The sequence below is a fragment of the Humulus lupulus genome, chromosome 2, assembly GCF_963169125.1.
Source record: "Humulus lupulus chromosome 2, drHumLupu1.1, whole genome shotgun sequence".
Classification (NCBI taxonomy): Eukaryota; Viridiplantae; Streptophyta; class Magnoliopsida; order Rosales; family Cannabaceae; genus Humulus; species Humulus lupulus.
In genome coordinates, this window is record NC_084794.1 from 122,937,025 (window position 1) to 123,009,113 (window position 72,089).

General features: G+C 37.5%; 2 protein-coding genes and 1 long non-coding RNA gene across 3 annotated transcripts; all 3 read right to left on the reverse strand.

Moving 5' to 3' along the window:
• Nucleotides 1–279: 279 nt before the first annotated feature.
• LOC133818449 (ethylene-responsive transcription factor 3-like) lies at nt 280–1,280 on the reverse strand. The gene has a single exon (XM_062251335.1). The coding sequence runs from the start codon at nt 1,009–1,011 to the stop codon at nt 343–345; it is 669 nt and encodes a 222-aa protein (XP_062107319.1). The 5' UTR covers nt 1,012–1,280; the 3' UTR covers nt 280–342.
• A 36,921-nt stretch (nt 1,281–38,201) lies between these two features.
• Nucleotides 38,202–42,791, reverse strand: LOC133818450 (zinc finger CCCH domain-containing protein 3). Its single transcript, XM_062251336.1, has 7 exons — nt 42,342–42,791; nt 41,520–41,689; nt 41,292–41,342; nt 40,393–40,509; nt 39,976–40,284; nt 38,963–39,232; nt 38,202–38,856 (listed from the first exon to the last, which is right to left on the reverse strand). The coding sequence occupies exons 1-7, from the start codon at nt 42,403–42,405 to the stop codon at nt 38,515–38,517; spliced, it is 1,323 nt and encodes a 440-aa protein (XP_062107320.1). The 5' UTR covers nt 42,406–42,791; the 3' UTR covers nt 38,202–38,514.
• A 2,832-nt stretch (nt 42,792–45,623) lies between these two features.
• On the reverse strand, nt 45,624–46,164 carry LOC133816284 (uncharacterized). The gene is made up of 3 exons (XR_009885134.1): nt 46,064–46,164; nt 45,921–45,976; nt 45,624–45,843 (listed from the first exon to the last, which is right to left on the reverse strand). It is a non-coding gene; the product is annotated as an uncharacterized LOC133816284 (long non-coding RNA).
• Between the last annotated feature and the right edge of the window lie 25,925 nt (nt 46,165–72,089).

The following is a 72,089-nucleotide window of genomic DNA, read 5'->3' on the forward strand; positions in this document are numbered from 1 at the left end:
AACCCAGGATTTCTACTCTACAACAGAGAAATCTGTATACAAAAACAAAAAAACACTCTCCTCCCCCACAAAGTGCTAAGGATTAAGTAGTTTGTGATTAGAAAATGTGTGAAATTTATTCATATATAAAAATGAGTTTTTGAAAATGAGTTTCACTACCTATAATATAGTGGACTAAAATCTAGATTTAGATTTGGATAAGAATATAGACTGATTAACCCCCTAAATTTTCATATTTCTTTTTTGATGGAAAAAGATAGAAGAAAAAAGAAACAGAAGTGAAAAAGGGACAATTTTTTTTTCTTTCTTTCTTTATATCTTATAAATCACAGGCAATATATATCAGAGAGACAAAACGGTGGCATGTAAATCATCACAAAAATCAGGACCGTCCATTGGAGGCGGAAGGTTCAAATCGAATGGCAAGATGGTACGGAATGATGACATGAGCACACAATCGTCTCCGTTGTCGTCGACTACCGACGACGAGGAGTCGCAGTCGCTGTGGCACTCATCGGGTTGGCCCAGAGGCTGAACGGGCCGTTGCCGAGGCATCTTCTGCTGTTGACCGTGGTGGCCCGAGACCCTAGGCCCACTAAACGACTCGACGGTGCTGCTAAGGCTGCTGGAAGTGGGCCGACTCGCCTGAATAACGTCGATCTTAGACGAAACCCTCTCGTCGTGGAAATCAGGGTGGTAGATTGGGCCGGAGTGAGGCGAAGGGAAGTTGGTCTTCGCCTTGGGCCCACGCAAAGAGATAGCTGCGACGTCGTAGGCTCGAGCCGCCTCCTCGGCCGAGTCAAAGGTGCCCAGCCAGACCCGGGCTTTCTTCCAAGGATCTCTGATCTCGGCAGCGAATCGGCCCCAGGGACGCTTCCGGACCCCTCTGAATCTGATTTCTTGGACCGGTAATTTCGATTCCGGACGCTTCTGGATTCGCGGTCTCACTGAGGCTGATAATAGTGGATCTGTGCCTTTGCCTCCTCCTCCTCCTCCTCCTCCTCGCCGCATGGGGTTGGCCGGATTTGGAATCGGATCGGAATCGGAGGAGGTAGAGATAAGATGGAAGTGAGAAAATATTTAGGGGTTTCAATATAAAAACGCTTGCTTTGTTATTGGCTCTTCATGTTAGCTAAGCTTCCTGTCTATAAGAATTGGTGGTTTCTCTCTCTATCTCTACCACTCTGTGATTTGCCGATCTGATTTTGTTTCTCTTTCTTTCATTTTCTTTCTCGAGAAAAAGAAAACCCGGATTCATCGCTTGATTTTCTCCCTTTTTGTATTGGTAATAAATTAAAAAATAGAATAATTAGAATGACCTAATTGCCACTTGCCTCTTTATGTCCATTCGAATTTGAGTGTGTGACATTATTGGAATTTTGGTGAGTAACGTGTCCTATATGTGAGTGTCGCAACCCAATGTGGAATTACAAAATTGGCCAGATAAAAATAGATAAAATAATCAAATGATAGAGACATATTTTATCTATTATATATAGATAAATATATTTTAGGAAAATTATGAAGTACCTTGTATTTTTTATATTTATATATTTTTTTTTTTTGAAAGGGATTGTATTTTTTATATTTTGATATACAAAATATTTTTGAAGGGAATAATATATATATATATATATTTTAATATTTTGTATCTGCACCCAAATAAAAAAACAACCGCTAACAAAATCTCGTTTCCAGTACATTATTTGAAATGTATCATAAATTATTAGAAACTTTCTTAAAGATGATGAGGTACCTATTATAGATACACAGCTATATAAAAAATATTAAATTATATGTGCAAAAAACGTTGGTCGGTTTGGATGTGTTTTTGACAAACTCAAACTTATAATCTGATTGTTATTTTTCAATTCATAACACACTCAATTAAAAAAAAAAAAAAAAAATTCAACTCGATCATTAGTTTGGGCGGGCCACCGAAACTTTTTTTTTTTAAAAAAATTATTTTCACTAATTTTTTGTATTATTTTCTCTATTTTTAGTTTGTATTTGTAACTAAAATAATTTTTAATTCAAAATATAGGATTTTTTATAAAAACATTTAATTTGAATTTAGTTTTATATATGTATAATTAATAATTAAGTAATTATAAAATTAAAAAATTTAAAAAGTAGACAAATCCTTAATTTGGCGGGTCAGGTTACATTAGGTGGATTGCCAAAAATTTCAACCCGCTCAATATTATAAGGGCGCTCAATATTATAAGGGGCATGGTGCAAAATGACCATTGATGTTGTGTGAAAGTAAGTAAATGTCTATGTTTTTAATTTTGTAGTAAAATAGTCTAATCATCTATTCAATATCACATATTACCAAATACACCCTTTAACAAATTATTATTTTATTCTAAATATTTTAATATTATGGTATATGTATATTAGTTTTGTTTAATTAGTTTTTATTTTAAAGTTATTTTGATTTTTTTTTTCGTTTTTTATGGGTTGTTGAATGATATACCATACCACAAAATATATATACTGAGTTGAAAAATAATATACCATCAAAACTTATAAAATTATTACTAAAAAATGTATATACTATGCTAACAAAGTTATATACTACCATTAAAATGTATATATCATGATACAAAATTATATACTACCACTATGTATAATAAAATATAAATTAAATATCACAAAAAAAAATTATATACCTTACCATAAAAAACATATACATTAATTGGAAAATAATATACCAACAACCTATAAAAAACTTTAAAAAATCAATATAACTTTAAAATAAAAACTAATTAAACAAAACTAATATACATATATCACTGTATTAAAGTCATACAATCCTAAATAAATAAATAAATTATAAAAAATGGCAATTTAGATAATCAACAATGTAAAAGGGTCATTTATCTACAATTTAAAAAATGAGGACATTAGTTTCTTGATGGCTTTATTCTTGGCCATTTCCTATAATTTCTCATATAATAATTGAACAGTTTGAAATAAAATTTGAATTTTTCAAGTTATATATTTTGTCAATTTTTTCAAATTATTTTAGATGATTTATTCGGATTGGACGTGTTGCAAATATTTTTGTACGGACTCACCAAAAACACAATGGGTATCAACATGCGCTCATTCTCCGAGAGTAATTAAGAAGCCCCTATATTTTATTTAAAAAAATAATAAAAAAAGTTTTTTAAAAATATATATGTTATGACAATAATTGGTGATATCCATTTACAATAAAGAGAAGAAAGGTATTATCTTACAAAAATTATTTATTATTTTTTTTCTTTTTGTTTTGGCATAGTTTGTTGTCTTCTCTTTGTTTTACTATCTCTGAATGTCTCCAATAAGATTACTAACTCATTGAATTCGGAGATGCACAATGAGCAATATATACATTTTTTTCATATGTGGGAGCTAAATAAGTTATGAGATATTCAGTGAGCAATTTAGATTTGGAAGCTAAATCTCTAATAGAAATAAAGAAAATTACAGAATGGTAAAATAATTGTATAAGTATACAATAGAATGTGTTGAAGCTCAACTTCCACTAATGGTCATCTTTTGTCTAGAGTACTCACAAGAGGAAAACTAGCTTATTTTTTAAAATATAGTAAGGAAAATTTCATGTTATATGCATGATAACTTAGTAAAATTTATTAATATGCTAACATAAGTTACTATCTCAAATATATGACAATTTTAATTTTTTAGACAAAAATATCCCTAACATTCAAACATTCATTTTCTCTCTCAATCCAAACTTTCTCTATCTAGCATCTCTCATTTTCACACTTTCTCACTCTCTCTAACATTCTAATCTTGTAAATCTCGAAAAAATACCAAAATGAAAAAAAAAAATTATTTGAAACCGACATTTGAGTGAAAAAATATGAACTTCCAAAGTTTTCGTCAAAATTCAGTGCAAAGTATCGAAATTGCATCGAAAAAGCATCGTTTTGGACAAAAATTAAGTTTTCATGATTGCATCGCAACAATATCGAAACACTGTCGATTTTGCATCGAAAAGTCATCATTTTGGCCCAAAAAAAAAAGTTTTCATGATTGCATCACAAAAGCATCGAAGCATCATCGATCTTGCATCGAAATACCATCAAAAAATCATCTAAATTGCATCAAAACGATGCATTTTCGATACAATTTCGATGCTCTTGCGATACAATCATGAAACTTAATTTTTGGCAAAAACAATGCTTTTTCGATGCAGAATTCATGATGTTTTGATGCAAAAATCAATGATGTTTCGATGCAAAATCGATGGTGTTTTGATATTGTTGCGATGTAATCATGAAAACTTGATTTTTGGCCAAAATAATGCTTTTTCGATGCAATTTCAATGCAAAAATCGATGATGTTTCGATGCTATTGCGATGCAATCATAAAAACTTGTTTTTTTTGCCAAAATTATGCTTTTCGATGCAAAATCGATGATGTTTCGATGCAAACCGATGGTGCATCGATAATGTTTCGATGCAAAATCGATAGTGTTTCGATGTTGTGTTGGGGTTTTATGCCCTAATTAAAACCCAAATTCTTTGTAATCTCATTTTATTATCAATAAAAGAATAGAAATCATTTTTTGACTTGGTCAATCACTTTGCTCACATGTTTTATTTTCATGATTATTTGTTTAATATAAACTTCTATTAAATCCCGAGCATATAGCTAATCTTATTTATAGTGACGTAATCACAGTGGAATATAAATATGATTATATGTTCAAAATAAGTTAGTCCTAAGATTAGTCAGTGCATAGGATTTACACTGACTTGCCAATCTACGATATGATCTACTTACACATTACAGTGTTATGTTCTTTCCATAACATTAGCAAAATAGATAAGATCGGATGTATTTATTACATCGGACTGAACAAATATTGACAGTTGATAAGATAAGTAAACATACCGTTATTATCTATTCTAGTCATATCATACCGTTGACCATAGGTCAATTCAATCTCAATTCTGAGTGGTTAGTATTCTAACTGATTGTATTATTTGAGTTCTTTGACTTGTTCGTTACCAGCTTACCCTACGGACTAGCCCATACTTACATCTTGGGAACTCGGTAGTATAATTGAGTGGGAGTGTTAATCATAGATATGAACATCTATAGCTTCTGATGAAGAAGTGAAACGATGGTTTCCTTTTAGTTTGGTTCAAGGTGTTAAATGATAGATATCTCATTTTAGTAATTAAATTAGTTTATTGAAATATCATTTACAATGAACTAAGTGTTTTAAGGATAAAATACAATGAGGGGTAAAACGGTATTTTAGTCCTATCTCATTGTAGATCGTCTATAGAGGATTGAGTGACAATTATGGTTGTAACAATGGATAATTAATAGCATATCTATATTTGTATTAGAGCGTTCTATGAATTCAAGAGTGCAATTCCGAGTCTATAGTGGAGTCACGAGGAATTAATAAGTTAGTAAATATATTTGTTAGATTTGTGATAATTTATTGGAGCTTTATTTCATAGGCCCATGGTCCCCATTGTACCTTGGATAAAATCATCTAGATAGTCTCAATTAATTGATTTAATCATCAATTAGAACTATCAAAGTTGACCAGGTTAATTTTGGATAGTTTCACAGAGTTGTGTAATTTTGAGAAGAAAAGAGAAATTATGGCAGATTTATTAATTAAGATAAATTGGTATCTAAATTAATAAATAAGTTTAAATCAAGGTTCAAATTATAAATAATTAATTTGATAAATGATTTAAATAACTATTTAATTAATTAAATCAATAGAAAATAATACAGACCTTGATTTTAAGTCCAATGGGCTTACAATCAAATGAGAAATTTCACGGGCCTATAGCCCATGATAATTTCGACCTAGGGCTTCAAAATTGCTATTATTTTATTGATTTTTTAATTAAATTAAATGGTCTAATTGAGTCTATAAAAGGAGTGCTTAGAGAGAAGTCAAAAAAGAAGTTTGATAAGTCACAAGTCAGATTTTCTGATAGTTTTAGATGCTCTTTAAACACAAGTCATTTTCTAAGCCACTTTGTTATTTTCTCTTCTTCTCTCTATATCTATCTCCTGTGTTGAGAATTGCTCACACTAGTCTAGGTGGTTCTAAGGATACATTGGAAGATTGTGAAGAAAATAGAAGATCGGTTCAGTTTCTTGATAATACTCTGCGACAGAGAGGATACAAGAGTTAGAGAAATTGAAGGAATGACTCTTTAATTCCGCTGCGTATACTGTAAGTATTATATTATTTGTTTCTCTTTGAATTCAATTTTAGAAACATGTTTTAGGCTATCTCGTATTAATTTGTTTAATATTAGATATACATGAAAATAAATAAAGATCATGTATAAGCTAATCCAACATGTTGTTGCAATACAATCATGAAAACTTTATTTTTGGCAAAAATGATGCTTTTGCGATGCAATCATAAAAAGTTTTTTTTTTTTACAAAATGATGTTTTTTCGATGCAAAATCGATGGTGTTTCAATGCTATTGCGATGCAATCATAAAAACTTGATTTTTGGCTAAAACGATGCTTTTTCGATTGTATTTTGATGCAATTTCGATGCAAAATCGATGGTGTTTCGATGTTCTTGCGATGCAAACTTGTTTTTTTGCCAAAACGATGCTTTTTCGATGTAAAATCGATGGTGTTTCGATGCAAAATCGATGGTGCATCGATGATGTTTCGATGCAAAATCGATGGTATTTTGATGCGGTTGCAATGCAATCATGAAAACTTTATTTTTGGTAAAAATGATGCTTTTTCGATGGAATTTCGATGCAAAATCGATGGTGTTTCAATGAAAATCTATGGTGCATCGATGATGTTTCAATGCAAAATGGATGGTGTTTTGATGTTGTTGCGATGCAATCATGAAAACTTGATTTTTGACCAAAATGATGATTTTTCGATGCAATTTCAATGCAAATAAATTGTGTTTCGATGCTCTTGCGATGCAATCATAAAAAACTTATTTTTTTGGCCAAAACGATGCTTTTTCGATGCAAAATCGATGATGTTTCGATGCTATTGCGATGGAATCATGAAAACATAATTTTTGGCCAAAACAATTCTTTTTTTATGGTATTTCGATGCAAAATCGATGGTGTTTCGATGCAAAATTGATGGTGTCTCGATGCTCTTGCGATGCAATCATGAAAACTTGTTTTTTTGGCCAAATCAAAGGTGTTTCGATGCCAAATCGATGGTGTTTCGATGCAAAATCTATGATGTTTCGATGTTGTTGCGATGCAATCATGAAAACTTGATTTTTGTTCAAAACGATGATTTTTCGATGCAATTTCGATGTTCTGCACTGAAATTTGACGAAAACATTAGAGGTTTATATTTTTTCATTAAAATGTCGGTTTCAGATGATTTCTTTTTAATTTTGGTATTTTTTCGAGATCTAATAGATTAGAATGTTAGAGAGAGAGAGAGAGTGAGATAATGAGAGATGTCAGAGAGAGAAAGTTTGGATTGAGAGAAAAAATTGGTGTTTGAATGTTAGGGGTATTTTTGTCTAAAAAATTGAAATTGTCATATATTTGGGATAGTAACTTATGTTGGTATATTAAAAAAATTAACGAAGTTATCATGCATATAACATGAAATTTCCCTATAGTAAAATGGTAAAAAGAGCTTTCAATGAGTGAGCTCAGTTTAAGTTATTTTACACATTTTTTACCTTAATGAATAATATTTACTCTACATGTGGAGAGAACTATTAATTGAGTTAAAATTATTTTATTATTTTTTCTTTTTTTCTCTTTCTATATTAATTATATTATATTTATTTAAATGATGTAAAAAAATATAGAGAATAAATGAAGAAACTCATTATAGTATAATGTAAATATTTGATGTAAAATAGAAAAAATAAAGTTTAAGTGATATATTTGAAGAAGAAAAAAAATAGAATAGAACATTCATTGAGAGTGCTCTAATAGTTAGGATAGTTCCAGAAACTCACTTAGCCTAAAACTTTTATGAACAAGTGGTCATAATTATTGATGAAGGTGTGTGTGTGTTTTATTGAGATCACTAGAACATGACTTGAAGAATGATTTTTTACTTCATTTTTTATTTTGGGGAATATAACTTACTTCGTTTTTGTCATTTGGTTTTTGACACAATTGCATAGATAATTGAGTGGTAAGTTACTCAATTCGATGTTTGCACATTTGTTTCAAATTTTATAATTTGATATATTTATATTTTGATACTATTTTTTGGGGCATCACATTCTTGCATTTGTCTTAGTGTTCTAGGCAAAATCTGGCAAACAATAATATTTCTATATTAAGATGATTTGATTTGAATCTTCCTGTCGTGACTCAAGATCATTACAATATTCAGTTGAGTAAATCAACCATGGGGTGTGTTCTTGGACATTTTAAAATGAAAAAAAGAACACAAAAAAAAATATCTACAAGAAAACTCTCTGATGCTTAAGTTAGTATTTTTGTCTTCTTCTCACAATTTCAACAAAGTAGTAGTATCTTAAAGACGGGAAAGAATCCCCTCATGAATTAACAATCATGCTATTTATAGAGAAAGAGGAGGAAAAAGAATTTACAAATACTCATTTTCATTCGTCCATGTGTTCCATTCAAAATTCTTTTCTTGCCTTCACGCACCAACTTTTCCCGCCTCTCCTTATCCTCCTTTGATTCTTAGAGGCTCTCACCTTTTATCAGAGGCTTCAACTTTCGCTTTCATTCTTCCCCTTCGACTTCTTCGCCTTTTATTTTAGCTAAATGTGTGTTTTGCTTTACACCTGGGAATGATTTCAAACTAAATAGACACAATGTAATTCACATGGCATTATTTTTTATATTTATTTCAATAAATCATGAATCATATTCTCATAATCCTTGTAATGAACTAAAAAGCAAACCTACTTACCACTTGGGCTAAATGCCTTCACAATCGCCTCTCGTTCTTAACCGTAAACTAGGTACAATTTTCTTAAGAACAAAGTCTAACTGCCAAAAACTGCTCTTGATTGCATTTTCTGCACACATCTTTCACATTAATTAAACCATCCTCCATTTGTACCACTTGACATCCCATCAACAACTATTTTTCTTTAATTTAAAATTTTCCTTTTTCTTTGCTTCCTTTTTTAAAAAATAAATTGAATCTTATAAATATTAAAACTTACTAATAAGGACATCATTTTACCGAAATTCTTTCTTTTTGATTTCTCCACTTCAATCTTTTTTTTCTTCTCTCCAAGCCTTAAATTGCTTTCAGAAATTCTAGAAAAATGGCTATGAAACTATCTCTTATGATGAGTGGCACAAAAGCTACGCTAAGAGTCTAGCGAATACTTGCAGAGATTGCCAAATCTCTAGTGATCTTACAGTTCATTTAATGACCAAAGAAGAGGCTAAGGATTGGCGGTATACCACTAAATTCAAAAGAGATGAAATCATCATTGGTTCTACTCATCTGCAAATGATTTTTCCTTTTCCTAGTCTTCTAGTTTATTTCTCATATGTGGCTAATATCCACATCATGCAGATTCCCTTGATCGCGATTTAGTCGATAATTACTGGTGACATCCTTCGTGTTCTTAAAAATGAAAGGTTATAGGTGTCTAACTGTAACGCCCTGGTTACTCCAAAACCGTTATTGTGAGCTTTGAATCGTGCTTAACTCGCTAATCAAGTCATTTGGTTATAAACGTGCATCTAGGTGTTATTAATAGGCTAAGGTGAAAAACTCGATCAAAAGGAAATGATATATTTTATTTAAAACATAAAACTGTACATAGGCCCATAAAAGCTGTTGACGCGGTTCTTCGCCAACAGGTAATTTAAGAAAAGAAGAGAAAGGGATTAGTGCTAATAATGAACCGAAACAGATATGTGATCTTGGAAAATGAAATGGTGACTCAAGACACGGTTTTTTAGTGGTTCAAAGGTTAAAATCATTCTACTCCACTAGTCAATATTATTGCTCTATTCTGGGTATATGATTACAGGATCTTTCTTACAAGAGATAATCCAACCCTTATTTATTCCCAGGGTCTCCATATTTATAGGAGAAGGCACCTGGGAGTTGGTAAGAAGGTCACCCCGTGACCTTCTTACCTATCGTATCAACTCTGTGACATTCATGATTAATTCCTAAACCTGACACATGAGTGTGGTTAAATCAATAGGTAAGGAGATAATGGGCCGCACGGCCCAACCCAGTCGTGGGTGTCTGAATACGCACGTTCCTGCTGCGTGTCCGAGAAGTCAGGGGCATATCAGACATGTGATGTCTGATATATGTACGTTTACCTTGCGTGTGTTGACTTTACAAAGGGGTCGTAGCCTCCATATCCAACTCGTGGTACGGCCTTCAAAGTCTGGACTCAAGTCTTAGTCAATCTTGGTGAACCCTTGGGTTGCCTCGAGCTAAGGAGGTACGACCTTATGACGGAAGCTCCGGTCTTGGGGATGTCCACGAGATAATCATGATTAGGCCGCAGCTCAGCTCGCTAATCAGCCCGTGGGAAAATCAGGGCGTACATCTGCCCCCCAAGCCCCTGCTCGTGGTATACGACGTCGGATAAGGCCATAGTAGGGGCTTTTAGGCTTCCCCATGAACTCTTCACATTCCACATCTTACGCAGGCGCCTGATACGTGGAACATCGTGGTTGGTGATGGTACGTCTTACGAGAGCCGCATTTAATGGCCTAGCCTATGCCCAACTATCGTTTCGTATTTCGAGTGGAGGGCCTTGGATCCCACATCAGGGCCATCCAACGGCCCTCTATACGTGACCCTTCATGTATATAAAAGGGGTGGCCACCCTACGCATGGGTCACCCTTTCATTTGAAATTTCTCAGAACTTCTCTCCTTCTTCTCTCTTCATTTCAGAAGAAAAAGAAACCCTCTTCTTTGCGACTGCCATTCTCAGTTGCTTAAGAAACTCAGACGTAAGGATTTCTTCAAAGCTTTGGAAGCAAACACTCCGACGAAGCTCCCACCTAGGCGACACCTTCATCCACCTCCCAACCAAACACTGTAAGTCTCCTGACCTTGTGTGTTTTGAAAATATTTTTCACTGTAGCTTAGGTAAATATTTACTGTAGCCACATGCAAGGGTTTACTGGTTTTTGTGGGTACGAAGGGTGAAAGCCTTTTAGGTTAGGATATTTTTGCTGTAGGAAAACGTTTGGGAGTATGGTTTACAGGATGCATTTTTAGGGGAAAATTTCTGGGTAGAAGTTTTGGTATTTTAGTTCAAAGATATCCAGGATTTAGGTGCAAAACTGGGTAGCTTAAGGGACACGCCTCACAGGCGGTTTTGCCTTCCTTGCCTATTGAAACTTTCCCCCCAAGGCAAATTTTATCCTGACCCTCCTGACATACGAATTTTGAGTAATCTGGGATCTGTTGGGAGCACAGACGCGTGTTCATAGAACCTCGTGGTCTCACTCTCCACGGGCTGGGCTTACCTCAGCTCGTGCAAATAACACTTTGATTCTTCCTCATGCTTAGGTCGCCTTTTCTAAAATCTTTTCTTTTGTTTGCTAGGCGACCAGATGGCACCAAAGAGGAATGCCCCACAGAAGACCGTCGGCAGCTTGGCCTCCCAGCGAGACAAAGGAAAAGCGGTGATGCCCGACTCCCCAATCCCCCGCTTTGGGCCGGCAGTGGAGAAGGAGCTCGAGGTGGCTCCTGATGCATTTTTTGAGGCGGAGAGGATCGTCTCAAAGATTACTGACCAGACAAAGATCAATAAGATATTCCTCTCCCACAACATTGCGCTGGGGAGGACGTCAGTGATTGTCCGACCTCCCGCGGAAGGCGAGCGGAGCTGTGCGCCGCTCGACGAATCGTTCTCGGCCTGGAGCGGCGAGCATTTTAAGGCGGGGGCCTTCCTCCTGTTGGATCAGTATTTTGATGACTTCCTGAATTACGTGAGGTTGGCCCCATTTTAGCTCCCCCCCAACTCTTATTGGTTGTTGGCGGGGTTGAGATATTTATTTCAGAAGCACGAGTGGGAGGTCCCCACTCCTGCGAACATTTTATACTTTTTCTGCCTCAAGGCCAGCCCGGATCAGTGGGGGCGAGGCGACGGGTTTTACTACTTAACCCGATTTCCCAATACGGCTGCGGTCATCGAGCTGCCCAGCCACCCCAACGATTTTAAGGATCAGTTATTCATGTCGACGGGGTTCAGAAACTGCGAGCTCCACTACTTCAATCGTCCTCGTAAGTGTTTTTTTATCCTTAGCTCGTAAGTTAAGTGTCGTTTTAGCTCCTCCCGTATCCCTTTCTGACTTAGACCAATCATGCAGCCATCTTCGCGAGGACAGAGAAATCTGTGACCCTCGAGGCCCAATACGAGACACTGGCGGGCTTGCCCCCCAGTGAGAAAGATTACCGCGTGCTCGTAACGGACGAGACGATGGTGGCCTGCAAGCTGATTTTCCCAAATCAGACTTTGAACCTAAAAAAGGCCCCGGGGGCTTCCCCCAGCTCGCGACACCAGACCCATCATCGTGGAGGAGGTCGCGGGGGATGAAGATGAGGAGGACGAGGACAACGAAGTTTCGCTCGTGAGGAACAGAAAGCGGGCTTTGGAGGTTGCCCAAAGGACGGGCGAGGAGAGGATCCAATCCGGAGCAGCCGCAGGTCCTTCTGGCCAAGGTAACCCTTACATGTTTAGGAATCTAGATAGGGCCATAGCAGACCCCCGGCTGGCTAGGTTCAATCCTAGGCAGCTCCTCCATCGTCACCGAAGTGATCTGGACCTGAATACAACCCTGCTCCATTGTGTCGACCGGCTTGTGCTGGATTACCAAGATAGCCGGCCTAGGGGTACCGTAGTAGTAGATAATATCCTAGCCTTTAGGTCGATCCTATTCGAGGAGTATGGGACCAACCTTCGAACATGGCCATCACTCCGGAGGGGTGCCGTAGCTCCGAGGCTTAGGCAATATGTAGAGGAATCTAGCCCTGAGTCAGCCTCGGACCCAGAACTTGCGCCAGCTCGGGAAGTAATCAACTTAGATTCATCTTCTAGCTCGGGGGGTAGGATTCCTTTAGTATACATATACTTGACTTTCTCTTTACCCCTTTGTTTTTGTCTCTGTATGGTTGCTAACTCGTACTAACCATGTTTTTTTTTTTACAGAAGAGATGTCTCAGCCCGAGGAGAGCCTGTGAGGTGCAGTCTTCGGGGGGAATGCCGTAGCTGGGGTCGCTGGGCCAAGAATGAAGAGGCTCCGGACATCCGAGAACGCCGCCGGGACCCCCACCAAGTCTCCTGCAAAGGAGAAGGAGCAAGCCCCAGCTGCACAGGTCGCGGGAGCGGTTCTTCCTGCTGCAGGGGGAAGCAACATGCCTCCACCAGCTCCGCGAGCTCCAGCCGCCGCCCGGGACGCAGGAATGGAGGTCAGGACTTCGGCCATCGCACCCTCCGATGTACGCATCCTAGTCAATCCCTAGGACCTGGGGAAGATCCCCGAGGCCTTCCGGGGAACGGTGTATGAGTCGGCGAACTACGCCGTCAGCCACATATACAAGTTCACCGAGAAGGAGCTCCGGGCCATCGAGACAATGAGCCTGGTGGGCGTGCTGGAGTCTTCACTGGGCATGGCCATGATGGTAAGCCAACTAACTCTTTTGTGGTTTTTATCATTACTTTGCCCTGCTTTTTCTTTCCCTTTTTTTTTTTAAGGCAATTGTCTTTCCACCTTCGCAGAGCGCCGTTGCCCTTCACCGGAGCATCGTCAGGACCAAAACTCAGCTCGAGGACATGAGGAGCGAGCACCGGACTACCCTGTAGGCGGCTAAGGATGCCTTGGCGGCCTTGCAGGTCGAGTTGGAAAAAACCCGCTTGAAGGTCCAAGAGCTCGAGACCTCTCTCGCCACCTCGCGGACAGACCTAGATGTCGCGAAGATTGAGGTCCAGGTCGCCCAGGCTGCCCTAGAGGCCGAGCGGACAACTTCGGAAAAGTCCATGGAAGATCTGTTCTACCATTGCTGGGCCTATAATCCAGACGCTGACTTCTCCTTCATGTCAGCGAGCCTCTGGGAGCGCTTGCTGGTGAAGTTCCAAGCTCGCCTTGACAAAGAGGCGCCCTCTGAGATCGGGGAAGGCTCTGGCGCAGCTGAGCAAGGCGAGACGGCGACCTCCAAGGGGCCACCTGGCGGAGCTTAGGGTGTTTCTTCTCTTGTGCCCTTCACTATTTTTTTTTTATATATTTTTTTATGTAACCCTTGCATGAGGTGCTTCCACCTCGAGACAATTTTATTCCATGCTTTCAATTGATCCTCCTTTTTTGCCTTTACGCGTTTTGGTTACAATTTCTTGAAAAACTTAGTTCGCGCTAATCTTTATCCATATCTTGAGCTCTTTAGGAAGAACGACGATCAATAGATTTAAATCAACTTCTAAGTTTTATGACCCGGTTAGGACCAGGAACTTAATTTGAAAACTTAGTTCACGTTAACTTTTATCCATATCTCGAGCTCTTTAGGAAGAACAACGATCAATAGATTTAAATCAACTTCTAAGTTTTATGACCCGGTTAGGACCAGGAACTTAATTTGAAAACTTAGTTCGCGTTAACTTTTATCCATATCTCGAGCTCTTTAGGAAGAACAACGATCAATAGATTTAAATAAACTTCTAAGTTTTATGACCCGGTTATATCCAGGATAGGACTTAGTTAGCGTTAACCCTTATCAACATCTCGCGTTTTTTTAAGAAAAACAACGGTCAATCGATATGAATCAACTTCTAAGTCGTTAAGGAGACCTGGTTATATCCAGGTACCATATGCCCCCCCAAGTAACTGGGAAAGGGTTTTTCGTGGTTACTTTAGATTACACTTGCAAACATGCATAAAAAGATGATTCTCATTAATACATAAAAAATGGCCTTCCAGGCCTTACAAGCGAATCATTGATAATATTTCTTTAAATGGATGGCGTTCCAAGTCTGCGGGACTGCCCCTCCATCAAGCCGAGCAAACTTATAAGTTCCCTCCTTAATGACCTCAATGACTTGATATGGTCCTTCCCAGTTTGGTCCTAAGACTCCATCTTTGGGGTCCTTACTGGCTAAGAAGACTCTTCTTAGGACCAGGTCGCCAACGCTGAAGGCGCGCTTTTTGACTTTTGAGTTGAAATAGCGAGTGATCTTTTGCTGATAATGGGTGAGCTAGAGTTGCGAATCCTCTCGCCATTCATCAACTAGGTCAAGGGAATTGCACAGGAGCTCGTGGTTGCGGTCCTGGTCGTAAGATTGGACCCTATGCTTAATTTCCACGGGGAGGACTGCCTCACTCCCAAAGGTCAGGAAAAAAGGAGTATGACCCGTAGGAGTCCGATGCGAGGTCCGGTATGCCCATAGGACCTGGGGGAGCTGTTCCGGCCAGACCCCCTTCGCTTCATCTAACCTCTTCTTGAGGCTCGCCTTTAGAGTTTTGTTGACAGCTTTGACCTGGCCATTAGCCTGAGGATAGGCCACGGAGGAGAAACTTTTCACAATTTCGTACCTTTCACAAAATTCGGTGAACAGGTCACTGTCGAACTGAGTGCTGTTATCGGAAATGATCTTCTTGGGCAGGAAGAATCGACAGATAATGCTTTTAACCATGAAGAAGTACTTTTTTGGACGTTATCGTTGCCAAGGGTTCTGCCTCAGCCCATTTCGTAAAGTAGTCGATGGCTACCACAGCGTAACAGACCCTGCCTTTTCCGGTGGGGAGGGCGCCAATCAAGTATATCCCCCAAACGGAAAACGGCCATGGGGACGAGATCATCTTTAGCTCGACTGGAGGAGCTCAGGCAACTACGGTGAACCGTTGGCACTTGTCGCATTTCTTCACGTATGAAATTGAGTCCTTGGACAGAGTTGGCCAGTAGTACCCTTGCCTTAGGACTTTTGAGGCCAAGCTTTGCCCCCCGGTGTGGTCTCCGCAAAATCCCTCGTGCACCTCCTGTAAGATGGCCTTTGCTTCGTCTGGAAGAACACATCGGAGGAGAGGTAGGGAGTGCCCACGTCGGTATAGCATCCCGTCCACCATCGTATACCTCGGTGCTTGATACAGGACTCGCCGTGCATCATTACGCCCTTCAGGCAGCTTTCCCTCGACGAGATACTCAAGGATGGGGGTCATCCAGGTCAGCCTGGCATCGATCATCTCGACCTCCGTCCTGACATCTTCTATGCTTGGTTTTTCCAAGAATTCTATTGGTACTAACCCCAAGGTCTTCGTTTCCCCAGAGGTGGCGAGCTTGGCAAGAGCATCTGCGTTAGCGTTCTGCTCCCGAGGTATCTGTTCGATCGAGCCTCGCTCAAACTCGGACAACTCAGCTTTTACCTTTGCCAGATAGGCGGCCATCTTGGGTCCCCGTGCTTGATATTCGCCCAGAACCTGGTTTACCACGAGCTGGGAGTCACTGAAGCACTGGACGGAGCTCGCCTTCAACTCCTGGGCTACCCTCAGCCCGGCCAGCAAAGCTTCGTATTCGGCCTCGTTGTTGGAGGCTTTGAATCCGAATCTCAGCGCCGAGTGGAATCTATGTCCCTCGGGGGATATCAAAATGATTCCAGCTCCGGAGCCATTCTCGTTGGACGAACCATCTACAAAGATCCTCCACGAAGCCTGGGGCGAGCTGATTTGGGGTGAGTCTTCTACGGGATCCTCCTGGAATCCCGTGCACTCTGCCATAAAATCGGCTAGGGCCTGACTTTTTATAGCAGTTCGGGGAGTGTAAAAATCTCGAACTGACTGAGTTCGATTGCCCATTTCAACAAACGTCCCGATGCTTCAGGTTTTTGCAAAACCTGCCTTAAAGGTTGATCGGTCATGACGTGTATTGAGTGGGACTGGAAGTACGGCCTGAGCTTTCGCAAAGCCGTGATAAGGCAGAACGCCAATTTCTCCATCAGCGGGTATCGGGATTCAGCCCCGAGAAGTCTCTTGCTGATGTAGTAGACTGGCTTCTGAACTCGTTCCTCTTCTCGTACCAATACGGCACTAGCTGTGTCCTCAGTGACAGCCAGGTAGAGAAAAAGAGGCTCTCCTGCCTTGGGTTTGGATAGTACGGGCGGCTCAGCCAGATGTGCCTTCAGGTCGAGGAATGCGCTTTCGCACTCTACTGTCCATTCAAACTTCTTGTTTCCTCGGAGCAGGTTGTAGAATGGCAAACACTTATCGGTGGACTTGGAAATAAACCGGTTGAGGGCTGCCACTCTTCCTGTCAGGCCTTGGACATCTTTTCGCGATCTGGGCGAAGGAAGCTCGAGCAGTGATCTGATCTTGTCGGGGTTTGCCTCGATTCCTCGTGTATTGACTATGAACCCCAGGAATTTCCCCGACGCAACTCCAAACGTGCACTTTTGTGGATTGAGCCTCATGCCATATTCCTGCAGTATCTTAAAACATTCTTCCAGGTCGGAAACATGGTTATCGACAGTCTTTGACTTGACTAGCATGTCATCAACGTAAACTTCCATGTTTTTCCCGATCTGTTCTGCGAACATTCTGTTTACTAACCTTTGGTAGGTAGCTCCGGCGTTCTTCAGACCGAACGACATGACCTTGTAACAATAAACATTAGTCGGGGTCATGAAGCTGGTGTGTTCCTGGTCCGCCGGATTTATCGCGATCTGATTGTAGCCTGAGTACGCGTCCATAAAGGACATGAGCTCGTGCCCTGCCGTGGCATCCACCAACTGATCAATCCTGGGCAATGGAAAGCAATCCTTGGGGCAGGCTTTATTCAGGTCGGAGAAGTCGATGCAGGTCTGCCATTTCCTGTTAGGCTTTGGAACTAGCATGGGGTTGGCGACCCATATTGGAAACTTGGCTTCACGGATAAAGCCGCATTTCTTGAGCCGGGTCACCTCTTCCTTCAAGGCTTCAGCTCAAGCTGTTCCCAGGCGTCTTTACTTCTGGGACTTGGCGGGAATGCTTTTATCCAGATGAAGTGTATGCATGATGACACTCGGGCTGATTCCCACCATGTCCTCATGGGACCATGCAAACACGTCCAGGTTATCCCGCAGAAACTTAGTCAGCTCCGCCTTCCTCTTGCTATAGAGGTTTTTTCCAAGTTTGACCATCCGTGATGGATTCTGTGGATCAAGGCTCGCTTCCTCGAGCTCCTCAATCGCCTGGAGCTCGGATCTGTCCTCGCATATTCGGGGGTCAATGTCCTCACTTAAGACGACATTTTCCCCTCCGGCACTTTGAGGTTTTTCAATCTCAGGATTAGCTAAGGGTTCCTGAGGTTCCTCTTCACCGTCTTGAATGGCCATTGTCAGCTGCCCGGATTTAGGCTTTCCCTTCATAGAAATGTTGTAGCATTCCCTGGTAGCGAGCTGATCGCCATGGACAGTGTAGATTCCCATGGAAGTAGGGAATTTCATTGCGAGGTGGCGAATGGAAGTGACGGCCTCGAAGGCCATGAGCGTCGGTCGTCCCAAAATGGCGTTGTAGGCAGCGGAGCAGTCAATGACCATGAACTCGAGAAGTTTGGAGACTGTCCGAGATCCTTCTCCTAGGGTGATCACTAGCTCGATCGTCCCTATTGCTGCTGATCCTTCTCCCGAAAAACCAAACAACATCATGGAGGTCGCCTTTAGCTCGGCGACGGTCAAACCCATCTTTTCTAAGGTGGACCGGAATAGGAGGTTCACCGAGCTCCCGTTGTCGATCAGCACCCTCCTCACCCTCCGATTAGCTAGCTGAACTGTCACGACCAAAGGGTCATTGTGAGGAAATTGGACATGGCCCACATCTTCCTCCGTAAAAATGATTGGTTGCCTCTCCAATCGCTGCTGCTTTGACTGACGCTGTTCCGGGACGAACTCTACTCTGTAATAAGTCTTTAGTTCGTTCACATATCTCTTCTGGGCGCCTCTGCTCGTGCCGACCATATGTGGACCTCCAGAGATGGTGGATATCTCTCCTCCAACCACGGGAGGGGGGACGTCCTGATCTACTCGCGGCCCGGGTTGACTGGCCGGGACTTCTGGAGCAGGTCAGCTTGCTGGAACCCTGTTCCGTGTGTATTGAGCCAAGGGGCCGGCTCTGATGAGAATCTCGATCTCGTCTTTTAAATGCCTACAATCGTCGGTATTGTGGCCAACATCGTTATGAAAACGGAAAAACTTGGAGGTGTCTCTCTTCCCCTTGTGGTGTTTTAATGGCTCCGGCCTCTTCCAGGGGACTCGAGTAGAGTTAGCTAGGAAGATATTCTCCCTAGATTGGGTGAGCTCTGTATAAGTCGCGAAGACGGGCTTGACTTTGTCTACGGACTTATTCTTCTTTTGGCCATGCTGACTGTTTTTGCCATTTCCCTTTCTTTTGCCTCCACCGGGCTGGTTGTTCTGTGTGACGTTTTGAGTCGCTGCCACGACCTCCGTCCCTACTCCAGCGAGCTGTTCGGGGACCTGGCTGGTTCCCGCAGCTGAGGCTTTGGCCTCCTCCAAGTTAATCCATTCTTGGGCCCTGTTAAGGAATTCGTTAACCGAGCTGACTCCCTTCCTTTGTATATCCTTCCAGAGATCTCCTCCAACGAGGATTCTAGTTCTCATGCCCATGAGCTTGGAGCTATCATCCACGTCTCTGGCTCGAGTAGCGACGTTCGCAAATCTGCTCAGGTAGGCCTTCAGAGTCTCACCGGGCTGCTGCCTCACGTTAGCTAGGGAGTCGGCCTGAACACAGGCGGCCTGGGAGGCTCGGAATGCCCTTTTGAAGTCTGTCGAGAAAGTCTTCCAGGAGCTGATTGACTGTCTTTTACTTTGCTTGAACCACTGCCTGGCAGGTCCAGTCAGTGTGGAAGGGAAGATTAAACATCTCAGCTCGGGGCCAATGTTATGGGCCATCATGAGGGTGTTGAACATCCCTAGATGGTCTGATGGGTCTCCGTCCCCATTGAACTTTGAAAAGTGAGGCATACGGAAACCAGATGGGTACGCCGTTGCTGCTATACTGGGGGCGAAGAGTTCCATCTCGTCCCCCGAATCATATTCGTCTTTTTCTTTTTCTGACAGGAGCTTCCTCATCAGCTCCTCCATCTGAGTCAGGCACTCGAGGGTTTGGTCCTGATGTCCTTGGTTATTCCGGGGCTGTTCAACAGCTCCGGATCCATTGTACATATTTGGTGGGTTATTGCCCCTCCTATCTTGAGATAGGTTATTTGGGACATTCCCTCCGTTACGTACTTCGGACAGAGCCCCCCCTGAGCGAGCATGGCCATCTCCTTCTGCTTGTTCCCCTCTATGAGAGTTTAGGCGATCTCGCAGGTCGCCTCCCTGCGTGGTTTGATGACTTTGTGCCGAACTCAAACGCTGACGCAGGTCTCCCCCAGAGAGATCACTCAGGCGACTGCCGGTCTAGTGGCTCCTGCTGGATAGGCTTGGAGTCTGTCTCTGGTGGTGAGGATCTGAGCTTTCCCTTGGTGCCCTGTTACGCCGGGAAGGTCCAGCTGATGGTGGGTTTCCCCTACTACTCCCATAGGCTGGGATATCTCGGACGGGCCGAGGAGGAGACGGATACCTGATTGGGGAAGGAGGATGCCTGACTGGAGAGGCGATCCTAGTTCTGTCAGGACGGATCAAGTTTGGTGGCGGCCTTTCGGCCCTGCCAACCTCCTGGTCCTGCGTCTGAAGATCTGGACGAGGCGTAGGTCGGTTGTTGGGGATGGGCTGATGCTGCGAGCCCTCCCCGGATCTCCTTCGGGAATTTCCTCGAGCTCCCCTGGGCGCTCTTTAGGATGGCTGGGAGCTAGGAGTTGACGTTCTGACCGAACGATTGTATTTCTGTTGCCTGGCTTTAGGAATTTCTTCGAAGCTTGCCTCTCGGTGATGTGATGAAGGAGTGGAATTGGCTGTCGGAAGTCTATCCGACCGGCTATGCCTGAACCGGTTACCCCGGTGAGACTTAGGAGCCTCGGCTTGCCTCTCTCCGACGTTAACGTCGGTTGTGAGAGGGGGTAGTCTGGCCAGCACATCCTTGATCTGCTGGTTAGCTATTGCTATCTGGCTCCTCAACTGAGCGTTCTCCATCTCCACCGCCGTGTAATAACACGGGTTTGGATTAGGTGGCTGGGGGGCCGAACTTCCGGTGTCATCTTGGCCCACCGGCTGCTTTCCTGGCCGCTGCTGGGCCTCCGAAACTTGTTCACCGGGGGCGGCAGTATGATGGGCCTCCCGCCCATCATGCTGTTCTGTCTCGTTACCGTGCCTGGATCGAGTAGTCACCATAGTTGGATGTTTGCAACTGCACTAATCGAACTTTGCTCTCAATGAAAGCACCAAACTGTTGACGCGGTTCTTCGCCAACAGGTAATTTAAGAAAAAAAGAGAAAGGGATTAGTGCTAATAATGAACCGAAACAGATATGTGATCTTGGAAAATGAAATGGTGACTCAAGACACGGTTTTTAAGTGGTTCAAAGGTTAAAATCCTTCTACTCCACTAGTCAATATTATTGCTCTATTCTGGGTATATGATTACAGGATATTTCTTACAAGAGATAATCCAACCCTATTTATTCCCAGGGTCTCCATATTTATAGGAGAAGGCACCTGGGAGTTGGTAAGAAGGTCATCCCGTGACCTTCTTACCTATCGTATCAACTCTGTGACATTCATGATTAATTCCTAAACCTGACACATGAGTGTGGTCAAATCAATAGGTAAGGAGATAATGGGCCGCACGGCCCAACCCAGTCGTGGGTGTCTGAATACGCACGTTCCTGCTGTGTGTCCGAGAAGTCAGGGGCATATCAGACACGTGATGTCTGATATATGCACGTTTACCTTGCGTGTGTTGACTTTACAAAGTGGTCGTAGCCTCCATATCCAGCTCGTGGTACGGCCTTCAAAGTCCAGACTCAAGTCTTAGTCAATCTTGGCGAACCCTTGGGTTGCCTCGAGCTAAGGAGGTACGACCTTATGACGGAAGCTCCGGTCTTGGGGATGTCCACGAGATAATCATGATTAGACCGCAGCTCAGCTCGCTAATCAGCCCGTGGGAAAATCAGGGCGTACATCTGCCCCCAAGCCCCTGCTCGTGGTATACGACGTCGGATAAGGCCACAGTAGGGGCTTTTAGGCTTCCCCATGAACTCTTCACATTCCACATCTTATGCAGGCGCCTGATACGTGGAACATCGTGGTTGGTGACGGTACGTCTTACAAGAACCGCATTTAATGGCCTAGCCTATGCCCAACTATCGTTTCGTATTTCGAGTGGAGGGCCTTGGATCCCACATCAGGTCCATCCAACGGCCCTCTATACGTGACCCTTCACGTATATAAAAGGGGTGGCCACCCTACGCATGGGTCACCCTTTCATTTGAAATTTCTCAGAACTTCTCTCCTTCTTCTCTCTTCATTTCAGAAGAAAAAGAAACCCTCTTCTTTGCGACCGCCATCCTCCACAGCCAAATGACACACTTTCCCCTCTAACCATTTAAATCTCTCAAGGGTGCCCAAAGGGTAATTTGGTCATTTTGTTCCCAGTTCCCGCTAATTCCTCAATTGCCCATAATATCTACCACTTAAATCCTGTAATCCAATTAATCACCAGTTATTTACCCAATGTATAATAATCCCTAATATATATTCTAAATTCCCGAAAATACCCCCAGGCTTCCCCGAGCCAGGTGTTAATCCCCACCGTGACTATTTCGCCAATCTTCTCACTAGGACCGTCTCGAGCCACATACTGTGAATATATCCAAATAATAATGTGGTATCAATAATTTATCACATATAATTACATTTATGCCATCAATGGGCCAAAATTACAAATGTGGCCTTACAAGCTAAACAGGGCCCACATGCATATTTAATACTAAAAAACATGCGATTAATCATATCCATATAATCATATATTCATGCATGCCACAAAAATCATGAATTTAATCATTTATTCACATATATATTAATTATGCCCTCCCGACACACTAATCAAGGCCCTTAAGCCCTATTATCAATTTTGGGTCGTTACAACTATCCCTTTCTTATAACAATTTCGTCCTTGAAATTATTCGAACACATCAGGTAATAAATCCCATACCTCTGACCATAACTCCAGAGTCTAATTCTTTACCTTTAATCCTTCAATAACACTCTTACTAGAGTGACAATCTTGTTCCATAAGATCTTATCTTATAACTATAATCTCATTAACCTTTCCTTACCCAATAATTCTGCTGAGACCTCAGGGTCTGCTTTCTCATCAGCGATCGTTTTCCTGTCTTGTCAATGGCACCAGTAATACCCATAAGCCACCACCCACACTATGGTAAGGCTAACTTGTAGGCCCTTGGCCTAATCCTTGGTACAATCTCGAGATCCTTCTCAAATCAGAATTCCAAAAATCCTTCTTTCTTTCTCAAGGTATTATACTCTTCCCTTGTCTGCAATGTTTGGAGAAATACAAATTTCCTGTCCTGGAACTTCGTGTTCCGATACTTGAATCTTGCGAACCCTTATGTCCTTGCAGATGGGCATATACTTCTGCCTTAATAATTCCAATAACTTCATTGGTTTCCCCCGAACCAATACTGAACCATAATACTCGTTGTCTTTTATTTCCTTACTTAGAACCAGCACTTCTTGCCTTCTATCTTACCATATCTTATGTTGTGTCACCTTAGCCGAAAGCCAGCATTCATCACTGTGACTGTTCATCAAGGGGCTATACTTTTCTTAATATCCCAAACACTTGCACATTCAATGCGTAATTCTTTAAAATAACTATTAATTCTTCAGGTTGCCATTCTATCTATAGACAGCCAATAATTCTAGGTTCTAACCTTATTCCCTTCGTTCTCTATTTCTTTTCTAGAACTTGGAAAAAAAAATTAAGGGTCTCAACCTAGCACTGTCAATTACCATGCCACATCACCCGTTCACATGAACCCAAGTGTGTGAACTCAATCTGCTGAGTTGCAACCTTCCATATACAATCATCTTACTTGTAGTCTAGTGTAGTCCATTCCTACGGTTCATCACTATACCATTTTACCTTCCAATGTACAAATTTTAAATCTTATCATCCATTTAAACTTCTTGGTTACATTAAACCTAAGGAGGTAGTACAATGTTCATTTAGGATCTCCATCTCAACACCAGATTCTATCGAATCACTCATCTGATCTTCATCTCTTAATTCATAATACAATGGTAGGTTTCTTAACCATCCTCACACGATCCTCTTTTTGAATTTCATTGTCCATAGAGACATATATCTGCCCACAACTCATCACAGGCGCTATATCAATCTCAATTGTTACCTTGTCTGACCTTGCTGTAATCCGTGGCCTCCTATCCAACCGACACAGACCTTCCCAAGTAAGAGATCAGCTTCCAAATTAATTTTCCTCTTGTACAGTCAAGGATTTCTAACATGAATTACCCAATAAGTCTCATCGGATCCTGGTCTCAGGGTTACTCCTCTACAAATGACCAAGCGCTCAAATCCCTTACGCTATGCATTCACCGTCAACTTAATATCCCATGTATATTGACCATGTTCCCATTATTTTACCTACCGCAAGGCACAAACCATCATCCCCTTAGTCTATATCTGGGCGCGTCTCAGCCTTTGATGCACCGCTTATAGTTTCATGTTTTAAACAAAGACAAGGTCCTTCACACTACCCTTCCGTATCCATCCAAGACACATGGATTCCTATACCATAGGGTGTTAACTAATCATTATTCTGTCCTCTAAAAATCTGATACAAAATTACCCATTCAGTCTAACTTTAAGTTCCTCTGCCATCCTAATCTCTGGTGCAGCTGTCTTCGAAGATACTTCAGGTAGTAGATGACATGTCCACCGGTCTCATTGTGCCTCTTATCCCTCAGACATTCTTCAGTAATTTCTTTGTGGCTTCTGACTAAATCTTTTCATACTTGATCCCTTCTCTTCCTGTAGCGTGACCTTAAATACCCTTGGAGACATCGAAGCTAACACCTTCTGGAGCCTTATTTGTGACCCTGCTTCTTCAGTCTTAGTATCATCAGTGTAGTAGTCTTCCGCATTCTGCTTCTAATTGGGAAGTAAATCAACACATCCCTAACGAACCTGGATGTGCCTCGTCCATAATGTTCTTGTTGTTAGGAACGAGTTTCCTAATACGCAGCGGAACGGTGGTGTGGTTGGCCCAGTGTACAACAAAAATTTTGTAACATATTTAAACTATCTTTAAATATGCGGATCCATTAATATACATACATTAATCATAAGCAAGATAATAATAGAAATCATACCTCTTGAAGCCTATCAAGTGTCCTTGCTATCTTTTCGTATTTAGAACGATCTTCCTATCCAAGCCGCTCCCACATACTCACACCAAGATCTTCCAAAGCGTTCTCTACACTTCAAGAAATGTGTGGGCACTTAGAGAATGAAGGATAGTTTATTTGTGATTCTACTTGATGTACTCAACTCATGAGATCAAGAGAATAGGCCTGAGAATTGGTTCTTTATTTTCAGGGAGAGAAAACTATCGTTCTATTTTTCACAGAGCGAATCTTCAGAGTTGTCTCACATCACTTATCTAAATAATTTTCTAATTAGTCATACTTAAAAGAAAATATTCAAAATTTAAAAATAAATCTGTAACCATTTTACAATTTACTTTTTAATTAATTAATTATTCTATTAATGAAAAAAATCCAAAAACCAATTTTTGAATTATCCATTAATTAATTAATTAATTAAATAAAATTAAAAATCCCATCCCTGAAAAAAGCTGGCCCTACACGCCACACACAGTCCATGGACTGTGTGTGAACGTGTAGCTTCCTAATTTCTAGGGATATTGGTTTTTCAAGTTTTATTTAATTATTTATTCAAATTACTTTGTCAGATAAGATCTAACAATCTGATAACTAATTCAAATTTGAATTCAAATTAATTATCTTTTTAATTAATTATCAAATATAATTAATTATTTGAATAAATATTAATCTTTTAAATTCAAATCCAATTTGAACTTATCAGATCATTATCTCCCACTCAAATAAAGATATTTAATTAATTCTACTAATTAATTAAATCTAAAATTTTCGAAAAATAAATATTTAATTTATCATAATTTCAAAATTTATAATTAATTAATTATTTAATTAAATTTCGAAATTAATTTAATTATTTAATATAATTTCGAAAATTATACAATAATTAAATATTAATTAATTTTGTTAACTACAACTAATTTGTAGTTAATTAATTAATCACTATTATCATATAATTGCATATTTGGCCTGAAGAACAAATTTCTTCTTAAATATGTCTATAAACTATTTTCCCTTCATATCAACTCTTACCTTGAACAGTGTTGATAGAGCCGTTATGGGGACCTATGGACCTATAATTCCAAGCTCCAATAAATTTGAGATTATTAATTAAACTATTTAATTAAATAATCTTAATTTATTAATCTCATGAATATTCCACTATAAATATGAGACTGCACTCTTGTAATTATAGACATTTCATTTACTGAGTACTTTATAATCATAAAGCGTCCATTGATATAATCATTGCATACAACTTGACCCTCTAATAATGGTTCATAATTAATCGGAAATAAAATTACCGTTTTACCCTTTTAATTATCACTTGTTTCCTCAAGTACTATTGACTCTACTAGTGAAGGTTAATTCATAATAAATTATGAATTTGAGCTCAATAACCTTTCAGTCCCAAAAGTCACCCCTTAAGAGAACCATCATTCAATCTCTTGCGAGAAGGTATAGATTCCATATCTGTATACTATGTCCCCAGCCGTCTATATTAATGAGTTCCCAAAACAAAAGTTTCTAGCCTGATCATTCTGACAGACCCTAACAAGTGAATCAAAGAACTCATATAACATAAACAGGAGTTCATAGTAACTTCAGGATTAAGATCTATTTGTATATGATCATCAGTTGATATATTTAATTAATACTTCGAAACGGTATTTAACTAAGTATTAACAAACATATCTGGTCCAGTTCTATATATTCTCTAATATATAAAGCACCTCCACTAAAGTGTCCTACCACACTAGTGATCCAGATCTAGATCACATGTATTCATAATACTAGTGGACCGTACTTACAGTAATTAATCTAAAGATTCCATAACTTTATTTTACTGCGCACTATTCAAGTTCATTTATCTCAAACACAATCCTCCCGTACCAATACGTGTTTGAGATCACATATATGAACTTAGGAATTTCCTGATATTTACATAATATTATCATAGAATAATATAGTCCATAAAATATATGCATAACAAATTCAATTTATTTATTTATTTCATAAAAACAATGTCTACTACATATGCTTTCAAGGCACATTTCCAACACTTGTACTCTCTGCTTGTCGAACTTACCTGTGTTGTTGAAGCTTCAGTCAATTAGAAACCTTTACTGATAATTCATCACACCTCACTTGGTACAAGTACAAATTCCTAGAATGTCTCTTTCCTTGATCCTCAGCTGGTAGCCGGGCATTTAAACTCTTCATCCCTAACAGGCGATGTCAACGAGTCCCACGACACAATGCTCCGTCTAATCCATCCCTAAGTCATGTACTGTTAGGAAAAAATGTTTTGCCTCAATGGAAATTGATAATAATATTACAACTCTATGCAAAATATTACAATAGACAAGGATTGATTAAATAAAGTGTTACAACTCTATAACTAAAAATACAAATAAAAGGAGAAGGAGATGTAAGATGATAGAAATAGAAAGTACAACTCTATTACAAAAAGATACAAGTAAACTAGAAGTATTTGAACAAAGGAAATAAAAGGATTACAACTCTTAAACAAAAGTACAAGTAAATAGAATAAGAAGAAAATAAGAAAGAGCAATAGAAGAAAATAAGAACAAGAACCAAAACAATAAACTCTCACTCACACAACCAAAGTGAAGAGTGTTGGGGATCACCAACTTGAACAAGGTTTGAAACCTTTGTCCAAAAGCTTATTTCCCCCTAACTCAAGCACTAAGGGATCTCTCACAGATTATAGGAAATGCTTTTTGGAATAATCAAGCCTCAAGGTGTTTCTAGCCAAGTGCTCTAATGGATAGAAATGTTGTGTCTTTCAAGTGAGCTATAGACTCCTATTTATAGAGTTTAGAGACACCCTTTGAATTTCAAATTCCACCAACCCCCATGGCTTTTACCAATGTTTAATTGGATTAATATGGAATTAAAAATGAGATTTGGGAGTTATTTGGATTTTTTGAGCCGTTCAACAAAGATTGAAAAAACTGAAAAATTGGCCAGTTTTGGCCTGTGGCCGCAGCCACCGACCAATTTTAGCACAAAAAATGTGTTGTTTTTCCAAACGGTTCTAAACCCTCCCAAATGATTTTGTAACTCCCAAAACACATTATTGGGGTTAAAATCATATCTCTAACAGCCATATCACATATGGCTTTATGAAATTCATCTCAATATTGTGTAACAACAATTTTACACAATAAAGGGTAATATTTGGAAGTTACAAATTTGTAACACCAAATATGTTACATTATTTGGATATATCTCATATATCTAAATATTGTAATTCTCTATTATATGCTACAATATGTGACGCACTTTGTTACATTTATTTAATCTAAAACATTATATTATAATATAATATTACATTATATTATAAAATAATATAACATGTACTTCTTCAACTGAACCAGTAATTCTTTCTGCCAAACTAATACCATTCTTCATACTATCCCTGATACTGAATCTGTCCATAGCCAAATCCTAAAGCATACCCAACAACTCCTTACATACCAATCTGAATCCCCATTGACCAACTCAGTTTCCATTCAGTTCAACTTATATACTTCAAATGATGTCTCCTACAATCCATGGTTGTCCCTTATCTAACAAATTAGCTCTCACTCAGGCCCATAACAAGGCTCTCATATGACAAGCTCAGTCACTTTCACTACGAACCCATTTACTACTTGTATTCCAATTCTTCTTTTAGAAGTTTCTAATTCATCTCCCAACAAGTACTATTATCTCAAGCCCCTCGTATATAGCCTTGAGACATATACTTCATATATGAATCTCTCCTGGGAGATACGCAACACCGAATTCTTTCAACTCATTACATAACCAAGAACGAGGACTATCAAGTCAATTGGTCACCTTTGAGGAACTTGCCTCGAGCTTCGAATGTAGCAAGGCATTCTAGTTTTCCATTCTCTAATCCTAGGCAATCCCTAATCCGCCCTAACGTACTGAACCATTCCATGTGGATAACATGTCCTTACCTGGCATCTTTTCAGATGGCGTCTCCTACTTCTAGTACATACTAAATAACTTCACTAGGACTTATCACTGTCTCGACCACTATCCACTAAACCAGACCCCTTCCTGTCAAAAACCAAGAGCCATATAACTGTCAGGGGTTCTTCTTTTCCGATTACTGAGCATCTGCCCTTACTAAATCTCACAAATGGGAATACCGTCATTTGCATTTCTTGCCCTACGACATTCACACTCTATACCTCATTTCTTATATCTTAAATAACATGGCCTTCCTTGCTGCCCAAGCTCAGATGAAAACCTCATGCACTGGAGCGGCACTGATGCTCTGGGCCATCCCATAGTTTAATCCTTAAATGAATCATCATTTCCAGACTACATCTGCTTGTATCAACTTCCAAAGCGGATTGACCAACCCACCAAACTTATTGACATACACTGTCGTTGTCTTGCCATTCTAAACTGAGTTCATAAACTCATTAGTCTTTGCAGTTCAACCTACGTCATAGTAATCTTTTTTATCAAATCACAGTCTAAATTCCTCCCAATCCAACACGACAACATTTTGGGTCTGTGTACCACTTCCCACCATTTTTGGGCATTCTTCTACCGCATATGCATGGCGCAACTACTCTATCACGACCTACCATCTTCATAATATCAAGGACGGAATTCGCTATGCCCATCCACTAATCAATTCTTTAGCAAATCCAAACTTCTCAAAACTAGAGAATAATGCTTCTAAAGCCTTCCATACAGTAATTCTTATCTGTCTCCACCTTCAGGTTAGACCAACACTGGTATCCTTACTGTCAAGATATACAAAGCAGTGTTTCTCCCCAACAAAACTCGCTATTTCAACCATCTAATCTCTTCTATCTGACTTAACAACTTTTCTCGTGCACCAGCAAACATCTGCTGTGAATTCCAGAGGCAAATGGAGGATTCTAACCCTAGCTATCATTTGCAGCCCTCACTAGAATAATACTAGGTCAGATTAACCATTCAGAGCACATACAATCTGAATTAATCTGCCATCACCGACTAAACCCCTCAGCCCTAATGTTCATATCCAGAACTATCCCACGGGCAGGTCCAATAAACCACAATAATCATACACACATAAAGCATATCAAACACCAATCTACATTACTATGCATTAGTTATCAAATTTCATTGCTACTAAATACAATCATATTCATCATCCAAATACCAACAAGCAGGTAAAGCATATAAGTTCAATTTAAACAATTAACCACATGCAATCAATATACAAATCATTATCCAAATATTCATCCACATACGATAACAATGCTAATCAGCACGCCTCAATATCATCACACAGCAGTCAAGGGCTAGGCCCTATCAAAATCTCATGCTCCCTGTTAATCATACAAATTAATGCATTCATATTTCATTCAAGCACTTAAGCATATAACCCAATGTATTCAATTACGAAACCCTGAGTTGAGCTTGTCTTTAGTAGCAAGTGTACATGTCTAGCCAGTCTTCAGGAACCCTTATACCTAGACCGCTTTGATACCAAGTTGTAACGCCCTAGATAACCAAGACCATTACACTGTGTGTTTAAAAATAGTGCAAGACTTGCTAATAAAGTCATTTAAATAAAAATGTGATCCTAAAGTCATAAACAGGTTAGGTTTAAAAGAATTTGGTCATACACGGATAATTTTCATTAAAACAGATATTTAGTACATGGGATCCCAAAAACAGGGTTTAAAAGACAGATTTACAAAATTTCCAAAAGTTATATACAATCAAGGCCACTCTAATGGCAAAATACACATTTTAGGATTCCGTCCATGTACAATCCCACGACTGTGGCAGATGTGTTGGATTAAGCTTATACAGGATCTTTATTTATTTTCATGTATATCTAATATTAAACAAATTAATACGAGATAGCCTAAAACATGTTTCTAAAATTGAATTCAAGAGAAACAATGAATAGAATACTTACAGTATACGCAGCGGAATTAAAGAGTCCTTCCTTCATTTTCTCTAACTCTTGTATCCTCTCTGTTGCAGAGTATTATCAAGAAACTGAACCGATCTTCTATTTTCTTCACGATCTTCCAATGTATCCTTAGAACCACCTAGACTAGTGTGGGCAATTCTCAACACATGAGATAGATATAGAGAGAAGAAGAGAAAATAACAAAGAGGCTTAGAAAAGGACTTGTGTTTAGAGAGAATCTAAAACTATCAGAAAATCTGACTTGAGACTTATCAAACTTATGTTTTGACTTCTCTCTAAGTACTCCTTTTATAGACTCAATTAGGTCATTTAATTTAATTAAAAAATCAATAAAATAATAGCCATTTTGAAGCCCTAGGTCAAAATTATCATGGGCTATAGGCCCGTGAAATTTCTCATTTGATTATAAGCCCATTGGACTTAAAATCAAGGCTTGTATTATTTTCCTATTGATTTAATTAATTAAATAATTATTTAAATCCTTTATCAAATTAATTATTTATAATTTGAACATTGATTTAAACTTATTTATTAATTTAGATACCAATTTATCTTAATTAATAAATCTGCCATAATTTCTCTTTTCTTCTCAAAATTACACAACTCTGTGAAACTATCCAAAATTGACCTGGTCAACTTTGATAATTCTAATTGATGATTAAATCAATTAATTGAGACTATCTAGATGATTTTATCCAAGGTACAATGGGGACCATGGGCCTATGAAATCAAGCTCCAATAAGTTATCATAAATCTAACAAATAAATTTACTAACTTATTAATTCCTCGTGACTCCACTATAGACTCGGAATTGCACTCTTGAATTCATAGAACGCTCTATAACAAATACAGATACGCTATTAATTATCCATTGTTACAACCATAATTGTCACTCAATCCTCTATAGACGGTCTATAATGAGACAGGACTAAAATACCGTTTTACCCCTCATTGTATTTTATCCTTAAAACACTTAGTTCCTTGTAAATGATATTTCAGTAAACTAATTTAATTACTGAAATGAGATCTCTATCATTTAACACCTTGAACCAAACTAAAAGGAAACCATCGTTTCACTTCTTCATCAGAAGCTATAGATGTTCATATCTATGATTAACACTCCCACTCAATTATACTACCGAGTTCCCAAGATGTAAGTATGGGCTAGTCCGTAGGGTAAGCTGGTAACGAACAAGTCAAAGAACTCAAATAATACAATCAGTTAGAATACTAACCACTCAGAATTGAGATTGAATTGACCTATGGTCAACTATATGATATGACTAGAATAGATAATAACGGTATGTTTACTTATCTTATCAACTGTCAATATCGGTCCAGTCCGATGTAACAAATACATCCGATCTTATCTACTTTGCTAATGTTCTGGAAAGAACATAACACTATAATGTGTAAGTAGATCATATCGTAGATTGACAAGTCAGTGTAAATCCTGGGCACCGACTAATCTTAGGACTAACTTATTTTGAACATATAATCATATTTATATTCCACTGTGATTACGTTACTATAAATAAGATTAGCTATATGTTCGGGATTTAATAGAAGTTTATATTAAACAAATAATCATGAAAATAAAACATGTGAGCAAAGTGATTAACCAAGTCAAAAAATGATTTCTATTCTTTTATTGATAATAAAATGAGATTACAAAGAATTTGGGTTTTAATTAGGGCATAAAACCCCAACAAGATGAGCAGCTGATAATGTACACCTCGCCCCCAGAGCTCTCCAACTCGTGGTTGAACCATCAAACCCTTGCCTTACTTGCACCATGTAGCACCCGTGAGCCAAGGCCCAGCAAGAAAACTATATAGCATAGCGTAAACAATTCAGACAATCAAATGATTCATAAGATATTAACTAGATATTAAGCAGGCCATAACAGGCACAAAATCAGTGACGACAAACAATGAATCAACATTCTATCATCCAAGTATTCAACAAGCCATAAGCATCAGATTAATAACAGTAAACACATTCATAATCAACAGTTTATCACAATCATCATACAATACTCAGGGTTGACGCCCTTAGGCCGCACCCTTTGTTTAACCCACTGGCTCCGACTCGCTTAGGCCAAGCCCAGTGTTTAACCCACTGACTCCGGCTCGCTTAGGCCGAGCTCAATGATTATTTAACTAACCTCAGCTACCAATGGCCGAGTTGTGTCCTGTGCGCAAATATCAGTTCCGGCACTCTTAGGCCGTTTATTTCATGCTCACATGGCATATCATAATCATACAACAATTGTAGTCAGATATAGGGAGCCCTTAGTCCCATCACAGCCACACAAAATGGTGCAGTTTTCTTACCTTTAACTTTTTAGCGGAGAAGGTGAAATGGTTCTGAGCACGATCCTTAGCTTCAAGCCTTGGCGATAAACCTAGTTGCAATCCATAACTGGTACTTCGATGAGTTTAAATTCCAAAGGACAATCTCGGGACCAAACTCGCGCTCTCGAGACCTCCAATTCCACCAAACAAAGTGGTGAAACCGTTAATAAGATAAAATCGTATGGATGTGGTTAAAATGAAATCACCTCAAAATAGTCATTGGATGCTTCTATACATGAGCAAGATTCTTATTCAAAATGGCTTAAATAAAATCATATGGCTCGTTACAATATACTCTAAAGTGTAAGTAACGAAATGAGAAGTGGTTTGCAATGCTTTAAATTTGCATATGAGAGTTCATCCATGCCACGTATGGACACATGTATGATAAATGGTTTTATGAAAATAAAATCTTATTGGCCAAACGAGAAATTCTTGCTGAACTTCAAAAGAATAAGAAAGGTAAATATAATTTATTCTTTCTTGAAACTAATTTACTGGAAAATGAGATGTCATCCTGGATTTAGAATTTAGGGGCCACTAACATTGTTTGTTCTTCCATGCAGATAGTTGAATAATGAAAGGAACTTGATGATGGCAAAACAGTGATGAAAGGAGAAGAGCTTGTTTTGGAAGAAACATTGGGAACAATATGTTTAGTTTTTGTCATTTAAGGAAAACAATTATTTGTTTAGAACAATGTTTTTTAGTTTATTTATTTTAGAAATTTAATTTTCTTTTTTGCATGAACAATTTGTTTTTGATATTTCTTTTAGTAATAATGTGATTATTATTTTTAAGATTGTTTTCAATTTCTTAAATCCATGCAATAAAAAACATACAAACTGATGCTAAGATAAACTAAACGAATGAATAATCTTGAATTATTCCAAGTAGTTGATCCTAAAAGTAACAAAAGATAAAAAATTTCTCAAAATGATGACACAAATCTTTGGCATCTAAGGTTATGTCATATTAATCTAGATAAAATAATCCGGTTAACAAAAGATGGACCTTTGGGGGAACTAAAAGTTACTCTTCTGGTTAATCAATCTTGTCTAAAGGGTAAAATGACCAAAAGATACTTCTTAACAAAGGGTAATAGAGCAAGGAATCACTAAAGCTTGTGAATATTGATGTATGTGGTTCAATCAATAAGTAGAGGTGATTAGGAAGTTTGAAACTTTCAGCAAGTTCAAAGCTTTCAAAGCTCAGGTCCAATCAATATTATTGAATAATTATTATAAATATCATAAAATTACATATTCATTAATGAGAGTTTGATCTTGTATGAGTACGAGAGGATTGAGAACATAGATAATGAATAAAATTGTCAGCGACATATTAAAATATGAAATATTTAATCAATGGTTGCTAGTACAATTTACTAAGCATTATTTAATGCATGTGATCTAGACACAGATGGCTGATGTGGATGACATCTTAGTAAACATACTTTATATAATCAGATTATATATGATTGGACCGATGTGAATTAATTTCTTTATAAACATGTCGTTTGCCATAAAAATTTAATTCATATCAAAATGATGATCATATGTATATCAGTCTAAATCTTTAATAGTCATGGACTCCTGTTCATGTTTGTTGCGTCTTTTGATTCACTTGTTAAAGTCTCTTAGAATAATGAGACTAATGATTTTTTTTAGATTCAATAGTATGAATGACTGGGAATATGATCTTATAATATTGGAAACCAAGCTTTCCTAACGGATCGAATATTGGTTCCCTTAAGTAATTCTTGAACTGAATAGTTATTGATATCAAATTATAATATAATGATAAATTAACTGTTCACTAGTGAATTAATAGTACTTAAGTAACAAGAGGTAATTAGAAGGGTAAAACGGTAATCTTGACCAACTCTAATTAACGAACTAATAATTGGACATACCTACATGAAGTGATTATATCAATGGACAACCAGAGAAATTTCTGTAAATATAATTCTATAATTTCTAAGAATGCAATTCCATATTTATAGTGGAATGATAATGAAATTAATATATAAGATTATTTAATTAATAATCTGGCTTATTGAAACTTAATATTATAAGTCCATGATCCCTAAATTATTTCTATACTACAATGTCTAGGGTGTGAGTGTTATGGATGAGATTAAAGGAGAAAATGACTTAAAAGCAAGGAATGAATTTTCCAGTGCTAAGTCATAATTATGTGTAATTAATTAATTAAATTAACAAATATATTTTATTTAAAAACTATATATTAGTATGTTAAATATTAATTAACTTTGGGTTAATTAATATTGAGAGAGTATAAATATTAATTTAATATATGATAATAAATTATTTAGACTTTATAAGATAAAAGTAATTTTGAAATAATATTTTTTAAAAGCATACATGTTTTATCTTATTAATTAAATAAATAAATGAGATAAAATTGGGAAAGTACATGTGTGCGCCTTGCGCGTGTGACACATGTCACAGCCCCAGTTTGTTTAGTTCAAATTTTAACTATTAAGGATTTGAATTATTTATTTTTTTTATTAAATAATTATTTAAAAAAATTATTTTGAGCTGATTAAAATATTTATTAAATAATTAAAATCTAAATTACTCAATTATGACTAAGTCTAATTTTTAGATTATTTTAGGTTTATAAGAGTCTAATAAATCTATTGTAAAAACAAAAAGCCTGAACTAAAAAATACAATAGACACTCATAGTCATTTTCCTTCTCCAAACCTCTCTAGATCTCATGTGTTGAGTACATCTAGAGAGATAAAAATCTAAACCTATACATTCTACGTGCCCATGCACGTCCTAGTGTGTTGATGATTAGTTTGGAAGATCGTGGTGTGAATCTCTAAGAGTCATGTAGCGTTGATTAGATGTTCGTCTATTAATTATGAAAAAATAGCAAAGATTATTGATAGGCTGTTAGAGGTATGAATATATTTTTTATGAATCTAGATTTAATGTATATATATATATAATCATGTTGTGATATTTTGTAAATATTTTTAATGTCACTCCTTCTCTTTGCGCACTCTAATTTACCTAAGCCAAGATTTTAGATCATATGTCATGGATCTTATTTATGGGCTTGGTTGACAAAACTTGTGCTTTTAGTTTTGAGTTATTAAAAAAGTACTTTTACAAGACAGCTTATTAAAGTTAAAAACTCGTTTAAAACATCTAATCAAGCTCTCAAAAAAGCTTTTAAAGCCTAATACACATAAAAATGCTTTTGAAAAGCTATGTCAACCACACCATTATCTTGATAGGCATGTACATTTGCAGCACATAAATGTGTGCATAGTGTTAAGTACTAATTATTGCTTTGTTGTTTTCTGTTACCTTAAGTTGTTATTAGTTAGGTAACATGTTTTTTAGTCTGTCATACATTCTTTATATATTAGTGCTTGTATTTCTCCTAAGTTAATGAGAATCATTATGTTTATTGCTCTCGAACTCTTTTTCTACACAAAGGATGTTCTTATTCTATTTACATTTTTTTTTGTGTATATATTGAATGGTTGTGAATCTTTAATTATATAGTTCTCATTGTTTTAGGAGCTTTATTATTTTTATTTTATTATTGTAATAGATTTCTTGTAAACCTATATTGTTCTTTTTGAAAAAAAAACCAAAATATAACAAATTTCTACAATTTGCCCACAAAATTGGACGGAGAAATATATACGTAAATATTTGTGTATGTAATCAACACTTCTAAAAATAAATTATAAGCTCCAATTTTGTTTAGAAGAAATTTGGAAAACAAATCATTTTTTAATCTTCCAAACCTCACGAGGTTTAAGTTTTAATCAAAAGTTACAAAAATGAAAGAAAAGAAGACATGTGAATTAATTGGAGTAAAAAAAAAAATTGAAAAATAAGAATAGCAACTAAATGCAAAAGCACAATTGTCTTAACATGTGTGTATATACAACTGGCTGATAATCCTGACACCAAAATAAACTCTTTAACTAAATACAAAATACCCGAATCTTATACTAAATAACTTTAAAACAGTTTTAAAATAGAAAACTAACCATAAACATTTGCGACACATCATTGAGTAGAAACTCAATTTTTATATCTACCAGCATCAATCATGTGTGCATATACAACTAGCTGACCAAAATAATAACTAACTGGACGAGACATGATATGAGTGCATTTAGGGTGCAAAAATAGTATATCAATCAATCAATAGTGTGCATTTGTCAGATCATATGAAAATCGTTAAAACTTAACATTTTAAAAGGAATACAATTTAATGAAAATTTCTGCTATAAATAGGATGTTAGAGAATTCCATTTTCATGTATTCCTATATGCTTAGACAATGCAAGAGTGCTCCAAAGATCCTCACAGCAACAGCAAACTTCGATGTCAGAACACTAGATATCTCTATTTTGATTTATTATTATTATTATAATTATTATTTCTGGTGTTAAAAATTGATTAGTTTACTAGTCAAGAAAAATACTAAAACAAATAAAATGTTTTAAATACTTAAGCCCAGTCAACAATCAAAATGAAAATTAGCAAACTGGAATCGGCATATTTGAAGTATGTGTTTTATCTATCATTAAAAAAAAAAAAAGTGGTAAACAAATATCCCAAGACAAAGGTTAAAAAAAAAGGAAAAAGAGAGACCTTACAATTTCCCACCTGCGTATTATTCACCTCAAAAAATTGCCTACTATCACCCCACTGATTTCAAACAACCTATTCATTCACTCCTCAGGCAGGTGAAAATGGGGGACAGTAGGTACATGTGATAGATGATGTTTCCTTCAAATTACTAATCCAATGAAGGGCATGCACCAGAAAAAGGAAAATAACAGGAAGACCAAAAAAAAAAAAGGATCGCCTCAACCAGATTGGTCTTCTGAAGCTTCAGAAGATGGTGAGGAGTGTACCAAAGAACTAGTCTGTTTAGCAGAATCATCCGAGAGTCTTGAATCTGAGTTATGATTTTGGTAGCTCAAAGGTTTGTTTACCACATCAAATGATTTTGATGGTAGGGAATGAGAAATCTCTGGTACATGGGCTGTTGGAGAACCTTTGGGATAACTTAAATAAGGCGAATCAAGCATGGTGGGAAGGGTCATGCCATAATTATAAACATTCGGCACAGCAGGGTGATCAAATTTGCATGTTGGACCATATTTGCATAGTCCATACATACTGTAATATGAACATACAGCCTGCCCCTGCGTAGAGTTGAAGATCATTCATTACAAAAAAGTAAAAATAAAAGTTCATGCATAGATAATGGAATTACAAGAGTTGCTGAACATGAATTAGAAATGAACTTACAGGCCGCGAGGGAAGCCCAATTTGGTTGGCGATGGTGGCCGGTTGCACAATCCTTTCTTTTGGATGATGATACTTGCAGTCTGTTCCATATTTGCAAGTTCCAGTGTTCATAAAATAGCGGCATTCCGGTTGATCAGGTCTGTCTGGGAGACTTGGAGTTGAATGCAGTAAGTTTACTTGTCCACCAGAACCTGATTCACCTGGATTCCTAGGGTTGAACACATAATTGGATCCAAGAAAACCCGTGGAAGATGCAGGGCTCATGTTCCCCTAAATAGAAAAAATAGAAAATAAAAATATATTATGTAAACACCGATGCACAAGAGGTATCAACTAAAAGAATCCATATCCAGTTCTAAACCTAAGAAAATAATAAATATCACCAGAGCAGAATAGTTATAAACTTTCCAGAATCATAAAGCATTTGGTTAAAAAAACATCAGCGTACACGTGAATACAATTCTAGGCCCAAATGAACATATGTAGAATAATTAATAACGGGATTCATATTTGTCACAATCTCCCACTTAACGGAAAGCTCACAAACTACATGTAAAATGGAAAAATAATAACAATCACTTCTTTTAACAGATTTTGAAGAGCAAAGCAAGCAATTGTCAGCCATCAGTAAAAGTTATCTCCAAAAGTGTTCAGTGTAGAAATTCTGGAACTACCTTCCAAGGCATTTGACAAATGGCAAGTCAAAAGTATCTTTAGAAGATTAAATAAAATATTCAACATAATGGTGTCTAAATCAACCATGGTAGGTAGATTCAGAACTGTCCTTGTAGCAGAACTTTGAAAATAAGCCAAAACAATGGTATCTTGCCTAAAACACGTAAATAATGCAACCATGTTATTTACCATGTTGAGATCAAGAGACTTAAAACTAGGCATCAAAACAAAGGACAGACAAGAAGAACAAGTGTAAAGACTCAATGGCATTAGTGGGGAGTCTGGGAACGTATGAATTCTATAAAAATCTGTTTGATAATAAGAGAGCAAATACTGACCACATAGGTGTTCCAGACTCCCGCAGATATAATTCCTTGAGAAGGAGAGACAACAACAGGCACATAAGGTGGTGGTTGAGGTTGTGGACCAGAAAGATAAGGAACTCTAGGCAATGACCATGCAGCAGGAAGTCCACCTGCATATGGTAGATTCGAAGAAGGCAGCACTGTGGAGCCAGCTGATCCATAAGCAGGAGGAGCAACAGGAAATACAGTTCCATGGGATGCAGGCTGGGGATGATGAAACTTGCATGCAGGTCCAAATTTACATGCTCCAGTTCGCACATAATACGGACAAGATTTTTCTTCCTGGGGAAGAATTAATTTAGAATTGTTTTAAAAAAAAAGGTGGACACACATGAGGGTAGCAGCAAATCAAAATGTATCAGCAGTAAATGATAACAGGACATAGATGACCTGACGCATGGGGAGACCTAAAATGTTAAATGAAACTGGTCCAGCACCACGCCTGTCTCTTGGGTGATGAAACTTACAAGTAGACCCATATTTGCAAGTCCCAGTCTTCAGAAAATACTGCAGGAAAAATTGTGTATTTGAAGTGAACAATATTAGCGAACAAAGATTGCCACAAGCATGAAGCAAGCACATATGAACATTGATCACCAGCATGCTTCAGGGCCCTCTTATGTCTATACAACTAAGAATGACAAAAATGACAAATTATTTGGGTAACATTTCAAATCTATCCATGAAACATCTTCTTTAAGAACTTTAGCAAGACATGAGACCTTCTACAAGAAGATATAGAACAATTAAAAATAAAATAGTAAATGTGTACTGCAAAGAGAGAGAAAGAGAGATCATGAACCCAAACAGTTACGTAACAACTTGAAAAAAGAATAATAGACCTTATGAACCATACTGTAATGAAACTGATAATTTTACTCCCCAAAGTGCAGGAAGAATAAGTATCAGAGTATCATACACACTATCCTTAGTGAGACAACTGACTAGAAAAACAGAAGTATCTAATACAAACCACCATTTCACGATTCCACTGATCCCTGAATTTCAGTTGCACTATGTGATCATTCCACTTACAAACTCCACAGCTTTTATAAGCTTGTGCCATATCAACTAAAACAATTTTATCCCCGACACAAAAAATATATATTTATATATATAATAAAAATAAAATAAACAAAAAATAACACTACAATGCAATCCATTGACTTTGTTTCCTTTTCTTCAAGAATTCCAGACTCTAGATAGATATCATATAAAAATATGAAGAGAATATGGAAACAAAAAGGAAGAAGATTGATCCATTTCAGGAACCTCACTAAAAATCTCACCCCACAGTCAGGCTGTCCAACTCTTTCAGGAAGCTCTCCATTGTACTGAGCCTGCATCAGTATTCAGGATTAATCCAGCAGAATGTTTGATCACTTAAGCTTGTCAAAGCATAAAGGACAGTTAAGAGCTAGTGTGAACAAAAAATGCCAAGTACAGAATCAAAACATGATTGCACTTAAAAGTACAGAAAAAAAAATAATTGAAAAAAGGGCATATTTTTTAGTTACCTGTGGAGCATAAGCAGGGTGATTGAACCGACAGTTATTACCATAACCACATGATCCAGTCCTCAAATAATATATGCAATCCGGTTCACCAGGACGGTCCGGGAATGGATTTGATTGAGACAGACCACCCCCTTCTTGATTATCATTGATTTTTAACCGCCATATTGCTTCTACAATGCATAAAAGGAATACACATTGCAACATTTTTTAACAAAGCTTTCAACACCACATTCAGCATAACATAAATTGCTAAAAACAAATTGAAACCAGAACTCAGACCGTGCTACCAAATATATACACATCTGGGATATTCTCAATCATCTACTTACACGTCCCACGAAAATACAAGCACACATAAACCCAAAATATAAATGTCCAGACAAGGTTTAAAATATTATTTTGAAGAAAAAAACAAGTCTTAACAAACCTCACATATACATTAGATCAACCAATAAAGTTCTCCAAAACATGAAACCGAAAAATCATCAAGGATCATAACTATCATCTACAAACCTATTCAGAAATCTTCAACAAAATTTAATGCAAAAAGAAGCGTTTCTAATAAGCCCTTAATATGATGCATTGCAGCTACCACACCAAAGTTGTTCAAAACCAAAACCCAGATAGCATTTTCCACAAAAAAGCGCAAGCAATTCAACAATTTCTAACTTAGAACAAATTACACACATTGCAATTTCGGTAAAAACAAAAAAAGCACCATGATCATCATATTTAAGAACCACAATATCAAATATGTTCCCATAAAAAATTCATCATCAGATCTCTAAAACACCCAAAAGGGAACACAAAAATAGGTGTCACCTTCAATGTTACCATCGGATTGATTTGGAACAGCATTCTTCTGGGGTTGCCGAGTATCTGGCATCGGTGAGCACAGAGAGCGTTTTTTGCAATCTCAACAATCAAAACCCACAAAAGTTTTCGAATCTTCCAAGCAAATCAGAGCAAAGCACCACAAAATCTCTCTCAGGAAAAAAAAATAAATAAAAACGAAAAACAAAAAGAAAAATTCCCCAATAGAGGGCGTGATCAAGGAGCAAAGATATGAAACTGAAGAAAAAAAAATTAATACATATGATATAATGAAAATATTATCTGCAAAAAATTAAAAAAAAGTGGGAATATCAGAAAGATAATTCTGCAAAAACAATGTGAAATGCGAACAAATACTCGAACAGTTTCGGTAAATTGATATAAATTCTTCTTCTTCTTTTTTTTTTTTAATTCATCAGTTTTTTTTTTTGGTACTTTTGAATGAATGTGAAACCGAGAATATGTTAAAGTTTTCTTGCACTCGTGTACGAACAATAAATTAATTGAGGCATACGAAATTACAATAATAGCCTCCACGTGTCGGATTTCTAAGCCGGGTTTAGTTTCGGTCTTAAATGAATGAGTTTGATTAAACACAAAAAGAGCATATTGTTCAACAAAATGGCGCCTCTGATATTTTTGGTCTATTATTTTATTCTTTGCTTCTTATTATAGTATTATTACTGTTGTCTTTTTTTTTACCATCGTTTTTTTGTAGCCGTTTGATTTTCATCAACGATGGGAAACCAACCACTCCTTTTGGTAAGCCCAACTGTATCAACTACTTCTTCCAGATGATATTATCTTTGGTTAAATAAATATTAAAAAGGAGTAGTGTCAACATGGTAATTTCAACATTTATCGAAGCTAAAGGAAAAAAAAGGTTTTGTTGGGGTTTGATTGTAAATAATAATAAGAAATCGTGACCGTTTAATTGGTATGGCGGTGGCAAGTCATTCACCACTCAGATTCCATGGTCTCGTGTGGGACCCACGTGAAGTTTCCTTTGGTTCCATATATATGGCAAAAATAACAAAATGACAAATGTATCCTCGGAATGGGCTCTTATTTTATAATAAAATGAGAAAATAAAGAATAAAATTTGGTATTAAAATATAGTATATACCCCAAAGGTATGTATTTCATTTTAATATATTAATTTTTGGATTATTAAAATAAGAGGATGTGAAAAATCGTCGCCGTCAAAGGGCGCTAAAGAGATTTTGGACCTTTGGATTTTGAAATTCCAGGAATGTGGGCCCCACTTAGGAGAGAGAAGAAGAGAAGTCTAGGATTCGCAACGCCAAAGAGTGAAAGAGGAGTTAGTCTCAGTGGGGCCAAGGCAAGGCCACCCCACCCCACCACTCCACAAGTGTATCTACCGATTAATTTTACTTTTAAGTTTTACCCCTTTGCTGCGCGCCGATGTATAATGAGTGGCTTAGGAGGAAACGACGCCGTTTCCTGTCACATCTCCACTCTAAAAAACTTCACACAATTCACACTTTATAATATCAATTCATGTTGATAAAATCATGAAAAGGATAAGATTATAAAATGCATTTCTATAGTTTTTCTATAAAATTAAAATTATAGTAAATAGATATATATTTATTTGGGGTCAAGTGAAATTCTGAAACTGTTTTTAAGATTAGTAAATATTTTCTCATTAAATTAACAAATTTACATCAATGTCACTCATCTATATATATATATTTTCTCACACTCATCTATTTAATTTAATTAATTTTTACATGAAAATATAAAAATGATAGTTATATATCTTTGGGTTTATATTATTTTAGACTTTGCATTTTGTCTTATATATGTTTGGATTATGTATTTTAATAAATTACTTTTTGATTTTATATTTTGTAAAATGATTCAATAGACCTATAAATTTAATTTTAATGAATAAAAAATTAAATATAACAATATAGTTGTCAGATATAATAATTGTGTTTTTGTTATAAGTTGTTAGTTTGGTAAATTATTTGTGATTTTAGTTAAAAAAAAATTAGTTAAACTCGAGTTTAGAGGTTTATTTGAACTATTTTACAAAATATATAATCGAAAAAATAATTTATCAAAATATAGAGTCCAAAAAAATAATAAAACAAAACATACGTGAAAAATGTTATTATCCCTATTTCTTTTCATCTTATCTCTATGTCATCTATTGTTTTTAAATGAACTCCTCCAAATGCTTTATTATCCAATAATTTGTACGGCATAATTCTGTATCTTCTTCTGCATCCATCTTTAAGATTTTGTTTATTATTTCTTCTGTAGTACTTGTCTTTAATATATTAACATATATAATTATATACGAATTCGAAAATAGAAGGGGAAAATTTCCCTTAAAAACAAAAAAATAGAAGGGGAAAATAGCCTATAATATAATCTTTTTTTTGGGAGCTTATAATATAATCTTCACCATTCATAAGTTTATTAATTATTCTTATAAAATTAAGTAATAGAAAATATGGTAATAAAATGTGAAAATTACATTTTATATGGGGTTTTTAATAAAATTTTAAAAAATATGACTTTTTTTTTTACAAGTATTATTTTATGGCTTTTTAAAACTTGTATTCCCTTCTATGAGATTTTTTTCCCATATTTTTGTAAAAAAATCATTATTATGCCATATTTTTGTAAAAAATCATTATTATGCTATATTTTTTTCCCATAATCTTAGGCATGTAAATGGGGCGGGTCTGCCCCGCCCCGCTTCCGCCCCGCCCCGCCCCGATTAGTGTCTTGAAGCGGGGCGGGTCGCCCCGCCCCGTCTTAATCGGGGCGGGTTTGCCCCGCCCCATTTGCCCCATTTGCTTTTTTTTTTTTTTTTAAGAAATATTAAATTTTAATTTTAGAATTCTCTTTAAACTTAAATTATTTTTTTATTACAATCTTTATTTTTTACACTTCTTGTCAACTACACCTTCAAATATTTTATTTTATTTTTTATTTTATAATTTACAAAAATAATTACAAGAATAAGGATAATTAAATAAAACATATTTTTTAATATTTACAATTCTTTCATAGAGTAGTTATAGAATAATTTTTTTTTATAAATTTTATACTTAAAATCTATTTAAAATTAAAGATATTCTAAACCACATAAAATGTCAATTTTACATATTATGCATGTATATAAGTAACAGGAGAGAATTGTATTAAATCATATCATTATATCATCATTTAAATCAAGAATTCGCCAAGTATAATAAGAGTTTCTCAAGAGAACAAAACAAAATAAAACTATCATATGCAACATAGCATTCCACTTTTGAGAGTTTCTCAATAGAACAAAGTAAAACAAAACTATCATATGCAACATAGTACTCCACTTTTGAGAGTTTCTCAAGAGAACAAAGTAAAATAAAACTATCATATGCAACATAGCACTCCACTTTTGATGCGTCATCAAGATCTTCTTTATTGATCTGCTACCTTAATCATCAAGATCAACTATGTATGGCTCCTACAAAAAAAAAATATATGTATTAATAATAGAAGTTAATAATTTATTTGATGAATTTTAAAAACTTAATTAAGTACCATAGTTGGATCTACATCATTATCTTCATCATTCATGGTGACTAGTGGAGTCGCTTCTGTAAAGAAAATAAAACAAATTAATATTGAAATAATACAATAAAATATGAATTTATATATATATATATAAATATAAGTATATTTACCTTTTTTGTCATTTACCAACCAATTTTGAGTGCATATCAATGCTTCTAATGTAGAAGGATGAAGTCTTGCTCGGTGTGAACCCACATGTCTACCACCAGTACTGAATGTAAATTCCGAAGCAACGGTGGTAATAGGCACAGCAAATATATCTTTGGCAATCATATTCAACACAGGATATTTAAGTCCTGTTACTTTCCAATAATTGCATATATCAAAGAACTCATCAGTCCTAGGTATCAATTTCTCTTCCAAATAGAGTTCTAACTCTGACTTCACATTCTCTACACCATACGCAACTCTAACATATGTGTCAAAGTTAGATAGATCATCTATTTGTGTTTGAGAAGATGCTGATACACTATCCATTTGCTGACTTCTTTCTCTAAGATTAGGAAACTTAGAACTGTACTCTTCTAGTAGCTCATAACAAAGCTTGCGGACCTTCTCAATTTCAATCTCACATTGATCATTTCCATAAATGGTAGGAAAATAATATTCGATCAACATAAACTTATATCTTGGATCCAAAACAACATCCACAGTCATAAGCCCATGAATCTCTTCCCAATACTTTTGAAACTTAGACATCATTTGAGTTGCCATGTCCCTAATAAAGGGCTCATCCACTGTCATCCATGCTTTAATTCTCATTTTAATTTGACACATCTTTGGGAAAAAAAGATTAGCTGTAGGATACTTGGTTCCAGAAAACAACTCTGTCACCTCATGAAACACTTCCAACTTGTCACACAATTTTTGAGCTCTAATCCAATCATCTCTTGATGGCGCATATCTAACATATCTTGAATCACATAGTTTTAATTGTTCAAATACTCTATTGTACAATAAAGCTATGTTGAGCATCAAGTATGTTGAATTCCACCTTGTTTGACAATCAAGTGATAACTTTTTAGTACATGTCACTTCAAGAGAACGAGCAGTGTCCTCAAATTTCTCATACCTCTTTGGTGTGCCCGACCAATAAGCAACACTGTCTCGAATCTTGTCAATGCTATCACTAATAACAGACAAGCCATCCTTGACAATAAGATTCAAAATATGCGCACAACAACGCATGTGAAGTAACTTTCCTTTTAAAATGAAACAGTTAGAATTAAATTTTTCCTTCAAAAGTGGAATCATTGCATCGTTAGTTGTACAATTATCCACAGTTATTGTACTAATCTTGTCTTCAATATTCCATTCAGACAGACACGAACTCAATGTATCAGTAAGTGTAACAGCATCATGTGGGCATGGTACATACTTAAAACTTATAATCCTACTATGCAACTTCCAAGAGTCATCTATGAAATGAGCTGTCACAGTCATATATCCCCTCTTTTGATGATTGGCAGTCCACATATCAGTGGTTATAGCTATTCTACTTCTATTCTTCTCCAAAATTTGGCTACATTTTTCCTTCTCAACCTTGTACATTTTCAAAATATCAGACCTAATTGTATTCCTTGACAACATTTTAAACATAGGGCAAAGAGTATTTGAATAGTCTATAAAACCACTATGCTCAACCATCGATAAAGGGTATTCATGTAGAATGATCATTTGAGCTAACTTTTTTCTCCCTAGTTCAGGATCAAAATTGTAAGTTGTGACTGAAGGACTTGCATTAGGATTAGGATTCATGGCAAGTTGTTCCTTTATTACTGGGCATCTTTTCACATGAGCAAGCAAATGTTTAGTCCCATTACTACTCTCTCCCCCTAATTTCCTCCCACAATGGTTACAAACTGCCTTCAGTACACCATCAATTTTTTGCAAAGTAAAATGATTCCATGCAGGAGATGTTCTCTTTCTTTTAGTACTTCTACTCTCACTTTCATCTCTTGTATTTCCTAGAGATTGTGCCTCTTGTGTATGTGTTGATTGAACATAATCAACATCATCGACAAAATTAGATTCGATAACATCTTGGGTAGACATGTTTAGTATTTGATCTAACCTACATTATATCCATAATCCACATAACAATTAGGAACTGCTTGGCTCCAAAAATATTATACATATGTATAAATATAACTTAAAGATTACAACACATAAATTCTAACCAGTAAAGGCTTTGACCAAGAAAACAGTGCCACTGACAGTCCTAATGAAACACAATCCGCAGGAGTCCCTGAGTAGAAAAATCATCACGAAACCTATTATTATCAATGACCCCAACCAAAACACAAAACAAAAGTACACATAGCAGAAGCTATATGAATTAATAAAATGACATTAGCAATATGTTTCCATGTTTAATAATATATAAATCCTGTAGCTAGCTCTATATTTTTTTTTTTATAATTAATCAAAATTATTAAGAGTTTTCCTCTCCAAACTCCTACAAAACCAAGTCACTGGCCTGTTCAACAAAAAGGAACCGTAGCTTTCCAGTAAGCTATTAATGTATTTAACAAGCTAAAACAGAAACCAAAATATCAGTAAAGACGATAGACCCTGGAAGAGAATTACAGTACTTGAAAGAATTCCTTGTAAAGTATTTTATTGATATCAAGCAAAAGTGTTACAAATACCAAGTTTTTACTTTCTCACAAAACACAAAAACCAGATAACCCCCACTACTATCCACTTTAGTTATTTATAGGTTCAATCCCTAATATCACTAATTACAGATTTAAAAAGACCATTAACATCAACTAATTGACACATCATTACTACAATTAGAAATTATCTAAATATTCACAAGCCTAACAAAAGAACTACTTATTAAGAGCATATATTGTAAAAGATGAACACAAATCAGAAATTTTCTATGGTAAAAAACAAATTTGGCAGCATCTTGTGACTTGGGAGGTTGTGGACAAAGAAATCTGGTAAGTAGTTTACACTAATAAGAGACTTCATTTTTCAGAAAATTTTCTTTTCTTTTCTTTTTGGACTGACTTATCTGTTAGTTTGCATTAAATTCTAAACCAAATTTCAAATTAAGCATTGGTTGTTGAGGCTTCCAAGCTATGTTTGTTTTGCAAGTGAGGTTTGGTTTGAATGTGGGTACTCATCTTTTTTTTTTAACTTGTTTTGGTGAGTTGGGACTCTGTTTGTCAGAATATTTTTGTGTGTAAGTCTTAACTTGGGACTCTATTTGTCAGAATCTCATACTATCAACTGATGCAAAATTCAAAGAAAGGACACATTTTTGGCAATGGCTGAGTTGGGAAACACTCAGAATTTTGAAACTGCTAGACAGTTACTCAAGGCAAGCTTACAGAAGTCTAAACAAGTTGGTACTGAGTTAGATGAAACTGGGTCAAGATTGAGAGAAATCAACCAAAGACTAGTTCCTTTAGAAGCTGAAATAAGAGAGGTTCATAGCCATAAAACTACATATGTCAGAGTGAGGACCCAAATTCCTCATCAACACAAAAACAGAATTCAAATCATACCATAACTATGGACCCAAATTAAAGAAATCATAAATACCCATCACACAAACTCAAAAATTTCAATAATAAAAGATCATTATCACCCATATATCTAAATATCATATTAATCTAACCCGAAAATTCTAATCAGTGTAGTTCTTGCAAAAATAATACAATACCCATCTGAAAAAATAAGTAGAAGATGGAGAAGATGGAGATGGAGAAGAGAGCACTCACCATTACCCAAAACTTAGCAAAGAAGATGGAGAAGGTTGGATTGGCAGCAGCAGCTTTGGTTTGGAGAAGAAGGGTTTCGTTTTGGGCTTGCTCCACGACTTCGGGATTCTTGAGCTTCTTCAACAAATTCTCTTCTTCCTTCGAAACCGGGCCGTTGGAATTGGGGATTCCGGTTAGGGCATCAAGCTCTGCGATTTCAGAGGAAGAGTAGAGGTCTAGTCGTGAGGAGAAGAGAAAAAGGGTTCAGTTCAGTGACTGAACTTTAGTCGAGGAGGTTCATCATCAGTCGAGTTACTTAGGAATAAAAAAATAAATAAAAAAAAGGGTAATTGGGGCGAGTCTGCCCCGACCCGCCAGAATTCATATCGGGGCGGGGCGGGTCAAAGCCCTGCCCCGAAATCTGCCCCGATTTTACCGGGGCAATGATGCCCCGCCGGGTCGGGGCCCCGCCCCGCTCCATAGACCCATTTTGGCATTCCTACATAATCTGATTTTTTAAATTAAATTTGTCCATACAAACTAAGAAAAATTTAATTACCATATTTTTGCATATATTTATGAAAAAATCCCTAATAATATTATGACATTTTTTTTACAAAAGACCAATTTCATATATATAATAAAATCATAATACATTGGTCTCTCACTTATGATAGAATTTCTTCTAACTAAATTGAACTCATCATCCATCAAAAATACATGTTTAATGCCTAATCAAACAAAAAAATCAACTGGAAAGACAGATAACAAGTGTATAATATCTCGAATGGGAATATCTTATTAAGATGAAATAGAATACTAAGAAAGATTAGAAAAATACTTAGTACCCCTAAAACATCCAAAGAAGAGAAGTTAAAAAAAACTACAACAAATAGCTTCTACAACTGTACGTGTAAAAATCTCTAACTCCAACTCTTCAGAGAAAGCAAGTTAGAGGAAGATTAGCTACAAGGACATCATCTAAAGAGTTCTACAAATTTGAAGTAAAAAGCAGCCCATCGTCATAGGTTGTTTTGACTGCAAATTAAAAAATAGACATTAGTAAATAATAATGAAATGAATGAAGAGAAAAATAAATTATATGGACAATGATAATAATTGTCACAATAAGTGTAAAAAGTAACAATTATAATGAATAAAAAAAATAAAAAACTTATCCATCTAGTGCAACTCTTGCCATCAGTGAATCCTATTTGAAATCTCATAGGAAAACAATTATTCAAATAACTAATAAATAATAACTGTAATAACTTTATAATAAAATAACTCTAATAATTTTTAATAATAATAACAATAACGATTTGAATTTAATACGATAATATTTAACTTACCAACTCAAATAAATTTGTAAAAAATTGGAACAATGCATAGATTTATAATAAAATAACTAACTAAACTTAAACATTACTAATGTCCGTATTTTCTACTAAGGACACGTGGCACCACCAAATGGGTTTTGTTAACCCTCAAGGTAGGCCCAGGCCCAACTTGTGTCCAATAAATAATGATTATCCGAAGTATGGCGAGAACCCAGACCTGAAGTGAAGGCCCAAACCAACATCCGTGACCACGAATGACCTGTATCAACCTGGATAAAGGTTGTTATGATGTATAGCCCGACTCAATGAATAGATCCCACCATTTGAGACTCAGATGGTATCTACGGCTCCATCTGTGCATCCCAATTTGTTACACCAGGATATATCGTAGACTTACCACCACGAAAGAATACCTACCTTCAGAAATGAATCTGAACTCTCCGTCCGGGAAGTGCAAGACAACTAACCTGCAAAAGGGGTGCGCACAAAAGATACAATATTCTTAGGGATTGACCCTACCACTACTCTGACACATCCTGTCCCCTGAATCCCCATGACAGCTCACACGTGCCGGTCACTGTCAACGTACAAAGGACAACTGGAGTGTCCAACTAAACTTGGGTCGGCCCAATGGGCTTTAGATTAAACATATTGGAATAACACTTTATACTTGTATCAAGCTCCATTAGAGGGTTAATTGTAATTACATCTCTATTGGGCTCGGATTAGTCTGACCCAAAATACATGGCCACCTATAAATAAGGCCCTCAGTTCACTGTAGAGAGGATCCCAATTTTTCATGCATGTAAAACCATTGCTGAACTTGTTACTCAAACCCTCCATTGCTAAAACTCAAAGCTTAATACTATTGACTTGTGGACTAATGCTCATTAACGCCCCAACCACATAAAAATCCTAGTCTTAATAGTTTATTTCCTTTGTTGCTAGTTCTAAATCTGAATATATTTATAGTTTATAAAAAACTCAGTAAACATTTTGGTGCTTTCATTAAGAGCTAGAAGAAATTTTGAACCACTCTTTGTCATCTACAAAGATGGTGAATACTAGAAGCACTATGTTTGACCTCGCTCAACAACAGTGGCAACAAAACAATGGAGAACCATTGCAAGACCCCCAACTCCCTCCGGATCGATGGGACCCAACAGTTAAGGACTTACCTTATGACGGGCCCCTGCTTGACGACTCTCAGAACTTCGACGAAGGTGGCGTCTATGAAGAAGATGGAGAGGGATATGAGGACCACAAGGCCAAGAATCCCATAGACCCTGATGTTAATGATGTGGAAGATGAACAAGAGGATCCAGAAGTGGTTCGTTTGAGACAACAAGTCCTCAATAAAGAAGCAAAGATGGCGGAACAACAAGAGACCACCCGTCAAATGCAAGAGACGTTATTGGCTCTTCAAGCCTTCATTGCTGCTCAAGGCTTCACCATTGATCCCGCAGCAGTTTCTTCTGTGAGAACCCATCCAGTTGTCCCACCTCCAGGGAATGGTGCTCCAAACAATGCAACCCCGACTTTTCCTCCAGGACGATCGAATCATCTCGGAGCCAACCCTTCAAACCCTGTTCAAAATAAAGGGAAAGCCAAAGCGGTCTACCCTATGGAAAAAACAAACCCACAGAAGAAGCCTCCTACAACTCCTTCCGCTCCAAAGACCAGGGTGGACCCCAAATGTTTCCCCAGGAAAGAACGGGTGAATCCCGTTCCAGAACGGAATCACCCGAGCATTCCGCAGGGGAAACACCATCAGGGTAACAGGCTTCAGAACGCTCCAGGGTAGAATGCCCAGGGAAGAAGGGTCTACCCCAGAATATCCATGAACAAGGGTTATGGGGGACATAAGGACAAGTAGCCATAAGTTATAAGTTTGGGGGATGACAGATCCCACGTGGACTTACGAGATGACCTCAACGCCAGAAAAGAGCACACCCATAAAGAAAAGGTTCGCCCTCGAGGAGGCGACCTAAGAAATGATATAAACGATATGAGAAGAGAAAGAGTTCCTGTCGATGATGGAATGGCCAGACAGTTGATGGAGCAGCTGGCCAATTTTAAGAAAGTAACAGACATGAGGGTGTGGCTTCTGATTCTGAAGATGAAGAGAAGGAGCCCTGTGTAAAACATATTTTGGATGTGGTATTACCCAAAGGGTTTAAAATTCCAGATATACCCACTTATACGGGGAATACAGACCTTGAAGATCATCTATCTCGCTACAATTGCCTGATGACTGTGGCCCATGTCTACGACAACAGAAAATGCCTATGTTTGTGACCGCTAAGAAAATCGACATGGAGGTTAGTGCATTGGTCAATATCAAGCAACATCCCAGCGAGACTCTCAGGGCTTATATCTAACACATCACGGAGGAAGCCTAAAAAACAAAAGTGGATGATGGGCAGCGTCTCATAGCCCTCCAATCCAGGATCAAAGCAGGATCCCCTCTTTGGGATGACATGCAGTGAAAGAAAGCAGAAACTTTGGAAGAGTTTATAAGAAGAGTTCAGGGATTCATCATCTGAAAAGAAGCCCAAATTCAATCTTTTGGATGGCCTCCAGCACCATAGGTGATAACACAAACTATTCCGGGATATGGAACGTAGTACCCAACCAACTCTTATCCGGGACCACCAGTAATGTCCGGAACCTCAGGAACTCCCGGAGCGCAGTTCATGACACCGACTGTCTATGTGCCCACTTCATCAGGATATGCCTTGACATCTTCAGCTTCTTTCTCTGGGTATGGACTGGCACCAACCAGATACAGTGCCACTCCTGGAGTAGTTCAATAGTCACAGACAGAAGCAGCGGAGGCGAGCATAACTCATTCTAGAGGGAAGAGTTATAGTAAGAATCAAAGCTAGACTGAGTTTGCGAAGAAGGGAAAGAGGGGTTACGAGCCTCAGTATACAGAATACACCAACTTGTTGGATACCTGAGAAAATATCTACCTCGCAACAGGCAATGTAGTTCATTACTAGAAACCAAACCCCATGTTTATAGGGGGAAAATCTAAGGGACCTAAACAAGAGATGAGTATATCACAAGGACACAGGCCACACAACCGAAGAGTGTCGTCAGTTGAAGGATGAAATTGAGAACCTCATTAAATTAGGACACCTCCACCAATGGGGACAACCTTTGGTTCCCAGACAGTCTTTCATCCCGGGAGTGCAAGGATAGATCAAGCCTCCTCAGGGAGGATATGTGCCAGGATCGGAAGTACAGGCCTCTCAGAGGGGCCCAATAGTACGACCTTCTGGAGGCCCGTTAGCTCCTGGACCCGGAGCGCCGTATCCACCAGGAACCTCACCACCTCTAGTAAATGGCCACGATGCCACTATATTTGGAGGCCCACATCTAGGAGGACCGTTCCGGAATGATCAAAAGAGGTACCTCAACGAACTTGATCAAGCTGATGAATTTACCAATAACCTTCACAGAGGAAGATGCCCGAAATGTTCATTTCTTGCATCACGATCCCTTGGTCATCGATGCACATATTGCCAACAAGAGAGTATCCCGAGTGTTGGTGGACAATGGACGTTCCGTAAACGTTCTCTTTAAGCCGGCCTTTACAACAATCGACTTGACGGAGGCGAATCTAGCATCGTGTCCAACACAAATATATAGTTTTAATGGGGATTCATTGCTCCCAATGGGCAAGATACAACTCCCAGTTACATTAGGAGGTGACACTCAAAGCACTTTCAAGTACTGCACGCTTGTAGTAGTAGATTGTCCTACTGCGTATAATGTGCTTTTTGGGCGCCCCGCTTTGGTTGATTTCGGTGCCGTCACTTCCATCCGCCACTTATGTTTAAAGTTCCAATGTGACAATGGTGGAGTGGGGACAGTATAGGGAGATCAAAAAAGTGCTTGGAAATGCTATCATGTGTTTGCCAGACTAATCTTCATGGTTTGTGAAGAACCCTTAGAGATGGGGGATGCTGCCCCCATCCTGCCACCATTGCCAGCACAGGTGGTGGTCCGAGAGGACGATGAATTAGACCCCAAAATAGAGGTGGATAGAACATTGGAACCGATGGAAGAGATAGAGGAGATGTGCATCAGTGACACCGATCCAACCAGAGTAATCTAGGTAGGGAGGAATTTGAATCCCGAAGTCAGAGCTGCCATAGTCACCCGTGTAAAAGAAAATCAAGACATTTTGGCCTGGTCCCACACGGACATGACCGAGATTAACCGCAACATCATATGTCATGCCCTGAACATCGATGAGAATGCATCTTCGGTCTGACAAATGTGAAGGCCTTTAGATTCGGTACGGTTAGAAGCCCTAAAGCATGAAATTGGAAAGTTATCCTCAATCAATTTCATATGGGAAGCATTGTATCCGGTGTGGCTAGCAAACTTGGTGTTGGTGCCAAAGCCAAACAGGACATGGAGGACCTGCATTGATTTCACTGAGCTCAACAAAGCATGTCCGAAAGATTGCCCGCTGCCTCAGATCGACCAAATGGTAGACGCCACTTCTGGATATGAGTTGCTAAGCTTCATGGATGCCTATTTCGGCTACAATCAAATTTCCATGCATGTAGCAGACCTGGAACACACTAGCTTCCAGATGGACAAGGGTATATACTGCTACGTTGTTATGCCCTTTGGGCTGAAGAATGTCAGAGCCACATACTAGAGATGGGTTAACAGGATGTTTAGGAATTTACTCAGAAAGAATATGGAAGTATACATAGATGACATGTTGGTTAAGTCTAAGACATCAGCCCAGCATGTAGATGAGTTAACTAAAGCATTCACCATTATCCGGAAGTATGGGATGAAGCTGAATCCCAAAATGTGCACTTTTGGAGTGGCATCAGGGAAATCTCTTTGCTTTGTTGTAAGCTCCAGAGGGATAGAAGCTAACTCAGAAAAGATCAGGGCTTTAATCGACATGCCATCACCACAGAAGCACAAAGATGTTCAAAGTTTGACTGGGAGAATAGCTGCTTGAAGCTACTTTGTGTCAAAGTTCGCGGACAAATGCATCCCGTTCTTCAACATACTTCACAGAAATACAAAGTTCAGATGGACATGCGAATGTGAAGAGGCTTTCCACAAACTAAAGGAACACTTGGCACAAGCACCAATCATGTCGAAGCTAGTGGATGGGGAACCCTTGTACCTATACTTGGCCGTGCAGAATATGCCATAAGTGCCGCCTTAGTGCGAGAAGAGGGAAATGTCCAACTCCCAGTCTATTATATAAGCAAAAAGGTTGCTGGGCGCAGAGTCCAGATACCCACATATCGAGAAGCTGACATTTTGCTTGTTAATCGCTTCTAGGAAGTTGAGACCATATTTTCAGACTCATGCCATCAAGGTACTAACGAACCATCCCCTACGACAAGTATTACAGAAAATGGAATCATCAAGGAGACTTTTGAAATGGGCTATGGAGTTGAGCTAGTTTGACATCACCTACGTTCCTAGAATTTCCATCAAGGGATAGGCCCTGGCCGACTTCATCATGGAATGCACCTGGATCACATAGGACGAAGAGCAAATCGATCCTATAATGCCTGTTTGGAAAATTTTTGTTGATGGTGCTTCAAACGAGAATGGGTCTGGGGCTGAGATTATCCTAGTCTCTCCCCAAGGTTACCAAATATAAAATGCCCTACGCTTCCTGTTTGAAGCATCAAACAATTAAGTTGAGCATGAAGCTATGCTAGCCGGACTACGCCTAGCCCGGGAAGTGGGGGAAGATAACATCGAAGTTCATAGTGCTTCCTAGTTAGTGGTGAAACAAATATCGGAAGAATACCAAACGAGGGGAGAAAAGATGGCCGCCTACATGACACGAACACGAGAGTTGCTTCAGTTATTCAAAAGATATATCATTTGCCAGATCCCCGGGGAACAAAATGTGTCCGTGGACACTCTAGCAAAGCTAGCCACCAATGCCGAAGCTGAACTCTCAGGAGTAGTCCTGATCGACCATCTATCCATACCCAAAATCCAAATCCCTATAATTGTGAATACCATCGATTAAACTACCTCATGGATGGGGCCTATCATCAAGTACTTAATCATTGTGAATTGCCTATGGACAGAGCTGCTGCAAGGAAGCTCCAGTACCGCCCCCCCCCCCCCCCCCGATATGTCATGATGGAAAGTTGTATCGTAGGGGGTTATCTATGCCCTATCTTAGATGTGTATTCGGGACCGAAATGAGTGCGACTAGGCATGAGGTACACGGAGGGTTTTGTGGAGATCACACAGCCAGACTTAGCCTATCCAAGAAGATCCTAAGGCAAAGATACTTTTGGTGTAACGCCCCAAACTCTAGGGACCGTTACGATGTGCCTTGTAAATAGTGCTAAACTCGCTAACCGAGTCATTTGGCCAAAATTGTGAACTAAGTATGATTAGCGGTTTAGGGATTAAAAACTTTGGTTAAGATGTAACGTTTCACTAGAACGTTTAATATATATATATACGTTGGGATCCCGAAAATAATGTTTCAGAGTCTATTACAGAAAATATTTACAACAGGCCGTTCTAAGCGGCAAAACAGGGTTTAACCCTAGTTCCACTTTAAACCTCGGCCGTGGCGGACGAGCAGCTGCATATGTACACTTCATCACCTAAGCTCTCCAACTCAAGGATGGTCCAGCTTCCCCTTGCCTTTACCTGCACCATGTAGCACCCGTGAGCCAAAGCCTAACAAGAAAACACAATATAACATGATATAATATCAACAGATAACATGATGTAATATCATCAGTTGACATGATATAGTATCAACAGATAACATGATATAATATCAACAGTAATTGTAACAACCATTCAGGACCAACGGTCTAAAGCAGGTAGGTGACAATAGCCAGAAGTCACAGAAGTGGGAACAGCTTAATCGATAAGTGGTTCCTTCATAAGCTTGATCAGGATAGGTGCATGGTGATAGTCACCAACATAACCATCCCTCCGACTCTAGAGTCGTAACTAAGGACAGCGTCCCCCAGCCATGCGACAAACAGTCACCGGGGTCATATACCTTGGCTGAAATCATCTGGTCTTAGACCAGGTAAGCGCTTATAGTTCTCATTGACCTTCCGGTCGATCCAGCACTGATACCCTGTATGGGTCATCCAATGCCAACCTCGATTAGATCTAATCTCCATTTGGCCCTGCGTTCGCAACGCACTGCCACTTCTGACTCCTGGGTCGGTGAAACTCGACCAGTGCTTAGCCCGTTGTGAACTTAGCTAATAAGTCACAGCTTCACAGACGGATCTAACACCATTGCCGATTCTGACTAATAAGCCAGCGCCATACACAAGCAAGCCATGCCACCAAACATATATCACATATCCAATATCCATAAACAAGGCATTCAACATGCTTACTTAACAGGTACTAGTACAATTAGGTCCATGCACAACACAGAGGCTCAAGCTCTGAACAACATCATACCCAGTATACAAAGCATGTCCTATTCACATGTTTCTCGTGCATCACATGCACCATACTCAACAATCCAACATGCACCAATAACTGCCATGCATGTCACGTTCAACAATTAACCAACATGCATCAAGAACAGCCATACATGTCACATATACACAGGGTGCAGTTTTCTTACCTCAAAGTCGAGCTAGAACGATTGAAAGAACGACCCTTGAGAACGATCAACTTTTAGTCCTTTAGCGGTCACCTAGTCATAACCAAATATAAGATATCATCAATAAAAATGATCAACATAAGTTCCCAAATCAATATCTAGCCTCCGAGACATCAATCCCCACTTACCCTGGTACTAGGTACAACCCCGAGGCCTAAGGCTTAAATCCCCAAGCCATTTTGGGCTAAAATGACCTTAAGGGCCACGACCCTCCCCAATTGCGCTGCGGCGCGCCCTCCAGACAGCGAGGGCCTTCCCTACCAGACGCCAAGGGCCGCGGCGCACCACAGCTGCGCCGCGGCGCCCAGCCCATAAAACTCAGCACGCACACCAGAATTTCCCCTGCGTTTTTCCCTTAGAACCAGCTCCTCAAACCTGTCTCAAATCACAACTTAGCACCCAATTCAACCATCAAACATCTTCTACAACTTACCCCCATCATAACCCAACCAAACACACACAAAAACTCCCCTTGATTCCCACTTTCTACATCAAAAACCATAAGCTAAAAACCAAAAGGAAAACAGAGCACAACCTGAATTCCATGGCTAGAACTAACCTCAAACATGATTTGAGTTCTTCCCAATGGCTGAGCTAGGTCCAGAATTCCCAAGCTTAGACTCCCTAGCTTGCTTCCTCAACATGGGCTCTCAAAATTCAAAGAAAAGAGTGAAGGAAAGCTTGTACGGGAAGAAAGGGAGAGAGATGAGGATAGGCTCTGTTTTATTTTCATTCCACAGCCTTCTAAAATTCCCAAGGCTGATATAAATCCTTAAGGTCAAAAGACCATAATGCCCCTAGGCAAATAAATCCCCCTAAAAGCTTCCGAGGGTAAAACCGTCCTTTCCCGCCTATCTCGTTAATTATAATTAACGCTCTCCAATTCCCGCTATTTTCAATATTCCCAAATACCAATAAATCATATCCCATTACCCTTTAATCCCCGGTAATGCTCTAGTCATCAAAATGACCCCGAGACTCACCCCGAGCCCCGAACTTAAACCCGTTATGACTAGACCGAACACTTACATCTCATGATCGTCTCATGCCGAATAGCTCGAACCAACCCACCTTATAATGTGGCTATATTAATTAATCACAACCATGCACCCAAAATATACAATTACGCCCACAGTGGCCAAATTACCAGAATACCCTTATAATAATAAATACTCCCATATGCATGCATTCACCATCATATAATAATATAATCCACGTAAACATGCATATAATCATTAAATACTATAATAAATCAATTATGGCCCTCCCGACCTCCTAATCAAGGTCCTAAACCTTATTAGGAAATTTGGGGCATTACATTTGGCATACAATGAAGAAGGATTGTGTGGATTGCGTCCGCAAATGTGAACAATGCCAAATATACGCAAAGTTCTCGCGAGCTCCTCCGACGGAGATTACCCTGATGACCAGTCTCTGGCCTTTTGCTGTTTGGGGAATTGATTTGTTAGGATCCCTCCCGACCGGGAAGGGCGGGTTAAAATACACCATCATAGCCGTCGACTATTATACCAAGTGGGTTGAGGCGGAACTAATGAACCTTATTACCTCCAAAAAGGCCTTATATTTTGTCATCAACAACATTGTGTGTCGATACGACCTCCCGAATATAATCTTTTTTGACAACATGAAGCAATTTGATAGCATCCACTTCACCAACTTCTGTGAAAGACATGGAATCATCAAGAGCTTCTCCGCAGTCAGAAGGCCTCAAGAAAACGGGCAGACAGAGGCCGTAACAAAATTTTAAAAGGGACACTAAAAAAAAAACTCAAAGCTGGCATGCATAAGTAGCTGGAAGAGTTACCCCGTGTACTATGGGCATACCGGACCACAGAAAGAACTTCAACCAGACATACTCCCTACTCAATTATTTATGGATGTGAAGTCATCATCCCAGTGGAAACCACAGTCCCATCTCACAGATGATACACATACAATCCAATCTGGAACAACACTTTGCTCTAGGAATCCCTAGATCTCATTGAAGAGGTCCGGGAAGTATCCCAAGTTCAACTGAAAATGTATCAAGGAAAGATTGCAAGGAATTTTAACTCTAAAGTCAAAAGCTGGAGGTTCAGGATTGGTGATCTGGTCCTAAGAAGAGTTTTCCTTGCATCACAAGACCCAGGAGTGGGGGTTCTGGGACCCAACTGGGAAGGACCTTCCGAGATCCAAAACAAAGTGTGTCCGAGAACATATCGGCTAAGGCGGCTAGATGGAACAGGGGTCCCAAGGGCCTGGAACGCTGAACACCTCCATCGGTACTGCTAGTAGTCGGGAGGGCTTAATCCTATCTTTTCTTTTTAGTGTATTTATTTTCAGTTAATGTACGCCCCATGGGCATTTCTAATCAAATGAAAATGGTGTGAACAAAATGTTAGGAAAAATTAGATTGTCTCAATGGAAATAGGTAAGAATATTACAACTCTATGCAATAATATTACAAATAAATATTGATTGATTAAATAAAGTTACAACTCTATAACTAAAAATTACAAATAAACAAAGAAAAGGAAGAAGATGATGAAGAAGAAGAGAATAGTGAGAATACAACTCTAAGCAAAAGATTACAAGTAAAATAAAGGTGTTTGAAACAAAAGAAAAGATTACAACTCTTAAACAAAATATACAAGTAAGTAGAACAAGAGAATAAGAAAAACAATAGAATAAAATGAAGAACAGAAATACAAGTAAACTCTCACTTATACAACCTAAGTGAAGAGGGTTGGGGATCTCCAACTTGAACAAGGTTTAAAACCTTTGTCCAAAAGCTTATTTCCCCCTAACTCAAGCACTAAGGGATCTCTCTCAGATATTGGAAATGCTTTCTAGAATTATCAAGCCTCAAGGTGTTTCTAGCCAAGTGCTCTAATGGATAGAAATGTTGTGTCTTTCAAGTGAGCTATAGGCTCCTATTTATAGAGTTTGGAGATACCCTTTGAATTTCAAATTCCACCAACCCCCATGGCTGTTACCAATGTTTAATTGGATTAATATGGAATTAAAAATGAGATTTGGGAGTTATTTGGGTTTTTTGAGCCGTTCAACAAAGATTGAAAAAACTGAAAAAATGGTTAGTTTTGGCCTGTGGCCGCGGCCAGAGACATTAGTGGCCACGGCCACTACTCTCTGTCCCACAGGCCGTGACCACCAACATTTAGTGGCCGCGGCCACTGACCATTTTCAGCACTGAAGAATGTGTTGTTTTTCCAAACGTTTCCAAACCCTCCCAAATGATTTTGTAACCCCCAAAACACATTATTGGGGTTAAAATCATATCGCCAACTGCCATTTCACATATGGCTTTATGAAATTCATTTCAATATTGTGTAACACCAAATTTACACAATAAATGGTAATATTTGGAAGTTACAAATTTGTAACACCAAACATGTTACATTATTTGGATATATCTCATATATCTAAATATTGTAACTCTCTATTATATGTTACAATATGTGACACCCTTTGTCACATTTATTTCATCTAAAATATTATAATATAATATAATATAATATAATATAATATTACATTATATTATAAAATAATATAACACAAAACACCATAAGTATTTTAGAAAAGAAGAAGTTCGATGTCCATCTTTAATTTATTCCCAAACAAGTGACCTAAGACCGTACTCTTTGATCACTTGGGGGGTAAGGACATCAATAGATCCGTCTGTGCAATTTGGAAAAAAAAAAGATGCAAGGCCCAAGGCCCAGTCCTAGTCCTAGTCCGGATTCATATGGACTGGGGGTCCAGAACCCCTTAAAATCCAAAAATTGGTTTCTATCTAATGTTTCCCTTAATGGTCTTGGCCGTTGGAACCAAGATCTTAGGTCTGGGATAATTTATTTAATTTCTATCTCATGTTTCCCTTAATAGTCCTGGCCGTTGGAACCAGGATCTTAGGTCTGGGATAATTTAATTAATTTTTATCTAATATTTTCCCTAATGGTCATGGCCATTGGAACCAAGATCCCACAAATAAAAAGTTCATGCATAGTAGTAATACATTTAATGAATTTGGAAAGGGAAAAATATATATAAAATGGGAAGTAAAAGATTGAAAAGATGGAGGTTAATATAAAAACAGTATAACAAAAATTTGTCTTAAGTGCATCCACGCTCATTCAAGAAATTACAAAACTGTCAACAAAAAAAGTTATAGGCAAAATAACTACAAAAACCCTTAAGCTTGGGCCTCGTCCTAGTCTAGGATAGGGGGCAACACCATCTTCATTGTCGTCATCTTCAACGGGCTACACGGACTCTTTCTCCTTGGCCATAAACTCGACCCTCTTGGTTGCTAGATCGGGATAGAGCTGAAGGTTCATATTCTTGTTTTGGAGCCATGCCATGTAGATGGCTTCATCAAAGGTGGCCGCAAGCAGAGCATCCGCTTGCTCCTTTTCCTTCTGGGCATTCTCACATCGCTCCCACTCTAGTTGAGCTTGAGCCTCCAATATCTGGACTTGACCCCCAAGGGACTCCACCTTCTCCTGCTCTTGTCGCAAATGGGTCTCGACTGTCTTCAGAAGCACCTTAAGAAAGACCTCCGAGTTATAGGCACCAGACACCTCGGCCCACAACTTTTCCAGCTCCCTAGTCAAATTTTCCACCACCTTCTTGTGGTCAGCATCCTTCCGAGACAAGGCTTCTTGGTGTTTAGTTTTAATCCGAGCCATTTCCTTAGTAAGAGCTTCCTTGGTGGATTCCCGATGGTTGAAGACCGCCTTGAACTCCATCTAGGTTGTCTCAAGCTTCATGGCCAACTCAGCCACCAAGTCCGGATTCCGGTGAGCCAACAGTGTGTCCTGGTACAAAGTAGAGTTAGAAACACATAAGGAAACGATAGAACATAGTAAACAAACAAGGCTTGCCGCTATTGCCTGGTTCCGGATGGCATGAGAGATGAAGAGGGCATCATTGCTGGCCAAGGTGGCATAGTGTTTGAGCCGGAGGTGAGACATGGAGGTCCCCACCTAAGCCAGAAGTTCTGCGGAAAATGGAGCCAGGTCCTTCCCCAACTTGGGATGAAATTTGGTCTCAGCTCCCCATTAGTCCACAATTTGTTGTGGAGAGTTGAATGATTCGGGGTGGACGGAGAGCTCCACATTGTGTCAGGTGTTCAGGGCCCGGGCCACCTCGTCCTGATGATCTCTACCTTCATCCCAGCCCTCGCCACCATCATCCACCTCTCCTCCATTATTACTAACTCGACCTCTCCCAGAAAGGCGGGGTTGATGGGAAGCACGGGGGCATCCGGGAGCACTGATGAAATGGTGAAGTCGTCCTCGAGGGAGTGTGTATCGCTGATAGTAGAGTCCCACACCATCTTGGCCTTCTTTGCACGCTCCCCCTGAACTCTCCCAGCGGTGTCTGCCTTCCTCTTCTGAGCCAAACCCTCTATCGGAGGCTCCTGATCCAGGTTGATGATCTTTAAGGGAGTAGCTAGGGGTAGTCGCGAGTCCGTCGAAGCCATGCTAACTAGTATAGCAGATGTTGACCTCACCAGGGCCTTGGGAGCCGCCTTCGTAGACTGGGCCAGCGAGATTATTGTCTTGGTCTTGGTCAAACTCTTGGCGGCCTTCTTCGTAGTTGCCTTGGCCTTGGCAGCCTTGGCCTCGATGAGCTCCTTCATTTTTTCCATCGGGTCCTCCATGTCTTGCTCACCTGAGATATAAAAACAATTAAGGATTAATGGAGGCTCCTACTGTTTGTGCCTCTGCTCATCTGGTCGACAAGCATTTCTCCTTGATTATGATAATATTTAGAATCTCCCTCATTATAATCATGCTTGTCCTTAAATTGTGACTAATGGGTCTGCGATCAACTATACATGCTGTCTCCTTCTCTCCGACCAAATCCGTCACGATAAACAGGGGGTAGCTTATTTGGCCTGCGCTGGTAGCTAGGTCCCAGAACATTATTATGTTGTGGGGGACCTCTGATCGCAGAGCCAAAGTTAGGCTGCCTCCTATTTCCTGAAAGGACATTTCCTGGCCCCTTCCAGGGAGAACCTATTCATCAGTTACCAAGTGTCTTGGGCTTTGGGGATGCTGCTTGTCCCTATTTTGTTTTGGATTTTGCTCACTCACTCGAGCAGAAAGCTAAGGTGGATGCTGCTCATTATGCCTGTCAGAATTATGTCGTTGTCCTACTAGTTAAGTAGCTCGAGGCTGTTCAGGGTGATGAGGGTCCTGAGGTTGTGGAGGATTTTGAGGCTGGTCAGGTTTTTATGGGTTTTTTGCAGGTTGATCCACTAAGCTTCTATTTGTAAGCTGAGGAATTTACAAAATGGGTCGTGGACCTCCCTTGAATTGTATAACAAACTTTAATAAAATAATCAGTTAATTAATACAGTTACATCCTAAATAGAAATATCTAAGAAATATCCCTATAATAATGGCTTCTAAAGACTTCTTCAGAGACCCTCGACCAACTCTGACCGAGTAGATATCGACCAGCCTAGTCGATGGTTCTTGTTCCTTTGTTGATTGCTACTTTGACTAAAGTATGTCTAGATGTATGATAAATCTTCTTGCAATTTTCTGTCAGCTGGCCGAGTCTCAACTAAAACTCTTGTCTGCTGCATCATCGCTTAACTTCCACGTGTCTCAGATTCTTGCCATGTCATCACGCTAGTTTTTTGGTAAAACATTATCCCTTTGAGAAAATAAGTTAATCTTATTTGATTATGAAAATCATTTTCAATGATTTTTATATTTAAATTGGTTTTTAAAAGTCTAAGAGAAGATTAATTTGATTAAATAGTAATTATTCAAATTTCTTAAAAATTAGGGCTTTGGACCCTTTTTATTTTCTTTAAATAAAAATTCATTAATTTATAAACTCATTATTTCTAATATCTAAACTAACCATAATAATGATTTAATGTACAAAATCTAAGTCCATAATTATTAGGATTCAAATGAACTAAAAATCTAATATTTTCTAGAAAAGTCCCCATTTTTAATAAGTGTAAACGCTGTCAAATTTTGTGATAATTTCCTAACTTTGGAAGGTTATATTTTAAAAATATTATTACCAAAGATACTCATATTTTGCATACTCAATCTTGGCTATACCAAAATATCTCTTGTTCATTTTTATACAAAAATACCCATTTTTGCTTAATGAAAACTATTTAAAAAAATTACCAATTGAAAGTGTCCACCAAGAATTCATAATTTTTCTTAAACTTTGATAAAGCATAAAATCTAATTGGTTCATTATTTTTGTCTAAAACTTCTTAGGTCCATATTAGGATATGTTAAAAATGACCATGAGAAAAATTAGACCAAAAAGATAATTTTTATTTGGTGAAAAACGTTCACAAAAGTAGCTATCCAGAGCACTTATTTGGAAAAATCTTACTTTTTCTAAACTTTGGAAAAATAGAAATCCTAGTTTTTTTTAATATTTTTTCATGAAACTTAAGCAGTTTTATTAAAAATATATCAAGAGTGTTCAGTTAAAAAATCAGCCAAAAATACATTATTTTGCTTATGGAACTCGCTGTCCAAATTTGGTTGCATGCACTGTTTTTAAAACCATTTTTACAGATTGCACAACATTTTTGTAAAAATAATAACTTGATCAATATTACAAATTTTTGGAAATTTTCAAATACTTTGAGTATCTAATCTTCCTAAACAACATATTAGAAACAAGAAATCTAGAAACAAGTACATATTGAATTCACTTGACCCTTTGGAAGTCAAGACTAAAACTGTTTGCACATAAAATCATAGGATCCAAGAGAAATATTGGGTTCCTCTTTTAGCCATTCAACAAAACCTACATGCATGCATGATCAGCCATTAAATATACATTATTACAGTACCAATAATGAATTTAAATTAACAAAATTACATATGCAAGACAGTTATACTATATTTAGCCAAAAGAACAATACAAGTGTGACCATATACCTCTTGTAGACTCTAAGATGTTTTGGCTTTAGTTATAGCTTCTCAAATACTTGTTGAAGCTTTCCACCTTCACATACACACTCCTCAAAACCCCATAACAGTTATAAACTATCTAACAAAAACAAAATTAAAAGAAACAAGACAAGAGCTTAGTATTACTCTTGTAGTTTCTTGGTTTTTCCCTTGCTCTTTAAGAGAATAGAATAGAGTCTAAGGGTTCTTTTGAGAGAAGAGATGAGATGAGTTTGTTTGGGAGAGATGAGTGAGATTTGAGAGAAAAATTTCAGAGAGAGAGAGTGAGAGGTTCAGCCACTTAGAGAGAAGAAGGAGAGAAATTCTTGAGAGAGAAAATGAAGACACAAATCAGCCTTGAAGCCTAAGTTTTGAGCTTAAATACTACAGTTAAAAAAATGTAAAAAAAAAATCATTTACCCCTCCCTATGGCTGAACTATTAATCAAGTAATTTCTTAATTAATTTCTTTAGTTTTTATTGAATTACTTAGCTTAATTATTTACCCCAAAATAATGATCAAGTGGTAATTTTTTCTCCAAATATTTCTCACTTCACCAAATTGAATTCTTAACTTAGGGTAATTAAATTAAATGTGTCTTGCCATTTAATTTAACTGGTCACGCTCCTATATTTATATTTTATGGAATTAATTATCCAAAATTCTATTTTTGGCTAAATAAGCATTTTTCACAAAAATGCACTTTTAAAGATTTTCTACACAAAAATTTCACTTTTTAGGCCTTAAAGTAAAACAAACCAACAATTTTATGCCCATTGATAATTTTCCATAATGATTCATGTAATATCTGCTTCTACTAGTAAGGTTATTTTGGTAATCCGGCTTGAGTCAACGTATTATGGTAAATTGTATGTTCTTACGTGTTTAATTATACGAACTATGATATGCATGATTTATGGTGTATCTTTATTTTATGTTTTCCGTTAGACAATCCACAGACATTAGTTTCTTCAAGTATTAGGGGCCAAAGTGCGATAGAAATTGAATTGTGGAGGTCAAAGTAGAATTATGGGTTTTCTGGTAGAAAGTGTAATTATGAGAAGTTAAAACTATTAGTTTTGGATGGAAATTACAATAAAGGGCTTAAGTAATTATTAAGGAAAAGGTAGAGGTTGGGGATAGTAGTGTAATTTAAGTTTTTACATGATTTAAATCAGATTAAATAATTAATTAATAAAAGAATAGGTATAGAAATCGTACAATTCTTTCAGACTTTTGGTTTTGCGATATATAAAAGGAGATTCAGACCAAGAACAATCTCTCATTCTTGATCTGAGTTTTGAAGCCTAAGGTGCTGAAGGAGATCATTAGTTTGGATTTTTGAAGGGCTATAAGGAGCAATGATTTAAGTTTTGTGGCTGAGATTTTGTTTGTAAGTGTTCAAACTTTATTGTTTAAGTATTTTGTCAGATCTAGGTTTTTAAAGTATTGAGACTGTTTTTATTGTTTCTAGGATTATGAATGTTTACTATTGGTTTAGGATTGTTAATATCTGGATTCCAACGGTTAGAAACATGTTAGGATAGCTGTTTTGGTGCAAATTTTGAAGTCCCCTAGTGTTTTGGGATGTTTGGGGTTGAAATGGTTGAGAAATCGCAGAAATTTCTGTGTTTTTTCGCAGTGGCACCGTGGCTCAAGTGGATGAGCACTGTGACGTAAATGCATCTCATTTAGGCTCTAAAATGCTCTCTGACTTCGGTAGCGCCGCGACTCTTTTGTGAGGGCACCACAACTCAAATACATTTTTGGTTATAATTTTTCGGGTTTCGTATTTTGACCATAACTTTTGGCCCTGCTGTCGGATTTGGACATTCTTTATATGGTTGGAAAGCTTGTGAAATGACATATAGTCTTAGAACCTAAGAAAAGTTTAGATGTTATTATTTTGGAGTTGGAATTATGAACTAAGCATGGTATTAATCGATTTTGATCGGTTTTGTTTATGTTTGGCTAGAGACGCTTGACCAGAATCACACCTAGGTTGTTTTATCAATTAAATTTATTGAATTTAGGAAAGAAGAGTGGACATCTGCACACAGGGTGTACGCTTGACGTAGTTTATAGTAGAAACTATTTTATACGATATGTTTATGTTAATGTATGAATGTGCTTGTGAATGATTATGTTTAATGAGCTTATATGTAATTGTGGTTATGTGTTGTGTATGTGTATGTGATAATTGTTGGAAATAGTGCCCTTAAAGAATTTGTTGTTGACAAATGTTTTAAATGAAATAAATAATTAAATTGAATTATTATATATATATAGACTATGTCAAATATTATGTTGATAATATTAAGTAAATATCATAAAATTCCAAAGTTTATCTATGTGGTCTTAATATTATATTGGTATGAGAGGATCAAAATTAAGATAATAAACTTGAAATAGTTCACAGTAAAATAAAGTTATGGAATCTTTAGATTAATTACTGCTAGTACGATTCGCTAGTATTATGAATACAAGTTACCTAGATCCGGGTCACTAGTGTAGTAGGACACTTTAGTGAATGTACTTTATATATAGTGATATATAGAACTGGACCAATTGTGATTTGCTAATACTTGTTTAAACACTATTTCATAGTATTAATCAAACACATCAAACGATGATCATATACACGATAATCTTAATCCCGAGGTTACTATGAGCTCCTATATATGTCATCTGATCATTTGATTCATACGTTAAGGTTTGTCAAAATGATCAGGCTAAGAACAATTGTTTTGGGGACTCAATGATATATATGGCTGGGGACATAGTTTAATAGATTTGGAATCTGTACCTTCTTATAGATTGAATAATGGTTCCCTATTGTGTTGACTTTTGGAACTGAAAAGGTTATGAACGCTCACGTCGAAAACTTGTTGTGGCACAACATTCACTAGTAAAGTCAATGGTACACTAGGAGCTAGATATAGTTAAAATGGTAAAATAATAATTTTATTCCATTTTGATTATGAATCATTAATAGAAGATTAACGTTGTATGTAATGATTATATCAAAGGACACTTTATTTTTTTTAGTAAAGTACTTTGTAAATATATGTCTATAATTATCAAGAGTTCAATCTCATATTTATAGTGGAGTTATCATGAGATTAATAAATATGATTATTAAATCAAAGAGCTTTGATTAATAATCAAATATTTATTGGAGCTTTATATTATAGGTTCATAGGTCCCAGGGTGGCTCTATCAATACTATATTAAGGTAAGAGTTGATACAAGGATAAAACTGTAATTTGGAAATTCGAGAGGAATTTTATTCTTTGGGTCAAATATACAATTATATGATAATTGAGGTTGAATAATTAATTTGGAATTAATTATTAAATTTTCAAAAATATGTTTATTTATTTAAATATATAATTTTGAAATATAAATAAATAAATAAAATTTTGAGATTAATTATTTTATTTGAGTGGGAGAAAATAAAATTGGTAAGTCAAAATAGTTTTTGATTAATTTATTTTTTAAAAAGATGATGATAATGATGATCATCAATTTGAATTTTAGATTTTGAATTTAAAATTTAAATTTTGAAATATGGTTGTGATCTTTTCCTTAAAAAGATAATACCATGTTTTGTGGGAAAAATTGATTTTAATTAAATAAAAAATAAAAAAATGCAATATTCCCTGGGAGGGAATACTGCTACACGCATGACATAGTCCAGGGACTGTGCCATGCGAGTAAGATAATACTGATAAAGTGTAAGTATTGTTTTTATTTTATTTATTTAATTAATTAATAATTTGAAAATAGATTTTTTCAAATTTGGTAAGTTAGATATTACCTAAATCAAATTCTATCATCATTATGATTGTATTATAATATTACTATTATTATTATGAATAATAAAGTAATATATAATCTCTAATATATATATATATTATGTGAAAACAAGAAAGAAGAGAGAGGTAATTCAGAAAAAGTTTAAGAAATTGTCAGACAAGAAATTGTCATCTTATTCTATTATTATAACATTTCTCATGGCATAATCCAAGTTTTCATGTGTTGAAATTAACTTGTGATTTCTAAATTACAAACTCTTTTCTCTATGTGCCCATATATATCTTGAGGTGTAGAGAACACTCCGAAAGATTGTGGTTTGATTACTCAAAGCATTTGATAGGGAGATCGATATATATATATGAAAAGACTTAAGGACACTTGATAGGTTTCAAGAGGTAAATATTTATATTTTTGAATATTTGTATACACGTGCATATGATATATAAGTATGTGTATAATTATATATATGTTGCATGAGTAATGATATTGCATATTAATGGTTCCTGTCCGAATATTTTCTTGAGCATATAAACTATATATATGAGAGATGGAAATTTTTTGTTGTTTGTAAACTGGGCCCACCATGCCAATTCGGTGCGCACTCTGACTGTTTTTCCAACAATTGGTACTAGAGTAGGTCATTAATCTCTGCATATTATTTATTGTTGTGTGGGACTATGTGCATTTTTATATTATATATGATATATATTTGAATGGATGGATGTTTATATTGATGATGATAGATTCTTAAGGGTTGTTTATAATGGTGCTTTTGGGTTTAGGAATTGTTCTTAAAATTTCTAGATGAAAAAATGTAAGCCAATTTTTTAGGGCATAGGAATTTTGTAATTTTTTCTTTTAAATTTCTGGATAAAATTCTGATATGGCCCGAGCCTCGAGCACGAACCCCGAGGCCCGAGTCGTGCCCCTGCACCCATGCTGAGTGCTGCCCTGCGCCCACGCCGTGCCCTACACCCACGTGTGCCTACCTACGCCCGTGCAGCACCCTTGCACCCAGGTGCGCGTCCTTGCTAGTCTCCACCCTGAGCTGTGCCCTCCTCCACCGCCGGACCTCTTATCGCCGCTCATATTAGTGACACACCTTGGGTTTGTGTTATACAAACCCTAATGTGTTGTTACCTAAATTATTTTAATTATTCATTTAATTAAAAATTTGAAATTTAATTAAAATGGTTTTAATTTGGAAATTTCAATAATTGAAATAATATTGATTATTTTCCTTAATTAAAAATGTTTTAATTATTCTCTTCCATAATTAAAATTGTTTTAATTAAAATATTCAAAATTAAAATTATTTTGAATTTTAATTTATTAAAATTAAACTGTTTAATTTTATTTTTGAATTAAATTACCACGTACTTTAATATTGCTTAATTGGATTAGTAATTATTAGAATATCACTTGGTAAAAATAATTAAATTTATTTTTACAACTAAATTAAAAAATATTGATTTTGTGAAAAACACACTCTTCAAAAATAGTGAGTGGGAGGGGGAGTTATGACAATAAGTCTCATGGTCTCCATTATTGGTTGAACACGGAGAGGCATAGGAAGAGCCTCGTGTCGCCTCCGTTGGCGGCCTCCCTAAGAAAAAGCT

Coding starts and splice junctions, on each gene's coding strand:
- LOC133818449 (XM_062251335.1), bottom strand. CDS start 1,011: ATGCGGCGAGGAGGAGGAGGAGGAGGAGGAGGCAAAGGCACAGATCCA.
- LOC133818450 (XM_062251336.1), bottom strand. CDS start 42,405: ATGCCAGATACTCGGCAACCCCAGAAGAATGCTGTTCCAAATCAATCC. Junction 41,343..41,519: donor ACCCTGCTTATGCTCCACAG/GTAACTAAAAAA, acceptor ATACTGATGCAG/GCTCAGTACAATGGAGAGCT. Junction 40,510..41,291: donor TTGGACAGCCTGACTGTGGG/GTGAGATTTTTA, acceptor TTTTTCCTGCAG/TATTTTCTGAAGACTGGGAC.